The 72,089-nt window shown below is 41.6% G+C and overlaps 2 gene segments (V, D, J or C); both read right to left on the reverse strand.

The window, feature by feature from the left end:
• Positions 1-7,448: 7,448 nt before the first annotated feature.
• LOC307151302 (immunoglobulin lambda constant 7-like) lies at positions 7,449-42,787 on the reverse strand. The segment is given in 5 exons: positions 42,759-42,787; positions 41,061-41,139; positions 39,663-39,714; positions 27,110-27,551; positions 7,449-7,535 (listed from the first exon to the last, which is right to left on the reverse strand).
• On the reverse strand, positions 7,644-9,219 carry LOC307151301 (immunoglobulin lambda constant 7-like). The segment is given in 2 exons: positions 9,129-9,219; positions 7,644-7,960 (listed from the first exon to the last, which is right to left on the reverse strand).
• Positions 42,788-72,089: the final 29,302 nt, after the last annotated feature.

Consider the following 72,089-nt stretch of genomic DNA (forward strand, 5'->3'; position numbering starts at 1 on the left):
TCACACCCCTTTCTCTCTAAAAGAGCTGAGCGTCTTTTTCAAGATGTCTCGCATTTTAAGATCACGCAGCTCTCGCGCTCGCTGACGGCGGATGCCCTCATTACGAGCTGTTGCCTATGACGACTCTAAGGACTCGCATGGCACATTTTCAGAGGCTGCACCCCAGCCCGCTGCGCTGCCGCGCTGTAAAGCGCGGCTCTGATCCTCCTCCTACTGAGACGAGCTCGCCGGTTCGCCCGCCAGCTTCGCCGCCTGCTTCACGAGTCTATCACCCCCGGACAACGGCCGCTGTCTGCCGCCGTTTCCGTCGCGGATGAGCCTGATGATGTGGCATTTACAGAGGAGGACAGCTGCTCTATCCTAGCGTCAGGCAGTGAGGATTGGTCGAGCTCTGTTGATCTCGCACCCCCTGCTCGTGAGTCGTCTGGGAAACGGGCTAATATTGAGTCAGAGCTGACGCGTCTGCTCGGCGCCCGTAGAGCCAGCACACTGGATGGCTGTTTCCTTAAAGGGGCCGTGTTGCTAACACCGTCTAGACCTGCGCTGTTTCTTCCTGAAGCTTCACGAAGAACTCGCGAAATCCTGGTCTGCACCCTTTTCAGCCAGAGTGAAAACTTCTGTTTCTGCAGCATTCTCCGTTCGATGATGCTAAAAACAGAGGATACCACTCTCTTCCTGCAGTAAGAGGAAGCTGTAGCTGCTTATCTTTGTCCGCCCTCCACTGGACGGCGCGCTAAGACTGCGCTCCCCTCTAAAGCCTGCCGCACCACTTCAGTTTCTGCACGGCCGCGCTTACACCGCCGCTGGACAGGCTGCAGCTGCGTTGCACACAATGGCCACGCTACAGGTTTTCCAAGCCAACCTTCTCTGCAAACTCGATGAGGAAGGACTGGAAGCTGTAAGCGTTTCAGATTTGAGAAGCGCAACAGACCTCGCTCTTTGCGCTACTAAATCTGCTGCACAGGCCATAGGGCGGATTATGGCCTCTCTCACTGTTGCTGAGAGACACCTGTGGTTAGCATTTCCTGCCAAAGCGTGTTAGCTCCGCGACAGGTCGCTTTAAACAGCCGTCTGCTCGAAGCTCACAGCCGCAGCCACCGCCCGCCGCCGCCTCACAGCGGCAGCAGTCGTCCTAGCCCTTCTAGGAAAACGACGGTGTTCAAGTCTCGCTGCGGCCAGACTTCCACAAAAACTACCAGCTTGCTCAGTTCCAGAAAATGTGACTGTTCCAGCTTATTTAGCAGTAAACAAGTCGGTAACACTGCCCGCTTGCCTGCTTACAAACGCCGTTTCCACGGCAACCCAGATGTATCCCTCTAAGAGTGTATTTCCTGGTATTCCGGCCACGGCCGATGGTGTTATGAGTGTAGAAAAAAATGCCCACTACCTTGTGCTCATTCCTACACACAAACACAGCTCATCACACAGAGCTTGCGCTCGTAAAATCGACTCAGGTCGATTGCGCATTAAAAGTAGTAAATGTGCCCACAACTCAGTGCTCACATACACTGCATGTCTTCCAGTTTCTGTAAAAACGAAACCAAAACACATACGGTCACAGACCAAAGGTGTGTTTCAGTGCTTCTCATGTGCCCGCTGTGTCTCGCTCACATGCACTCACAGTCCGGCCACGGCCGATGGTGTTACGAGTGTAGAAAAAATGCCCACTATAACGTGCGCATTCCTACACACAAACACAGCTCTTCACACAGAGCTCGCGCTCATAAAAATCGACTCAGGTCGATTGCGTGTTAAATGCAGTGAATGTGCCCACAGCCCAGTGCCCACATACACTTCACACTGCATGTCTCCCGGTTTCTGTAAAAACGAAACCAAAAACACACACGGTCACAGACCCAGGTTGTGTTCAGTGCTTCCCCTGTGCCCGCTGTAGCGCGCCCACATGCACTCACAGACATGTCAAACCCCGAAGGGTCTCGCCCACTCGCCTCCTCTCAGCTACTCGCTGTGACAGAGTTGAGCGCGAGCAGGCTGCCCGCTGTTATCAGCGCGCCCCCCGCCTCGTCTGCCGCAAACACGGCATCTATGTTTCAGCACATAGAAGCTCTTCAGCCGCCACACTGTCACGGCCAGAGCGCAGATTTCATTCAACCCCTAGCTATTCATGCGACTGCATGGGCACAGCTTCCCGGGGTGTCAGAATGGGTGCTGAACATTATAAAAAGAGGCTATTCGCTACAGTTTGCTCGATGCCCTCGCCGCTGCAAGGCCCGAGTCGAAACTACGGTGAAAACGGAAGTAGCTCATCTAAGTAGCTCATCTACTTCGAGCCGAAATAGCGAAACTACTGAGCAAAGGGGCCATAGAACCCCTATCTTTAGCTCAGAGCGAAGGGGGCCTGTACAGCAGATATTTCCTGGTGCCCAAAAAAGACGGGGGTCTCAGACCCATCTAAGATCTAAGACGGCTGAACAAAGCGCTTTTCAAAGCGCCCGTTCAGAATGATCACGACCAGACAAATCCTCTCGCAAGTTCGCAAGGGGGACTGGTTTGCGTCAATAGATCTGAGAGACGCGTATTTCCAGATACAAATAGCGTCTCGTCACAGGCGATTTTTGAGATTCGCCTTCGAGGGCCAGGCATATCATTATACAGTCCTACCGTTCGGCCTGTCTTTAGCACCCCGTACATTCACGAAGTGCATGGACGCGGCCCTCGCTCCCCTGAAAATTCGGGGAATGCGAGTTTTGAACTACTTGGACGATTGGCTAGTTCTAGCTCAGTCTCGAACAGAGCTCATAGAACACACGACCATTTTGCTCGAGCACCTCGAGAAATTAGGTCTCACAGTCAAGTGGGCGAAGAGCTCTCTGTCCCCCAGCCAGGAAATATCCTTTCTGGGCACAGATCTGAACTCGCTGTCAATGACAGCTCAGTTATCGCCACAACGCACACTGGCTGTTCAGCGCATGACGGAAAGCTTCCGCCGCGGCACTATGGTCCCGCTCAAACAGTTTCAAGGATGCTGGGTCTCATGGCCGCAGCATCACCAGTACTTCAGCTGGGCCTCCTTCGGATGCGCCCACTTCAGTTCTGGCTGCAAGCGCGTGTGCCGCGCCGAGCGTGGACTTCCGGTCTTTTTCGCCTCAAGGTCGATCAGAAATGCATTTCAGCTCTGAAACCTTGGACGGCGACCGACTGGTACCGGTCAGGTGTAAGCCTGGGGACTTCCTCGAGTGTGAAGGTGGTGTCCACGGACGCCTCCACCTCGGGATGGGGAGCGCTGCTCGAGGGCAGACCGTTCTTTGGCCTATGGTCAGAACGAGAAAAGCTCCTACACATCAACTGCTTGGAAATAATGGCAGTCCCTACACCCACAGACAGTCCAATTGCTGTGGAAGAAGTTCGGCAAAGCGAAAGTAGACCTGTTTGCGTCTCAAGAAAACGCTCACTGCCCGATATACTTCTCCAAGAGCAGGAATGCGCTGGCCCACGTATGGCCCCGCTGCCTGCTCTATGCCTTTCCCCCCATTACGCTCATACCTCAGGTAATAGAGCGGATCAGGGAAAGCGGATGCTCGGTGCTACTAGTAGCTCCGTTCTGGAAAAACCAAGCCTGGTTCCCAGTTCTGATGCAACTAGCGAGCTCTGCCCCATGGCCGATACCTCTGAGGAGAGACCTCCTCACCCAGGCCAAGGGCTCGATTTGGCATCCTCGCCCGGAGCTTTGGGCCCTACATGTATGGGCCATCAATGGGTACCCGCTCACCTCCCTTCGGGAGTGCTAAACACGATCACGCAGGCTAGAGCTCCCTCTAAGAGACGGCTCTATTCCTCAAAATGGTCTGTGTTTTCTAGCTGGTGCACAGCCCGTGGCGTGTCACCCCAGGACTGTGGGGTGACAAACGTTCTTTCCTTCCCACAAGAGCTTCTGGAAAAGGGCAGAACCCCTTCCACGCTCAAGGTCTATGTGGCGGCTATAGCAGCGTTTGTTAAACCAACGCTAAGCCAGTCACTCGGGAAGAACGATCTGGTCATTCGCTTCCTAAGAGGAGCAAAGAGGTTAAATCCTCCCAGACCCCCTTCAGTTCCCATATGGGACCTTTCCACGGTATTGGAGGCCATGAAAGGTGCCCCATTTGAGCCAATCCAATCTGTGGATATCAAACACTTGTCCTTCAAGACAGCGTTTCTTTTGGCTCTCGCTTCAGTTAAGCGTGTGGGGGACTTACAAGCGCTTTCAGTAAGCACGACATGTATGGAGTTTGGGCCAAATGACTCAATTGTCAGGCTCAAACCGAGACACGGGTATGTTCCTAAATCCCTCAACACACCGTTCAGGTCCCAGGTCATTTCCCTGTCGGCCTTACCGGTCCCTGAGGAGGAGAAGGACGCCGCTTTGCTCTGCCCTGTCAGGGCATTAAGAGCTTATGTGTCTCGCTCGTCTGCCTTCAGACAGACAGAGCAGCTATTCGTTTCGTTCTACGGACGCTCTAAGGGGCTAGCTGTAATGAAACAGACCCTATCCAGATGGATAGTGGATGCCATAGCGCTGGCTTACATCTCTAAGGGCCTACAGTGCCCATTAGGTGTCAGAGCGCACTCCACAAGAGGCATGGCCTCTTCGTGGGCTTGGTCCAGTGGGATTTCCCTACAAGATATCTGTATGGCGGCAGGCTGGGCCTCCCCGTCTACATTTATCAGGTTCTATAACCTGGAAGTTCCCGCTTTGCAAGCTAAGCTGTTGTCGGTCTAATAAGCCAGTACTATCTGCCCCGAGGTTGGCTCAGATGCTGGAAACTGTTCGGGCAATGCTCACTGATCGATCATACAGCCCTGAGGGCAACTGTAAGACCCTTATTTTTCATCAGATCAGGCCAATAACCTTGCCCTGACTGCGTGGAACACTATTATTATAATGCTCCCTGGTGGGATGCTACCTATTCAGGAATGATGCTTTAGCCTCTCTTCCTGGACTCTCTGTGAGTCCCTGATGATCATGTACCATTTGGGCCCCGGGCACATGCCCTTGGGACTTTGGTATTGGATCTCAAGCACGCACGGCGTTTTACATTGTGTTCCCCAAGCGTAAGTTCTTACGCAGTACGAGAGAACCTCTCGTAAGAGAACGTACTCGGTTACTAACGTAACCTCGGTTCTCTCTAGAGAGGGAACGAGTACTGCGTACACTTGCCGTGCCTGCAGTTCGCTCTGGTTCGCTCCAGCGATGAAAACCAGTGAACCAGCCTCTCGACGCTATATTTATAGCCCTAGGCCACGCCTATTTCGGCGGGACGCTATGCAAATGGGCGCGAAGCACCCCATTGGTCAAGCGTCAACAGGGCCTCTCTCGATAGGCTGCTGCAGTTGCCGCAGAGCAGCCAATAGGCGCGCAAAGCTGCCTCGCCTATGTCTGCATGCTGCTGCAACGCGTTTTGCATTATATAAAAATTAAAGGATAATTTTTGGCTTCAATATCTCACGGAAAGAGACTTTCCCCCAAGCGTAAGTTCTTACGCAGTACTCGTTCCCTCTCTAGAGAGAACCGAGGTTACGTTAGTAACCGAGTACGTTTTACCACCCCTTTAAGAATATAGCCTGTTTTTCACGCAATAAACCCTTTAAAATGTGATTTTAAGCCCAATTTTATTATTATTACTCTTATTATTAATAATAATAATTTTGCATGCAGCTGCCACACACAAATATAGTTCAATTGCTATTACAATATTTGATGATTTTACTTATTTATTTATTGCAAAAATGTGCAGCCCTTTCCTATATCTCTATCCATGATATTGATCCATAATAGAAGGATGATTGGATGAGGGATGGATGTATGGATATCTATCTATACAGATGCACAAACAATATCAAACTATACAGAAAAAATAGTACTGAATTATGTGTGTTACACACAAGTGTTCAACTAACCCCTCTGTCTGTTACAGTTAACCCCGCATATGGGGTAAGCTGTGACATCTGCACTTCTGTCACTTTCAGTGCAACTGTATGAAAATGGAAGGTCCTAGAAAAAACATTAAGTGCTCATTTGTAGCAGAGATGTGTGTGTTGCTTGTGTAAAAAAAGAAGAGGAATCTAACTTAATTATTTTTTTTAATAATTGGGCCAAAACCAAAGTGTGTTAGGTTGTGCCCCGCTCTCCCCTACTAAGAAGTACTGGGTAATATTACTGGGTAATATAAGGTAACTACATGGGTTCAGGGTTAGTACCTAGTTATTACCCAGTTATTTCAATTACTATAATAAGCACATAGTAAGAACATGGGGAACAGGACTGTAAAATAAAAAGCTACTGATTATTGAACATTGTTTAGTGTGGAATGATAAAACACAGTTCAATTATCTTAAGATGTTGAATTTCAGAGGAACTATCCTACAGCAAACACTGAACCAGACTATTCAAATGTTGAGCAAGGAATCTCATTGGCTGCAGGATCATCAGAAGCCAATCAGCTTGTGCCATGCGGTAATGATGTCATTGCTTACAGACTGCATGTAAAGGACTGATCATCCTGATCTAGATCCAGCCCTGGTCCTGGAGACTCTCCCTATCAAACACCTGATCAACTCATCAGCTCATCAGTAGAGACTCAAGACCTGAAATCAGATTAGAGACATTGTTGGGAAACACTGATCTAGAGTTTCATGACTGAACTTGATATTTATATATTAACTGTGTGTAAATGTGTGTAAATGTGTGTGTCTGTGTATTTAATGTTACTGTGCTTCGGCCATTTAAAGCCGTTCTTTAACCCTGTCAGTAAAGCTCTTTGACTCTGATGAGTCTGAGGTGAGTCTGTATCCCGTCCTGATCTCTCTTCGGTCTCGTCGTGAGCTCACAGTCTACAGCAGCTTTTGCATTCAGAGGGTGTTTTATATGATCAGCACATGCTTCACTCTGCATGTGTTTATAGCTCTATGAACTGAACATGACATGATCAAGAGCTCTTCTTCATCAACCAACAAACATGACTTTCAGCATCATCTTCCTCTTGACTCTGGCAGTGTTTAGTTCAGGTTTGAATAATGATTTATGATTGTATTTTCACACACTAATAACACTATATTATTACAATCAACATCACTCTTGTGTTTATGAAGAGAATGAGTCAGTGTTTCAAACTTTTACATTCTTATACAATTACTGTCACAACGGCTGATTCATGATTTATGCTTTTTAAATTATTTTTATTATATTATTATATTTAAAATACCATCACCTTCTTTTGCAGAAGTGAAAGTGTTCCAGTCCAGATCATGTAACCAATCAGAGAGTGAGACTGAAAACCCCATTTGCATTGTCAGGGTGGAGTGATTGTGATCCTCTCAGAATAGAGCAGCTCTGTCTCCAGAGACCATGTTCAAACCCCAAGAGCTTTATTTGACATTTACTGCTACATCAACCTTCTGAAAAGCACCTGCATCTTCATCTGTTAGTTGAATGATGTTGTCAGACACAAAGTGAACTTGTTGAGAAGCTTTATTGAATGTTGCAGCAAACACAGCAGATTGAAAGATCACACACACACACACACACACACACACACACACTCAGTTTCAGTATTGAGTTGTAAAGCACTCCAGCTGCAGCACTAGACTCATGTGAATCCTGCCTGACACAGGACACTCAGATACGGCTCATCTTCAGGAGAGAAACATCAGCACTCAGAGCTCTTGTGGAACGAGACCTCATGAGGAGCTCCATCATGTGTTACTCTGCAGACGTACAGCTCTCCCGCTTCCCAGAGTGCTTTGCTGAGGGTCAGGACGCTACTGCGGCTGTAGCGGCCGTCCTGCTGGCTCTCTGCGCTGGTCAGAACCCCCTCGGTGACCTCTGACCCGTCCAGTGTCCAGCTCACCAGCGCCCCCTGTGGAGAGTAAGAGCTGAGCAGGCAGAGCAGTGCGGCTGAGTCTCCAGAGATCTGCAGAGAAGAGGGCGGCAGCAGAGACACTGAGGGCTTCACTGTGGGACCAGCTGCAGGAGACAAACACAACACATTCACACACACACACACACACACACACACACACACACACACACACACACACACACACACAACACACTTTGTTTAAAGCTTTCATACATATTGCATTATAAAATAATTTTAATGCATTAATTATGCACTGCTATATACATTAAAATGCATGTATGATCTAATAAATAAGTGTAACAGCAGTTATAACACATATTATCTATTATCAGGCCGATCTGACTGCTTTAATTCCAGCAATTATTCACTCTGAACATAAATATCTTACATTTTGAGATATTCACCTGAACTGAAAATGTAACTCAATTTCAAACAGAGTTAAAACACAATTGAATCACACAGAATGAACAAAACACTGAATTATAAGCACAACATGAGCAAAAGAGATTCAGTATCATTGACTGAACTACAGAAAGGAGCAACATTTACATTCTGATGTCAAATCTCTTTTTCCATGTATGATTTCTACAATAAAAGATGAACTAAATATGAACTCAGTGTAGAAATAAATGAAGGAAAAACAAACCTGTAATAAACTGATTAAATTCATAGTGAGACACAGTGTTGAAATATGTTTAGATTTTTATTTCATTTTATATTTCTATATTTAAAAAAAAAAAAAAAAAAAAAAGATAATGCATTAAAACTCATGACAAACAAACAATTCTAGATGTAACAATGAATTTGCAAATATTATAAAACATTTTTACTTTGGTTACAGTTATTTATGAAAACATATGACATTATAACATACGCTATTGATACCTTTATAATGCATTATACATAAAGGCTTCAAGTAAAGTTTCGCCACAATAGCAAATAATCATTATTATTAATAAATGTTGTTCTTGTTTCAACTATAAAACACTAAATTGTATTTTTTTATTAGGTGATTAAATAGACAGACTTACCGATCACCAGTTTAGTTCCTCCACCGAAAGTCCACCACAGTGATACAATCTAATGAAACGCTCGTACAAAAACCTCTATTCCACTCGAGTGAACACACACTCCAGCAGAGAGAGAGAAACAACACTTCAACACACTGATATTAGAAGATCCTCAGCTCTTCTCAACACTCACTCATTCAGATTTGACTAAATGCTTTCTGATATAACACTGTTTAAAGAAATATATTTGATGAGCTGTGACCTCTGAGGTGACCTTTGACCTCTTTGATCATGGATGATGTTGTGGAGTTTCTCATAATGATGCTTCTGTTCTTCATATGCAGATCAATCATCATGATTCACAGAAAAACCTGCAGCTTCAGACTTCAATCTTCAGTGAAAATCTCTTCAAATAATGAGTTTATTGAATATTAGAGCCAAAGTCAATAGAAAGTGTCAACAATGAAAATATAAAAGGTATTTTGCATGTTCTACACAGTCAAGCATGTTTTCATATTCAAGGTCTGTTCTAAAAGTATCTGGACTGGTTATGAATCTCCACACAAGATCATGAAACGTGAACAAGCTCTAATGTCTCCATCTTTAACAGCCTGTTTCTTCTCCATTTGATGATTTCAGACACACATGAGGCTTCATGATAGATGGAGTGACACCATGAACTCTGATTAGAGATTCACAATCAGTCCTGATACTTTCTGAACAGACTCATGATTCATGATCTTACTTTAGTGATGGCGCTTCATCTAGTGGAAGTGTAGCAGTGATGATGGTCACATGACTGAATATGGACACAGAGATGGACGTTCATCTGCACATCCTCAGTGTCTCAGGAGTCACAATAAAAATACTAAATAAAGTCATGATTCTGTAACTCTAGTGTATATGAGTTTGTTCTCAGCACAAGCTGTTGTAAATCCTGCCCACTTCTTTGCATTGTCAGCACATGCTTCAGTGCTCTGAGAGTGTTTATAGTGCTGTGAGTTTAACACTTCATGACTGAGAGCAGAACACAATCTTCATCATCACACAAGACTAAACTACAGCAATGAACACAATCAACATCTTCATCTGGACCATTGCACTGTTTATTCAAGGTTTGTGTAATACAGATTTTACAATGATTATTAATTATCTTAAAATGTGAAATATATATTAATCATTTTTATTTCTGTTTTCTTTCAGAGTGTAGAGGACAGATCACTGTAACTCAGAGTCCATCAATACCAGCAGTTCAACCAGGAGAAGAAGTCAGAATAAACTGTAAAACCAGCAGTAATGTGTATTTTAGTGGTTATCCTTACTTAGCCTGGTATCAACAGAAACCTGGAGAAGCTCCTAAACTCCTCATATATGGAGCAACACACCGTTATACTGGAACTCCATCTAGATTCAGTGGCAGTGGATCTGGCAGTGATTTTACTCTGACCATCAGTGGAGTCCAGACTGAAGATACAGGAGATTATTACTGTCAGAGTTATCACAGCAGTGGTTATGTGTTCACACAGTGATAAAGAGTCGTACAAAAACCTCTGTCAGTCAGACGTCACAGTGACTGCACTGATACAGCTGAGAGAAACTGCAGCTGCTGATGGAGGATCACAAACTACACAATATCAAACCTTTCACTGACTTTATTCATTTATTATGATGTAAGTAAACATATCTACATATAGAGAATAAGTAACACAATCTTATATCTCTTACAAAACTAAAATGTGGAGAAATGTGAGTGTTGCTCGTCCCTGTAAAACTTGCCACTACAATATTATCTATAGAACTTAACCGAGTTTATTGAAATTAACTGAGTTGAATTGGATTAACAGTGTTGTTCATCATTATGCACACTGTATATAATGAATCACTATATAAAGTCAGATGTCAGTGAGTATAAAACACTGAGAGTCCACAGTCTGAGCACAAGCGCTACTCTTCAGCACAAACACAACATTCAATAACAGAAACAACTCGAAATGTCCAACAGAACTGAACATTAGACATTAACATAAACTGCCAACATCTTTCCCCGTGTGCTCTACGATCTACTTCAGGCTTATGATGCTAAACGCAGCCCTGGGCCGTGGACCTGGAGTTCCCAGCATGCTTTGCAAGGGTCTGCATTAGTATGGAATTATATTCGTAACTTTACAACTGAACATAACTTTTTAAAACTGAATGTAACTTTTTCAGAAACTATCAAAAATATGCCATTACAAAAGAAGAAAAACATAATTTATACATAATAATTTAAACAAAAAAAAATAAATAATAATGAACTCAGTCGCACAAATTTAACAGGCTCTTCAAATATGCTTTTCAAAGATTCGTTTTCGCAAATCATGGATTCTGAATGCATTGCCGCACATTTCGCTTACGCTTCGCAGTTTTTCGTTTGCTGATTTGGCACAGACCTCTCGTGGGGGTGGGCTTAACAGTGATCTACTCTGATTGGATAGTGAGCTTTTGATGGACAGGTGCTCTCTGACCTGGAAGTACAGATGTCACTCAGTGGTCCACATATTGGAAAGCTCTCGCGGTGATTTGTATGTAATACGTCGTGCTTTGTATTACTAAATACGTAAATAATATTTGACTTTCGATCATCTCAGTCTGTAAAGATGAGCTCTCAGGAGAGACACGGAGCGGCATCATCTTCCTCCTCCGCTTGTCCTTCAAGGCAGCTTGAATTAAGTTTGTGTTACTGAAGTAACCAATAACATCAATAAAAGTTTTATTCATGTAGTGTGCAACAGTTCGTTGCGGGTTATTATTGTCATTCACAAGTTTGCAACGCACTGATGTCATGTCATGATGTTATGTAGTTTGATTGTTTGCTCTTTTGTACAGTTATTACTGTAGTGACATAGTGCGATTTGATAAGTTATAGGCTATTTAGGCTTACATTTAAATTTACACAACACATTGACTGAGAGACAGACAGAGTAGGCTATACATATAGTGACACATTAATAGATACATAGATATAAATATATAAATATATAGACAGCTAGATTAATAGATAGACACATATATAGATAGGTTATAGACACATAGACACATAGATAGATAGATAGATAGATAGATAGATAGATAGATAGATAGGTAGGTAAAATGGATTGCAACAATACATCCTCCATGATGTGCCATTTGAGGAGCACTCATCCTGCCATTTTGCAGGGTGCAGAGGAGCATTCCCCCTGTTCCCAGGCCTGCTACTGCCACTGCTGGGCCATCTCAGCAAGGTATGTATTGTTTGAAATATAATTATAATTGAAATATAATTACAAACTTTTGGGACACTGTTAAGAAAGTCCATAGCCCTATGCCCTACAACCTAACGTCCCAATCACAACTGCCAATCATGTTAAAAAATAGCTTCAATGTGAATATAATATAATATAATATTGTGTGAATATACATTTTATAGGTCTACATATGAGACACACAATGCTACAGCTGATGCCACAGTGTAAGTGAAAAAATACATCAACCCGTATTTGCCCAGAACTCATGATCCACTAACTTACTGGAAAGAGAGGATTTTTTCAAAGGCTGGAGAAATTATCTGTAAAAAAAGAAGTAGGCTAAGTCCTTCCACAGCAGAGAAATTAATATTGTTGAATAAAAATCTCTAAAAAAGTGAGACATTGTGGCTTGATTTCTTTTATTAATATTCATTTTGCAGGACCAAAATAACATTATGCACAGTGAGGAGCCTACAGGTTACAAGCTTCAAATATTAGAAAAATACAATAATAAAAAAACACATTTTTTTAATGGCTCGTCAAGGTTGTTTCAGATCAACACCTGCAAGTGACCACTGTGTGTCACTGTTGAGACGGGTGTCGGATTGATTCGAAGCCTTGACACAATATGGCACATTTGGTTCAACTGTTTCATTGCTTCACGAAGCCTCGATCTGGCCACCACTAGAAATCACACAACAAGACTACTCACATGACAATACAAAACGAACCAGCTCAGGACAGCAACACAAGGGGCTTAAATAGGAGAGAAAATGATAAGGACAGCAGGTGACACTGATTAAACAATAATGACAAACGAGGAGAACAAGGGGGCGGGGTAAGCAGTGTTGCCAGATGTACGATAATTTTGACCTCTGTACGATGTACGATCAATAATGGAAAAAATCCTATAATGTACGATAATTTCAGAACTGTGTGACACTTCAAATGATGGTCGTTGTAATCATAGGGTTTCTCATTGACCTAGCTGTGGATTCTACGTCTACCGGGGGAAGAAAGTGTAGAGAGAGGGAGCGAGAGACCTTGCGTGTGTGTGCTAGTGTGCCTCACGAAGCGCATGTAAGGATACTAATACTAATACTAATTTTTATTTTCAAACTATTGAAGGTCTTTCCCTGGATGTTTTATAAGCGTGTGTAGCGGGAAGGCCGCTCAAGGGGAGGTGCTCGATTGACTACCTCTACATATGCACGACTACGCCACCCTGTTTAACAGGGAAATATTAATACTCATACATTTAATAACCCACCAAAAGGACACAGGAACGTTGTTATCGAGGAAGGGCCAGAGACGTGGATACAAAAATATTTTTTTTTATTGTAGTCAGCAACAATCTTAAGACCACATTAAAAGACTGGGTCATCATGCAACACTCTCAACACTCAAGGAGGAAGCCGAGGCTTAACAATGGCAGGTACACTACTTTAGTGAGCACAAGGCTCCTATAATCACTCTTACCACCCTGTGCACAGGTATCACACACACACTCAATACGGTCAAGCATGACAGCACTCTGTGACAAAACCTCCACCACAGCACGTGAGGGCCTACTAGCGGCCTGCCTTGAAGCCTCGGCTCCTGTAATGAGAGCAGAAATTACTGCACCGGGCTCAATATACAACAGAGACACTAACTACAAAAGAAAACACAAATAATAGACACTTAAATCAACAAACCAGAAAACAATACACAATACTTTCAAAAGCAAAACAGATATAAACCAAAACATTCATAAATAAATACACAGAAAAATATATATAAACAACAAGTCGCACAATTTGAAAGACTAGTTGGAGAAACAACCCAGCGATCACAGGGAGGAGCGCTGGAGAGCAGGCGTCACACAAGACGCATAAATCAAGCGCACGTGTTGATGAGAAATGTTATTGCCGGGAAGAATCCGGACGTACACACGACAGGAATCCGAGTGTATAAAGCAGCAGCGTCAAGCAGCGTTGCCCCGCAGGTGTCACTGACAGTCTATTCCTCCTAAAATATAAACATAAAACATATACCGTATTTTCCGGACTATAAGTCGCTCCGGAGTATAAGTCGCATCAGTCAAAAAATGCATCATGAAGAGGAAAAAAACATATATAAGTCGCACTGGAGTATAAGTCGCATTTATTTAGAAATTTATTTCACAAAATCCAAGAACAAGAACAGACATTTAATCTGGAAAGGCAAGTTATTCAACTACACAGTAGCACACAGAACAACAGGCTGAGAAGGTGTCCGGTATGTTAACGCAACACATTAACAGTTATTCAGCTACACAATAGCATAAAGAACATACCTGGGAGGCTGAATAGGCTAAATTAACATAAGCCAGCGAGTCCAACAAGCAAGTTACCAGTAAACAAGTTCACCAAGCTCCCGCGATCATTCCACATCACAGAATCCATTGAATTTTCTTCATATGGTGTCGCTTCTGAATAACTCCGCCAACTAGAGCGCCCCCCCCCCCCCCCCGTTCCTTATTTCCATTTCAGAAAGTTGGCAACCCTAGGCGTGACTGGCCTGGAACGCTACCAAGTCGTGAGTCGTGGTTTGAAGTCATGATTTACGTGCTCAAAAACCTGCCTGGAACGCAGCATTATCCTCAAGCTCAACGCATCACCAGACGCGGAACCGCGCAAGAGGAACGCCAGAGCAGAGTAGCAGCTGCCAACAGCCCACAGCCGCGATTTATCCTCGAAGCTAAAACGGAACAATTGTTTACATGACATCACGCATCTCTGTTTAACTAGTCAGCCAAACACATACCTCATAGCGAGAACGGTTGAGGACTCAGGAGGGGCAGTGCCCAATGCCGCACCACGCAGACGACAGCCACAGGTAAACAGTGACTCGAAACCCTTTTTATATGGTCCCGCATCGTTATGATTGAACTCACGCCAAACTCATTAGGTTAATTAGACGCAGCCGTCCGTCCCACTACACGTGGTTCAAAGAGACGGCTACCCAGCTGTAGTAGACCAGCAAAGCTCAACAAACTATGGAAACCCTTTGTGTTTTCAGTGTTTCTTTTAAACAAAATCCAGACATGGCCTCTTCACCAGCTGATGAGGTGCAGCTTTTGAAAACTGAATCTTACTATGCTTGATGACTTGACACATTCAGAGGCGATGTATATTTACACACCATTCCTTTATTAAACAGCTATGCCTTCCTTAGTTATCAACAACTAAAAACCTTTGTAAGAATTATGTTCTAATCTTGAGTTAAATATGTGGATTTTAGGTCTCTAGCTTGTTCAGTGATGCATACCCATAAATGAACTCAGCATCTGGAGGCTGGCTTCTCTACAAAGCAACTGGTATGATCTGTAAAATAAGACAACGGGAACTAATTTTACATTATCACACAGTGCAGATAGTTTTGTGAATTTCAATAGATTGGCACTAACAGTATTTTGTTTTTCTGTTTTAAACATAATGAAAAGATCATTTACAGAGTTAAGATTGTATGACAATCTTACTTTATTTTATTTATTTGTTTTTTTATTGTTAGTTTATTGTAATCTGTTATTTTTTGTAAAGTACTTTTGTAAACACTCATAGAAGGCACTATATTAGCAAAGTTGCACTTACAATTACATCATATACAGTTTTAATGAAATTGGATGGCATTTTAATTTCATAATTTTGATTTATTCAGGTGGACAGCGTAGAAGATGGTTAAATCTAGTTCCTCCAGAGTCCAGAGTCTGAAGGCTACATTGTTCATCAGTGTTTCAAAGCACCAAGTCACCACTTTAGTTGAGGGGCCACACACATGATGAAGTCATTGATAAATAATGCTTAGTTAATGATGACTACTGTATTTGAATGCCAACAGAATTCGTATAATATGTGCTGTGATTGGCCAATTTTGGGGTCTGTCCATTTACCTGCAGGCTATGAAGAAGACATGAACATGCTTGGAAACTTCAGAAAAAAAGTTCTCACATTAATTGATATACTGTTCTAGCCTGTATGCATGCATTAGATAATGTGGATTTTTGTACATTCCTTTAATAATTCGAAGAGTAGTCTTGCATGCATGAATTAATACTTTTTTATGCATGAATTCATGATGATTCATGTACCATAACCATAGCTGTATCCACAATTTTTGTGAACAAAGAAAACATCATGATCATGTGTAATAAATCATAATTCATGATGATGTACTCATCTTAGTTAATGTTTTAATTAAGGTGTTGTTCATCCATGAAGTCATGAATGAAAAACGTTGAACTCGTGTAAGTTCCTGATGATTCATGAGATATTAATGCATGAATGAATGCATATTTCATGCATGAATTTATACATGAATTCATGATAATTCATGTACCCTTACCGTAAAGTGTTACCAAAATACTAAATAAAGTCATGATTCTGTAACTCTAGTGTATATTAGTTTGTTCTCAGCACAAGCTGTTGTAAATCCTGCCCACTTCTTTGCATTGTCAGCACATGCTTCAGTGCTCTGAGAGTGTTTATAGTGCTGTGAGTTTAACACTTCATGACTGAGAGCAGAACACAATCTTCATCATCACACAAGACTAAACTACAGCAATGAACACAATCAACATCTTCATCTGGACTCTCTGTCTGTGCATTCAGGGTAAATATTTTGTATAAAAATCTTGCAAAATAAACAATCACATCTCATTTACAATCATATTAATGACTAAACTGTCTAATTTCAGAGATCTGGGGACAAGTGACAGTGACTCAGAATCCAGCAATAAAACCCGTCAAACAAGAAGAAACTGTTACGATCAGCTGTAAAACCAGTCAGCCGATTTCTGGCTGTCGTGACTGTGTGTCCTGGTATCAGCAGAAACCTGGAGAAGCTCCTAAACTCCTGATTTATTATATAAACACCCGTTATACTGGAACTCCATCTAGATTCAGTGGCAGTGGATCTTACTATGGCAGTGACTTTACTCTGACCATCAGTGGAGTCCAGACCGAAGATACAGGAGATTATTACTGTCTGAGTAGACACACCATCAACAGTAAAGAAGTGTTCACACAGTGATGAAGAGTCGTACAAAAACCTCTGTCAGTCAGACGTCACAGTGACTGCACTGATACAGCTGAGAGAAACTGCAGCTGCTGATGGAGGATCACAAACTACACAATATCAAACCTTTCACAGACTTTATTCATTATGTGGAACAGTAAAGTACACAGTAAAAAACGCACTGTCAAATTAACACTTAAAGTGTTAATTTTAACATTACTCTGGATCATATACGGTCCCAATCTATCTAGTGTAAAAAGTTTGTAGTGTTGAATTTAAAGTGTTAATATAGCACCTTTCAGTGTAGAAAAAAAATACTCAAGTGTTGTTTGACACAAAGTGTTACACTTACAGTTGTTAAGTTTTACACTATGGGGTTTTAACACCCCTGGTGTTGATTTAATTCCATTGGATTACACTATATTAATTCCACTGCATTACACTATAAGTGTTATTAATAAAGTATTCTGTTCAGTGCAAAAAAAAATTACACTATTATATATCAAGAGTATTCAGACAGATGTATAAATCCAAAGTTTATTAACTAATGGGCAAAATGGCTCCTTTAAAAAATATGCCAGATGTGTAAAGGTCAAATTATCACATTCACGAGGTGTTGCACAGAAGGAAAAAAAAAAGTCAATAAAATGTAAAAAATCATCAAATTTGCCTAGACATGAACAAATATGACAGGTAGATTTGAACAATATTGCAGAAAACTACTTGTCGACAGTTGTGTAGCATCCATGAATGCAGTTCCTCTTTGTCCCATCAACGAGCAGGTATAGTAGTAGTCTTTGAGTTTATCACCGGCAGTGAGCAGGTAGTAGTAGTAGTCTTTGAGTTTATCACCGGCAGTGAGCAGGTAGTAGTAGTAGTCTTTGAGTTTATCACCGGCAGTGAGCAGGTTTAGTAGTAGTAGTCTTTGAGTTTATCACCGGCAGTGAGCAGGTAGTAGTAGTAGTCTTTGAGTTTATCACCGGCAGTGAGCAGGTAGTAGTCTTTGAGTTTATCACCGGCAGTGAGCAGGTTTAGTAGTAGTCTGAGTTTATCACCGGCAGCGAGCAGGTAGTAGTAGTAGTCTTTGAGTTTATCACCGGCAGTGAGCAGGTAGTAGTAGTCTTTGAGTTTATCACCGGCAGTGAGCAGGTAGTAGTAGTCTTTGAGTTTATCACCGGCAGTGAGCAGGTAGTAGTAGTAGTCTTTGAGTTTATCACCGGCAGTGAGCAGGTTTAGTAGTAGTAGTCTTTGAGTTTATCACCGGCAGTGAGCAGGTAGTAGTAGTAGTCTTTGAGTTTATCACCGGCAGTGAGCAGGTTTAGTAGTAGTAGTCTTTGAGTTTATCACCGGCAGCGAGCAGGTAGTAGTAGTAGTCTTTGAGTTTATCACCGGCAGTGAGCAGGTTTAGTAGTAGTAGTCTTTGAGTTTATCACCGGCAGTGAGCAGGTTTAGTAGTAGTAGTCTTTGAGTTTATCACCGGCAGTGAGCAGGTAGTAGTAGTCTTTGAGTTTATCACCGGCAGTGAGCAGGTAGTAGTAGTAGTCTTTGAGTTTATCACCGGCAGTGAGCAGGTAGTAGTAGTAGTCTTTGAGTTTATCACCGGCAGTGAGCAGGTAGTAGTAGTAGTCTTTGAGTTTATCACCGGCAGTGAGCAGGTAGTAGTAGTCTTTGAGTTTATCACCGGCAGTGAGCAGGTAGTAGTAGTAGTCTTTGAGTTTATCACCGGCAGTGAGCAGGTAGTAGTAGTAGTCTTTGAGTTTATCACCGGCAGTGAGCAGGTAGTAGTAGTAGTCTTTGAGTTTATCACCGGCAGTGAGCAGGTTTAGTAGTAGTCTTTGAGTTTATCACCGGCAGCGAGCAGGTAGTAGTAGTCTTTGAGTTTATCACCGGCAGTGAGCAGGTAGTAGTAGTAGTCTTTGAGTTTATCACCGGCAGCGAGCAGGTAGTAGTAGTCTTTGAGTTTATCACCGGCAGTGAGCAGGTAGTAGTAGTAGTCTTTGAGTTTATCACCGGCAGCGAGCAGGTTTAGTAGTAGTCTTTGTGTTTATCACCGGCAGTGAGCAGGTAGTAGTAGTCTTTGAGTTTATCACCGGCAGTGAGCAGGTAGTAGTAGTCTTTGAGTTTATCACCGGCAGTGAGCAGGTAGTAGTAGTAGTCTTTGAGTTTATCACCGGCAGTGAGCAGGTTTAGTAGTAGTAGTCTTTGAGTTTATCACCGGCAGTGAGCAGGTTTAGTAGTAGTAGTCTTTGAGTTTATCACCGGCAGTGAGCAGGTAGTAGTAGTCTTTGAGTTTATCACCGGCAGCGAGCAGGTAGTAGTAGTCTTTGAGTTTATCACCGGCAGTGAGCAGGTAGTAGTAGTAGTCTTTGAGTTTATCACCGGCAGCGAGCAGGTTTAGTAGTAGTCTTTGAGTTTATCACCGGCAGTGAGCAGGTTTAGTAGTAGTAGTCTTTGAGTTTATCACCGGCAGCGAGCAGGTTTAGTAGTAGTCTTTGTGTTTATCACCGGCAGCGAGCAGGTTTAGTAGTAGTCTTTGTGTTTATCACCGGCAGCGAGCAGGTTTAGTAGTAGTCTTTGTGTTTATCACCGGCAGCGAGCAGGTATAGTAGTAGTCTTTGAGTTTATCACCGGCAGTGAGCAGGTTTAGTAGTAGTAGTCTTTGAGTTTATCACCGGCAGTGAGCAGGTTTAGTAGTAGTCTTTGAGTTTATCACCGGCAGTGAGCAGGTAGTAGTAGTCTTTGAGTTTATCACCGGCAGCGAGCAGGTTTAGTAGTAGTCTTTGAGTTTATCACCGGCAGTGAGCAGGTTTAGTAGTAGTCTTTGAGTTTATCACCGGCAGCGAGCAGGTATAGTAGTAGTCTTTGAGTTTATCACCGGCAGCGAGCAGGTATAGTAGTAGTAGTCTTTGAGTTTATCACCGGCAGCGAGCAGGTAGTAGTAGTAGTCTTTGAGTTTATCACCGGCAGTGAGCAGGTAGTAGTAGTCTTTGAGTTTATCACCGGCAGCGAGCAGGTTTAGTAGTAGTCTTTGAGTTTATCACCGGCAGTGAGCAGGTTTAGTAGTAGTCTTTGAGTTTATCACCGGCAGCGAGCAGGTATAGTAGTAGTCTTTGAGTTTATCACCGGCAGCGAGCAGGTATAGTAGTAGTAGTCTTTGAGTTTATCACCGGCAGTGAGCAGGTTTAGTAGTAGTCTTTGAGTTTATCACCGGCAGCGAGCAGGTATAGTAGTAGTCTTTGAGTTTATCACCGGCAGCGAGCAGGTATAGTAGTAGTAGTCTTTGAGTTTATCACCGGCAGTGAGCAGGTAGTAGTAGTAGTCTTTGAGTTTATCACCGGCAGTGAGCAGGTTTAGTAGTAGTAGTCTTTGAGTTTATCACCGGCAGTGAGCAGGTTTAGTAGTAGTAGTCTTTGAGTTTATCACCGGCAGTGAGCAGGTTTAGTAGTAGTCTTTGAGTTTATCACCGGCAGTGAGCAGGTTTAGTAGTAGTAGTCTTTGAGTTTATCACCGGCAGTGAGCAGGTAGTAGTAGTAGTCTTTGTGTTTATCACCGGCAGCGAGCAGGTTTAGTAGTAGTCTTTGAGTTTATCACCGGCAGCGAGCAGGTATAGTAGTAGTCTTTGAGTTTATCACCGGCAGTGAGCAGGTTTAGTAGTAGTAGTCTTTGAGTTTATCACCGGCAGTGAGCAGGTTTAGTAGTAGTAGTCTTTGAGTTTATCACCGGCAGTGAGCAGGTTTAGTAGTAGTAGTCTTTGAGTTTATCACCGGCAGCGAGCAGGTTTAGTAGTAGTCTTTGAGTTTATCACCGGCAGCGAGCAGGTATAGTAGTAGTCTTTGAGTTTATCACCGGCAGCGAGCAGGTATAGTAGTAGTAGTCTTTGAGTTTATCACCGGCAGCAAGCAGGTAGTAGTAGTAGTCTTTGAGTTTATCACCGGCAGCAAGCAGGTAGTAGTAGTAGTCTTTGAGTTTATCACCGGCAGTGAGCAGGTAGTAGTAGTAGTCTTTGAGTTTATCACCGGCAGTGAGCAGGTAGTAGTAGTAGTCTTTGAGTTTATCACCGGCAGTGAGCAGGTAGTAGTAGTAGTCTTTGAGTTTATCACCGGCAGTGAGCAGGTAGTAGTAGTAGTCTTTGAGTTTATCACCGGCAGCGAGCAGGTTTAGTAGTAGTCTTTGAGTTTATCACCGGCAGCGAGCAGGTTTAGTAGTAGTCTTTGTGTTTATCACCGGCAGCGAGCAGGTTTAGTAGTAGTAGTCTTTGTGTTTATTGCCATATCAGCATCAGCGGCAGCGAGCGGCTACGCTGTGTGGTCTCTTCAATGCAGTCAAGGTGTTCTTGTATGCTGGTCCCTGCCAAAGACACAAATAACACTCAAAGTCAGCTCTCCAACTGGCCGTTTTTATATTAGTTTTCCACAATACAATCAACCCAAATGGCAATATTTTTAGGCAGACAATAGGTCCAAATGTACCTTTTTGAAGACGACAAGGTGTTGTTCAGCTTGATATGAGGACATCTTTCCAGGTCTCTTGCAGCCTTGTGGTGATGGTGGAATCAAATCAAGGAGGAGACAAACTGATGCAAGATCGCCACCCCTTTCTACATAACAGAATTTATGACACACGTCACAATAACATGTGACAGCTTCAGCAAACAATGCATGAACGCCTATAGATAATCTTATTCTGAACTATAGTCTAACCTGAATCATCAGTTTCATCATCTTTCACTGCAGAGTCAGTCAGGGAAGGTCTTGGGAGAAGCCTTTTCAGGAACTTAGCTGAGGTCTTCTGTTACATATTCATGTATTTGTGATTTATTTATTCTGTTATGATTGGTTTGTCCTCTAGGGGGCGAGTATGTTGTGTTTTTGTTTTATTAGGCACTGATTGCCGGCACCTGTGGATCCTGTGTGTTTGGCATAAGAAGCCTAAGCGGCCAAACCTGCGTGGCGGGCGGGGTGTTCGGCGGCGGTTCTGTGTGCTCTCCTGTTGTGTGTCTTACCCCGGTTCATTTTCCTATCGTTATGTCTATATCATTTTGTTAATAAACCCCTATTGTACGAGCTGAGTTGTCTATGTCCTCTCTTGTGTTATGGCCGCGGTCGTAACATAATTGGGGGCTCGTCCGAAACTATTACGTTTTTGTTTTGTTTTTCTATGTGTAGAGGAAAATGTGTGACGTATTTTGCCCGTCCTGGAAAGTGTTTGGTGTAACTGCTGTGGTCCCACGTGAGTATTTGCCCTATATTTTTGTAGTCGCCGGGTAGGTTGGACCTGCCACTTTGTTATTTTGCCTTTTTTATTTTTAGTGGTTATTCGGAGTGGGGGTACGCTTCAGTTCACGTGTGGCTGATCTTGTTAATGGGATCGGTGCGCAGGTGGGCATGAGTTTAGTGTTTAAAGTCGCCCCGAGCCCTAACGCCACTGAAGACTAGATGGTAAAATTAAACTTGTTATAGGGTAAGTACATTTTTCTGTGGGATCGCTGTTAGTTACAATTAGTTTGTTAGCCGCGGTTGTTTGGTTGCTTAAATGATCGTTAATTAGTCAGAGCAAGTTGTTTGCATACGTGCATACGTTTGATGTTCATTCGTTTATTCGAGTGCGGATAAAAGTTTGAAATGGCTTCGGTGGTGGATGTTTTTCAGGAATCTCCTTCTGAAGAATTGCTTTCATTGTATACAAAGGAGCAGTTGTTGCAGATAGCAGAGTTTTATAAAATAGAAATAGCTTCTAAGGACAGGAATTTAAAGGAAACTTTGCGGAGCATACTGAAAAGTAACCTGGTTTAGTTGGGTATTCTAGAAAGGCCCTTAGCAAAGGAAACTGCTGGTCCTTCTATGGGAGATCATGCCATTCGTTTGAGAGAATTAGCTTTGAAAGAAAAAGAGTTGGAATTTGAAAATGCAAAGTTAGAGTTACGAAAACGTGAATTGGATCATGAGTTTGCATTAAAACGAATGGAATTAGAAATGGCCACTAAGAAGGGTGCTGCTGTCTCTGAATTTGATGTGGGACGAAATCGGAGGATGGTTCCTCCTTTTTGTGAAAGGGATGTTGAAAAATACTTTAGTCATTTTGAAAGAGTTGCGATTACTTTAAGTGGCCTGCAGATTTTTGGTGTTTATTACTGCAATGTGTAATCACTGGTAAGGCACAAGAAGCTTACTCTGCCTTGACTATAGACGAAGCAGCAGATTATGAAACCGTGAAATCAGCAATTCTAAAAGCCTATGAATTAGTTCCGGAGGCGTATAGACAGCGTTTCAGACATTATGTAAAACTTTCTGATCAGACTTATGTGGAGTTTGCGCATGAGAAAGAGATATTGTTTGATCGATGGTGCGCGTCCAAAAAAGCTGAAAGCAGAGAACAGTTGCGACAACTGATGTTGGTGGAAGATTTTAAAAATGGTTTGCCTGCTGTTCTTTCTACGTATTTAAATGAACAGAAAGCTGAGACACTTCACAACGCTGCTATGTTAGCTGATGACTTTGTGCTGACGCATAAGGTAGCATTTAAGGAGAAGTCGTGGGACCGATCTCCTGTTTCTTCATCAGTTTTAAGTTCGAAAAGATCATCTGGCAATAAAACAGTCGTTCCTTATGATGACAGGGCTTGCTTTTATTGTAAAGCTTCTGGACATTTAATTGCAAACTGTCCCATTCTTAAAAAGAAGTCCAGCCCAAAGTCTGTTGGTTTGATTTCAGGTGATTTTCTTTCGAAATCTGTTCTTTCGTCTGACTCCATGATTCAGCCCGAGAAGGCTGGATATGGGCCATTCCTGAATAGTGGAACTGTGTCCGTGTCTAGTTCTAATGAGTGTGTGCCCGTTAGCATCCTCCGAGATACTGGGGCTGCTTTGTCATTCATTTTGGAGGGAGTATTACCGTTGTCTGAAAAGACCGCTACTGGTACTTTTGCTCTAGTTCGAGGTTTCGAAATGGGAGTTATAGAAGTTCCGTTACACCGTGTTCACTTGAACTCTGAATTGGTGTCAGGGAACGTGATAGTAGGTGTTCGTTCGTCTTTGCCCATTCCTGACGTAACTTTCATCTTGGGAAACGATTTAGCTGGAGGCAGTGTGTGGAGTTGTTCAAATGTGCCACCTGAAGTTGTATCGTCACCTCTCGATGCTACTGCTGATGAGTGTGCTGTAAAGCACCCTGATGTGTTTTCAGCATGTGCGGTTACACGTTCTATGGCTAAACCTGATGCTCATATCTCAGATGAGGTGGAGTTAAGTGGTACGTGGTTTGAAAATCCTGATTTAACCAATTTGTCTTCTGTTGCTCCACAGGGGGAATTAGATCCGCATCCTCTGAGTGCTGAAAAAGGTTTTGAACATCTTGCAGATTCGTCTCTGTCTTCTGATAAACTAATTGCCACTCAAAGGTCAGATCCTACGCTTGCGTCATTATTTGAAGTCGTTCATACAGAGCAGACGTTTGGGAATCCACCCCAGGGTTACTTTCTTACTATCCTGGTCTATGAGGACACTAGTTTTACTGGGACACTGGTAACTAGATACATTTGGACGGCACTGAGTTCAAGTGTGTGTATGTATGAGAGTGATACGAGACATTGTGCCTGTGCTAGACGTACAGTAAGTGATTGTGACTCACTTCTTACACACACAATCATAATTCAGTGACTGATAACTGTGGCAAATAATCTGTTTCTGAGGAACACTGGTCGCATGGCACTGCTTAAGCATGGAAACCCTGAACTCACCTTTATAATGATTGCTGAATCTGCCCTGGAGCTCATCTTTGTCTGTAAACGGCATGTCCTCTTCCAGATCTTGATCTTCTCCTTCACTGACTCACTTCAGCCATCATCCCATGTGTCTGCGCGCATAGAAAAAGACTCTCATTAATCACAACCATTGCATTCATTTGACATATTATTCAAAAAGCTTGTTTTAAATAAATTGATCAATTATGGTAAACAGCATTCAAGTTATTTTAATACTTTATTATATGATATTTAAGGAATATGTTAATTGATAATAACTATTCATTCATAGATTTCATTCACAATTGATAAATTATAGACAATAATAAAGACAATATTAATAAGACTGAATCAGACTGACAGTTCTAATAATATTCAGAGTATATTTTATTATAGTCAGGAGTAATAAGAGCACATATTTGTGTCTTAATGTGTTTAAAGCAAGCAGAACTGTAGTAATATTAACAGTAGCATATCAGGATACTGTACTGGGTGAAATAGCCTCCCCTTCACATACTGTAGTCATGCCAACGCGTTATTATGATGGCTAGACTATTTTATGAGATCAGAAAAGGTAGCAGTTACAAATATAGTGCAATCGAAAACGAGTTTAAAATGACAAGCATCGCTGATTCCCTCATGTCAGTCTGTAAACAGAATCACTATAGGTCCGCTAGCACCGTTAGCATCACGCGCTAGCTGCTTTCTAACTGTAAAACGAGCAGCGAAGAGCATACAGAACATGCACAAACAAGCCAACCGGACCCACATGCTATTAGAGAAGCAATTAAACAACATTATAACTTACCTTTTGGATAACCGTTGCCTTCATCAGGTCCACAGATGTCTTCTCAGGTGCAGAGTTTCTGTACAGTCCAAACCGGAAATGACGTGACGATGAACGACTACACCTCTGATTACGTTGTACTTATAATAATATAAACGGGATTTTATTTATTTATTTATCATATATTTAATGCACAATTAATGAATTACAGGCAAAAATACTTAAATAATTAGTATTTTGCATTAAGTTGCTATACATTTTAAAGCTGATTGAAGCTCCGCCCACTGGCGCCATCTTGTTTTCGCGATCTCCCGCCTACCGGTACCGATCTGACCAATCACTAAAGCTGATTGAAGCTCCGCCCACTGGCGCCATCTTGTTTTCGCGATTTCCCGCCTACCGGTACCGATCTGACCAATCACAGGCCCCAAAGAATACACTTGTGTGAAAAATGCCAATTTTTGATGACGCGGGTGTAATACCAGGACCTGGCTACAGGAGCGCACTCTCGAATTCAGGGGATACACACATAGACAGTAAAAGAAATGGACACAGCGACCCCATTGGAACTCAATAGAGACAAGTGAAGCCCATTTTTAGCGATTTCTTAGCACTTCCTTTCCTGACGCGCAGACTCAAACCGAGCAAAGCGTTACACGGACCACGTGAGCAACCCGTCTGTCTTCTAGTAGCTGTGTCAAGAGAAATCTGAATCATTCCCTTCCGAGTCTTGCAGAGACGGAGAGTGTGAGTAGGAGCTGTCCATGAGATAGGAGCAGGAGCAACTTTTGCTAAGTATTCTGATTAATTATATTGTCATTTTGCCTCTACGTCCCCTGATTGCGCGCGAGCTTCTCCTCCCGTCCATACGGTAATCTGTCTACTGTGCGACATAGAGTCGCTTGGTTATGACGCAATCGTTAGCCTACTTTTACAAAAACTGCTTCTACGGGGCCATACCATAAGCTACAAGGTAATGGAGCATTTTATACATTGTCGTGTTTCTTTAGAAATAAATAATGGACAAATAGAATCTTCAAACGCCTCAGATGTAAAGTTATTCGCTGTCAAAGTGACGCCAAAATGAATGGGAGTCAATGGGATGCTAACTGCAGGTGAAGTTCTGCTACAAGATGGTGGCACGCGGCCGGCTTCAACTTCCGGTCGACTTCCTTCCCGCCTGGATACACAGTGTATGGTAAAATTTCAGGTTTTTGTGGTATGTAAGGACATGGCGCCAAACTTTGAGAGGGAACTTCTGGGACGTAGTAAATGACATCTACGCTGTCGGATTTATGAGGACATGGCCTCTGTCCTCATAAACCCAAATGTCCCCATAGTGCGGTGCGTATTCAGGTCAAAAGTCCTCGTAAACCACAACAAACACACACACACACACACACACACACACACACACACACACACACACACACACACTCAGTTTCAGTATTGAGTTGTAAATCACTCCAGCTGCAGCACTAGACTCATGTGAATCCTGCCTGACACAGGACACTCAGATACGGCTCATCTTCAGGAGAGAAACATCAGCACTCAGAGCTCTTGTGGAACGAGACCTCATGAGGAGCTCCATCATGTGTTACTCTGCAGACGTACAGCTCTCCCTCTTCCCAGCGTGCTTTGCTGAGGGTCAGGACGCTACTGCGGCTGTAGCGGCCGTCCTGCTGGCTCTCTGCGCTGGTCAGAACCCCCTCGGTGACCTCTGACCCGTCCAGTGTCCAGCTCACCAGCGCCCCCTGTGGAGAGTAAGAGCTGAGCAGGCAGAGCAGTGCGGCTGAGTCTCCAGAGATCTGCAGAGAAGAGGGCGGCAGCAGAGACACTGAGGGCTTCACTGTGGGACCAGCTGCAGGAGACAAACACAACACATTCACACACACACACACACACACACACAACACACTGCACTGCACATTCACAGCAGAGGAATAATGCTGCTCTAGTTTTAGACTAAAGAATTATAAAACATGTAGCGACAATGGCATCTGCTTTTCACATTAAGTAGATCATGTGATGGCGAACACATCATCTTTGTCCTTAGCTGGTTAATTATTCTCTCGAGGACCATTTACCAGCCAGGCTGGTATTCCCCCCCCAGTCATACATTAACGTAAACAAAGGGGGACCCTTGTAAAACCCCCCAGTTCAGCATGGATTTCCTGTGACTTCACAGCCTCGTGACATTCCACACACACACACACACACACACTCGTGGACTTTCAACCAGAAACCCACCACGAGATGCAACTGAAGCACATTTCCATATATGGACTTCCACACAGTGAAATTTCATTTTACCATTCATTACAAATTTATAATAGAGGTGTGACTTGCTAGAGTAAAATCTTTAATTCTGAAGGTTCATGAAAGAAGTTCCTCAATAGTGTCTTGTGGTAACCCTACCTCAGACCATAAAACTTTACAACCCAGGAAAACTAACATTCCAGCGAGTCACGTCCCAAACGCACCACACACACACACACAGATTTCCCATTGACTTACCCACATAGGACATTACCAAAATGGTGATATATTTCTGAGGTGCCTTTTGTTATGACCATGTCATATTGGGGTGTCTACGATTTTGTCATGTGGTAATCAAAACTTTAAATGTGTATAATTCTGCATATCTCCTGTAACTTTGCATTTCTACAACCTTCATGTGATGTGTCTGATGTCTATGGAATTCTCTCAATATAACAGAGCCAAATTCCAATAGCAGAATGCAGTAATATACATTGTTTACACATTTCATATTTCTGGAACTGGAAGGTTTAAGTCAATCGTCCCTGTAACTCGAGCCAGGAGATCGTTCCAAACGAACAAAGGATCTTCCCGCTAGAAAAGATCTGGACAGCTGATTCGTCCTCCACGAAGAAGGGGGGCGGTACATGGGACACTGATAAAAGTCCAAACCTTCAGTTTCCTCTCTCTCTTCTCTCTTCGATCGCTCTGACCTCCTCCTCTCCTCCCCGGCAACGCTTCTCCAGGAACCTCTGGGAAGGCTTTGGGCCTTCTCCTCGGACCAACACATGTTCGAGTAGCTGCCTTGCCTTTGCAACTAAGCTCATCCGTGCCTTTCCCCTCAAAAAGGGAAATGATCTAACTTTCTCGGTAACTTAAATTCAAGTAAGCCTTTACATCGTCTTGCGAAACGACCCAGAAGACGAAGCCAGACGCAAACCAGCCGGACACGCGCGCCTCTTTTACAGCATCGCACTGAAAGAGCACAGAATTCTGCAAGTATATTGAGTTGATAAAAGTTGATTTCCTGGTGTCTCTGAGGTCTGTGAATTAAGTTACCCTTCTTCCTCTTCTCTCTTTCTTTCTTTCTTTCATTTCATTCTGATCACTTATGTTATTGTTTGGTTATATGTTGTTTGTTTATTGTTTGCATTTTTACGTACGTTTATATTCGTAGCTCATAATCTCTAGTTTTGCATTTATTAAAATTCATAAATACTTTTCACTGCCTCTGTGTTTGAAAAATCCACCTTATAAGTCAATGAATCTAAAAGATCTAAGCTACAAGCTCGATATTAGACTACATTCAGTAGTTTTAATTAATAAACTCAGAAAGTTTGATGTCCGTGGCCAGGACATAAACTCTCTCGAAGTTTGTGAATACCTCTTCTTGACTGTAATGATTTTACATTTGTTTCGCTGGACGAATTAAATGTTGGTCAGACAGTTATAGAACAAGGTAATCTCGATAATTGATAAAATAAATGTACATGCGACTTATGAATTATGACCATGAGTCATAAATATTAATATTCACAAGATTCCCCATATTCTTGAGCTAATTCATATTTACCCAGAGTCGTAAACGCTACAAACAATATCAGTAACACTTTATTTAAAGCTTTCATACATAGTGTTATGTGGAAGGAGGTAGAACCCAATAGCAGACAGTTTGCAGGACACACAAGGTTTATTATTATATACAGAAAGGGAAAACAAAACCCACGAGGGGGCAAAACAAGACAAGACTACAAGTGACTAAACTAGACTGACTTGACAAAACTAGACTACAAATAAACAGCTATTACAGAAACAAAACTCTCTTGACAGGGTACTCACAATGAACAAAGTCTCACAGTGAATGATAGCAGATGACATGGAACACTCATGTAGAAATCACAATGATTAACAATGAACCGGCACAGGACAGCAAACACAAGGGGATTAAATAGGGAGAAACTAATGAGGGAAACAGGTGACAAGGGTAAAGCAATGATGACAAAACGAGGGTAACAAGAGGGGCGGGGCAAGGTGACGAGACAACACAAGCACATGGCCCAAACAAATGGCCATGTGCTTGCACATAAAACATGGGCCTGTCATGATCCTGCCTCAAGACCAGGGAAAATCAGAGACAAGGCAGAATCATGACAGAACCCCTCCCTTAAGGAGCGGCTTCCAGACGCTCCCTAAGGGAACACTAAACACGTGACATGACAGACTGAGACAAGGACACAAACCAACAAAACATGACAAACAACAACAACGGCAAACATGAATAAACAATGACAGGATTGGGGTGAAAAATCAAAAACAATAAACAAGGCAGAGGCGGCGAGGGAAACACAAAGTCCTTGGGGGGCAGTCCAGGGTGGATGGGAGGACTGGGGGTCTTGGGTCTCCGGGACGAGGGCTGAGGACGGGGAATCCGGGGGGACTTGGCTGGAGACGCATGAGGGGATGACTTGGGGGAAACAGTCCGAGGCTGGGAAATGACAGGGGTGCTAGGGGAAACATTAGGCAGTCTGGCAGGGGTGGAATCAGACACAGGAACAGAAAGCAGCAGGACAGGAATAGACACCACCGGCTCAGGAACAGAAACAGGCTCAGGAACAGGAACAGACACCACCGACTCAGGAACAGAAACAGGCTCAGGAACAGAAACAGGCTCAGGAACAGAAACAGACACCACCGGCTCAGGAACAGACATCACCGGCTCAGGAACAACGCTCCCCATCTCTGAATCGGGGAGATCGTCGTCTGCGGCTGACTGGGGTACGGCGCTCACTGACTCAGTGGACTCAGGAAAAGACATGACTGACTTGACAGGGACTTCAAGAATTTGGACAAGACGTTTTAAGTATTCAGACATTGTCTCGGCAGCGACGAGGACAGGCATCTTCTGATGAGCAGAAACCGACCGTAAGACAGCTTCAGCAGCTGAATCGGCCGCTGCTCTCTCTGCAGCACTCACGACTGCGGGCTCTGGAACAGCGCTTGCAGTAGCGGCCTCTGGAACAGCGCTTGCAGTAGCGGGCTCTGGAACAGCGCTTGCAGTAGCGGGCTCTGGAACAGCGCTTGCAGTAGCGGCCTCTGGAACAGCGCTTGCAGCAGCGGCCTCTGGAACAGCGCTTGCAGCAGCGGCCTCTGGAACAGCGCTTGCAGTAACGGGCCCTGGAACAGCGCTTGCAGTAGCAGGCTCTGGGACAGCGCTTGCAGTAGCGGGCTCTGGGACAGCGCTTGCAGTAGCGGGCCCTGGAACAGCGCTTGCAGTTGAAGGACGAGAGGCTCCCTTTCTCCTCTTCTTTCTCCTTGGCCGCGGAGCAGATGCCATGGTCGGACTTGTGACTGGTTGGGGAAGCTCAACAGGAACTGCGACTTGGGCATGGAGGACAGTCTCTGATAGGGCTGATTCTGTCGCAAAGGACTCTGATGTCGACTCCCATGAGGTCCGTCTCCCTCGCTTGCCGAGTAGACTTTCGGGCACGCTTTCTGCCTCAGGGGTGGAAGTGGAGCCAGCTTGCTTCCCCTGGGTAACCACAGCTAGGACACAACCCTCTGGGATCACTGGAAGTGTGGTAGAAGGAGATCCCGTGGAAGAAGCCTGCAGCTCCTCCCAACTGTGAAACTCCACCAACTCCCGGTATGGGCGAAGAAACAGCTCCTCCTGTTCAGACAGAGGGGGAAACAAAATCCCGCCACTCTTCATATAGGAGACAGGCGGCGTCCACCAGGATTCCTGGAGCCTTAATTGACGTTTGGAAAGGGAGGACATACAATCTGCTGGGTTCTTTGTTGGCCGGTTCATTCTGTTATGTGGAAGGAGGTAGAACCCAATAGCAGACAGTTTGCAGGACACACAAGGTTTATTATTATTAGGGTTGGGTATTGGTTAGGTTTTATCAGATACCAGTACCTACTCGGTATTTTTCAAACGGTTCCGGTGCTTAAACGGTTCTTGAAACGGTACTTAAGAAAACTAAACCGCACACACTTTATCAAAAAAATAATACCTCTGTGTGTGTGTGTGTGTGTGTGATTTTCTGAAAAAAGATTTTCTGATTTCTGATTAAATGAAAAATTGTGCCCTTTAAAAGGCTACTGATGTAGCACAAAACACTTGAGTTAAGATCAAAATTTTGTCTTCTCATATTATGACTTTTACAAAACAGAGAAATATCTGACACTGAGCAGAAATATTTAACACACAGTATAGCCATAAAAATATACTTGATATTGATATACTTCATACTTGATATTCAAGATTTGCAGTTGGCATTAACATACTAGACTTACCCGAAGAGGAACACTGGCAGCTGAACTTGAACTTTAGTCAAGCGTGTCAGAGGTTTTGGGTTCTAATCCGTATTCGTAGTTTATTTATTTTTTAATTTTATTTTTTAAACCGATTATGCTCATCAGTGGTTGTATATCAAGCAGGGACACTTTGTGTCCATTATATTTTGAGATTTCACCAGAACGAATAGATATGAGGCGCCGTCTAGGGCTTAAATCAAACTTCATTCACGCACATATGAAACCCTTGCATACACATGTACTAGGTAGTCACACATACATGTATACTACTGAATGCTCAAACTAATACATATGAAATGCACAACTTCTAAAGTCGCTCACGCACACACACGCAAACTCTACACACACGAGACGCGCGGAACTCTCCGCGCACATACTCATCTGAGACGCGAGCACACACACACACACACACACACACTCATCTGAGACGCGAGCACGCACACACAAACTCTCCGCGCACATAATCATAGACGGCGCCTCATAAATAGATCGATCTCCGCAACGTATTGAAGCGCGCGTCCGAGTGAAGCCAAGTGTGTGCGCGAGCCAAGAGAAAACACTGTATCCGCGCCACTGATCGCAGCGGCAACGAGCACTTTGATCACTTGATTTAAAAAACACATTTCAGCGCTAGATCTCTTATTTAACAAACGAACTAAATGAATGCTCTGCTGGTTAACTGGAGATGTTTTATTATTGGATCATTCGTGCCGCGAGATGTTTTATAGGGGGCGGTAAAAAACGTCAGGCACCGAAATCAGGCACCGAAAGTTTCGTTCTTATTCGGTCTGGTTACTACCGTTTACGTCGGAACCGGTTCCCTATTGGAACCGAGTTTCGGTACCCAACCCTAATTATTATATACAGAAAGGGAAAACAAAACCCACGAGGGGGCAAAACAAGACAAGACTACGAGTGACTAAACTAGACTGACTTGACAAAACTAGACTACAAATAAACAGCTATTACAGAAACAAAACTCTCTCTTGACAGGGTACTCACAATGAACAAAGTCTCACAGTGAATGATAGCAGATGACATGGAACACTCATGTAGAAATCACAATGATTAACAATGAACCGGCACAGGACAGCAAACACAAGGGGATTAAATAGGGAGAAACTAATGAGGGAAACAGGTGACAAGGGTAAAGCAATGATGACAAAACGAGGGTAACAAGAGGGGCGGGGCAAGGCGACGAGACAACACAAGCACATGGCCCAAACAAATGGCCATGTGCTTGCACATAAAACATGGGCCTGTCATGATCCTGCCTCAAGACCAGGGAAAATCAGAGACAAGGCAGAATCATGACATATTGCATTATAAAAGTATTTAATTATGCACTGCTATACATTGAAATGCATGTATGATCTAATCAATAAGTGTAACAGCAGTTATAACACATATTATCTATTATCAGGCCGATCTGACTGCTTTAATTCCAGCAATTATTCACTCTGAACATAAATATCTTACATTTTGAGATATTCACCTGGACTGAAAATGTAACTCAATTTCAAACAGAGTTAAAACACAATTGAATCATACAGAATGAACAAAACACTGAATTATAAGCACAACATGAGCAAAAGAGATTCAGTATCATTGACTGAACTACAGAAAGTAGCAACATTTACATTCTGATGTCAAATCTCTTTTTTCCATGTATGATTTCTACAAAAAAAGATGAACTAAATATGAACTCAGTGTAGAAATAAATGAAGGAAAAACAAACCTGTAATAAACTGATTAAACTCATAGTGAGACACAGTGTGGAAATATGTTTAGATTTTAGAATTTTATTTCATTTTTTATATATATTTGTTTGTTTTTTGTTGAAAGGAATAATGTTATTCTTATAATATGATTGTTTTAGATTAAATAATTATACAAAAAAATCAGCAACACTTTAATAAAGCCTTTATACATATTGCATCATAAAAAGTATTTTAATGCATTAATTATATATTGTTTTACACATTATAATGCATGTATGATCTCATCAATAATTGTATGATCTCATCAATAATTGTAACAAAGGTTTTAACACATTATAATATTATCTATTCATTGTTACACCTCCAAAAAATATAATACACTAAAACTCATGACAAACAACCAATTTCAGATGAAAAAATTGAAAAATTGAAAATTTATTGAAATATATATTGCAATTTAAAAGAATTTTGAATATTGTTATACACATTGTATACCATGTATGATCTCATGAATAACTGTAACCGCAGTTATAACACATTATAATATTATCTATTCATTGTTACACCTTCCAAAACATTATAATACACTAAAACATATTATAAAAAACTTTAAGATGTTGTTGAGCATCCGAGTGCGCAATTCACCCTCACTCGCGTGCAGGAAAAACAAACGAAAACTGTTCAGTGCTGTTTATCCTCTTGGCAGGATTTTTATTTAGCAAGCTTCACTTGAACATAACATCAGTTCAGTTTTCTCAACTTAGAAGCATGTGACGTAAAAAAAATGTAACGTCATCACGTACATAACCGTATACCTCCAAATAAAACAATTCAGGTAGTCAATACCGTAATACAATGTATAAGGGTGCAATACGTTTAACACCCCCACTCACTCTTAGCCCATTGTATTTTCAGAACAACTAATAAGACATCAAAATAACATTTTCTCCTTTACATAAATTTAGTGTATATACAAAACATTGTATATGTATTATGTTCCAAACATGTCCCGACTAAACCGCTTTAACTTCTGCTTGGTGGCTGGCTTTGTCATTATGTCAGCAACCATTGTCTCTGTAGGACAATATTCCAAGATAACCTTGCCATCATTTACAATTTCTCTTATGAAATGGTATTTGATATCAATGTGCTTGCACCTTTGCCTACAAATTGGGTTTCTGGCTAGTGCAATGGTACCTTGGTTGTCTTCGTACACCTTTGTTTGTGCATATTTGTATGTGTCCATACCCTTAAGCAACTGCTCTAGGTAGATACATTCCTGCTTGGCTGATGCTAAAGACATGTATTCCGCTTCACAAGTAGATAATGCTACTGTCGGTTGTTTTCTGGTTTTCCATGAGATCAAAGAACTTTCTTCACTAAGATTAACACAGTACCCTGAAGTACTACGTCTGTCTTTCGTATCAGATGCCCAGTCAGCGTCACTATACACTCTCAGACCTAGCCTCTCTGTCTCATTTCTCCTGAAGCATAATTGCTGTTCTGCTGTACCTTTAAGGTACCTGAACACATGTTTTACTGTGTTCCAGTGCTGTTCTGTTGGTTCAGCAAAATACTGAGATAGTTTACTGACGACAAAACTCAAATCTGGTCTTGTGCAAGTGGACAAGTATATCAAACTTCCTACTGCCTCCCTGAACTTCTTTGGTTCTTTCATTTTTTCAGCATTTTCTGTAAAATCAAGCTTTGGTTCACATGGAGTTTCCCTAGATTTACAGTTCTGCATGTCGAAACGATCTAGTATTCTTCTCACATATCTTTCCTGTGACATTTTGACTAGACCCTCTGCTTGTTCAAAATCTATGCCCAGGAAATGTTTCAACCTTCCCATGTCTTTCATTTTGAACCTTTGTGTAAGCATTTCTTTTACACTTTCCAGAACACTTTCACTGTTAGCAGCTAGGATTAAATCATCAACCCATACTATCAGGATTACTTTGTCATCTGGCTTTTCTTTAGTGTACACGCAATTGTCAGCTGGGTTCTGTGTAAAACCGTTCTCTGTCAAACATACATGTAACACAGCATTCCAGTTTCTGCCAGATTGCTTAAGGCCATAGAGAGATTTCTTTAGCATGCATACTAATTTTCCATCTTTTTCAGATTTTTGCTCATAACCCTCCGGTTGTTCCATATAGATTTCATGATCTATAGGTGCATGCAAGTAAGCGGTCTCAACGTCCATTTGGTGCAAGATCAGGTTCTCTTGTGCTGCTTTCTGCAAAACTACTCGCACACTTGTCATGTCAGCTGTGGGTGAGAATGTCTCATCATAGTCAGTCCCTTGTTTCTGACTGTATCCTTTTGCCACAAATCTTGCCTTGTATTTTTCAGATCCGTCAATGTCTCTTTTAAGTGCGTAAACCCATCTTCCTCCGACTGGTTGTTTTCCTGGTGGTAATTTAGTGAGGGTGAAGGTCTTGTTCTCCTCCAATGATCGCATTTCTTTGTCCATAGCATCCTTCCATTGCTTGGATTTCGTTGATGTTATGGCATCCTGATAGGTTTGAGGTATATCACATACTGCTCTGTAGCAAAAATCTATGCATGTTTGCAGTTTGTCTTCAGCATCCTCAGTTTCAAAATCCTGTAGATAAGCTGGCTTCTTCCTAGTTCTTGGGGGGTTCTTTCTGGTCTCGGATTCTGTAGCTCTACCTGACTGATTGGGAGCAGCCTGTTCAGGCAAAGTCTCTGAAACATCATTTTGAACACCATTATCTGGTTCATCCTCCACATTATCGGCAGCACTGACTTCACTGCTGAAGATATTTGGATCCATGTTTTCATATCTTGTGTGTGTCTCAGATGTTTGTTTTTCTCTTTCACTGGTTGTCTGTGTTGTGAACTTCACCAATCTGTGTTTTTGGACTTTTCCGGTGTTAGGATAGTACACTAGATAGGCTGGGCTGTTCTTGTCGTAGCCTATAAAAACACCTTGTTCGCATCTTGAGTCCAGTTTGCTTTTCTCTTGTTTGTAAGCAAAACAGATTGATCCGAATTTCTGCATTTTTGAAACATCTGGCTTTTTGCCTGTGAATAACTCGTATGGTGTTTTCTTTGTACGTCTACTGTAACACCTATTTCTCACGTAGGCTGATGTTTGCATTGCGTAGTTCCACAACTCGTCTGGTAGCTCACTCTCAATCAGCAAGCATCTGCTCATATCAAAGAGTGTTCTCCATCCTCTCTCTGCTGTTTCATTCTGATGTGGCGAATAAGGTGCAGATGTTTCATGTCTAATCTTATTCCTTGTCAACAGCGTTTGGAAATCTCGACTCATGAATTCAGTGCCGTTATCTGAACGAATGCACTTGATTTCTCCAAAAGGTGCAATGTCAGCTAAAAACTTTTCAGTAGCTTGTATTGTGTCACCTTTAGTTTTCAAGAAGTACACAAACATAGTACCTGAATAGTCATCGGTGAACGACTGTGCATATCTGTGTCCTTCTTTGCTCTGTGTTGGCATGGGACCGGCCAGATCCGTGTGAATCAGTTCAAGAGGTTTCTTTGCCTTTCTGTCTGGCTCCCTGTTTCTTGTCTGCGTGAATTTTCCTTTTGTACACACTTCACATAACTGTTCCTGTCTCATTTTGTATCCTTTTATCTCCATGCCTCTTACTACACCTTGTAGCTTCTGTACATCTTCATGGTTACAATGTCCCAAAATTTCATGCCAGGTTTGTAAATCATGACACACTTTGCACTGGTCAACGCCCTCTTCTAGTGTTGGCAAATAGTACAAGTTTCCACTTTCATGGATATCAAACCTGCTTCCGTTTTTGGTAATCAAGTGGCTGTCTCCTCTTTTGAAAATGACTGTTGCTCTTCCATTTGTTGCTCTAGCTACCGAGAAAATGTCATGTGGGTATGAAGGCATGTATAGTGCGTCCCGAAGCTGTGCAGTGTGCTGTTTTCCAGCGTCATCTATTAGATAAATCACTGCCGTCCCTCTTTGTTGCGCCATTCCACTGCACTTCGTTCCGTCGGCTAATTCCACTGAATGGTTCTCTGGTTGAAATGAGCTATCAAAACTTCTGAATTTTGTGATGTCGCTCACAATATGAGATGTCGCTCCAGCGTCTACCATGATGCCTTTCATCTTCACTTTGTTCTGTGGTTTTTCTGAGTGTTCAGCTTTGAAGAGATGATCTTGGTCATTATCGTGTTTGTCTGTAACCTTTCTGACGCCATCTTGGTCGCCCTTTTTCTTGCACAGGAACTCTGCGTGTGTACTATTTTTACAATGATTGCACCACACTTTCTTGTAACATTTTCTTGCTTTGTGTCCCTTTATTCCACATTTGTAACATGTCACATTTGTGTCTTCCTCTTTTCTTTCTTTAGTGTGGTACCTGACAGGACCTTTTCCTTGTCTTGTCTGTGTCTTCATCACATTATCTGTGGATTCAGTTCCTTTCATTTTTTCCGCCTCTTCATAAATCCGCAGTCTTCTCTTAAAATCTGTGAACGTAACGTCGTCCTCATTCTGTGTTATGTGGATGGCTAGCGGCTTGAAAAAATCTGGTAATCCACGGAGAATCATTGCTATGGTTAATCCATCACTCATGGCTTCACCTGCATCTCTCAGTGCTGTGATGATGTTTTCTGCTCTTATCAAGTAGTCAGTAACACTCTCGTTGTCTGCCATGCGTAGCTGAGTTAAGGATGTGTACATATTTATTATCCGTGGCTTGCTTTTCCCTGAATAATGCTCTTTCAGTATTTTAAGGGCTTTCCTGCCATCGTCAGCAGCTTCATGTCTTATCAGTGATAGGCTTTTATCATCTATCAGTCTTACAAGTTCAGCATAACAATCAGCATTCTTCCGTCTGTCTTCGGCTAGCTGTTCTGCGTTAGCATCAGTGGGCTCGTGCAAAATAGTCTCTTTTAACTTTAGAGTGTGTAGACAGCTTAAGAATCTCGTTTCCCAAAGATCATATTTATCTTCGGATCCATCAAACAAAGATTGTGTTGCTAGGACTCCTACCGCTCTGTTTACCACTCTGTTTGCCATTTTCGCCGACTTTTCTTCTTATGTCACTTCAGTTTTAGCTTCATCGCTAGCTTCATAGAACGCGTAATACGTCGCGTCTGTCTTACTCACGCTCGTTTGTTTCCGTGCCTGGGCCCATAACCTGTTGAGCATCCGAGTGCGCAATTCACCCTCACTCGCGTGCAGGAAAAACAAACGAAAACTGTTCAGTGCTGTTTATCCTCTTGGCAGGATTTTTATTTAGCAAGCTTCACTTGAACATAACATCAGTTCAGTTTTCTCAACTTAGAAGCATGTGACGTAAAAAAAATGTAACGTCATCACGTACATAACCGTATACCTCCAAATAAAACAATACAGGTAGTCAATACCGTAATACAATGTATAAGGGTGCAATACGTTTAACAGATGTAAAAAGGAATTTGCAAATATTTTAATGCATTTTAACTTTGGTTACAAATATTTATGAAAAGATATAAGGCATTATAATCTACATTGTTGATACCTTTATAATGCATTAAATACATAAAGGCTTCAAGTAAAGTTTCGCCACAATATCTAATAATCATTATTAATAATAAATGTTGTTCTTGTTTCAACTGTAAAACACTTTCTGAAATCTAAATTGTATTTTTTTAAATATGTAATTAAATAGACTTACATTTGATCACCAGTTTAGTTCCTCCACCGAAAGTCCACCACAGTGATACAATCTAATGAAACGCTCGTACAAAAACCTCTATTCCACTCGAGTGAACACACAGTCCAGCAGAGAGAGAGAAACAACACTTCAACACACTGATATTAGAAGATCCTCAGCTCTTCTCAACACTCACTCATTCAGATTTGACTAAAATGCTTTCTGATATAACACTGTTTAAAGAAATATATTTGATGAGCTGTGACCTCTGAGGTGACCTTTGACCTCTTTGATCATGGATGATGTTGTGGAGTTTCTCATAATGATGCTTCTGTTCTTCATATGCAGATCAATCATCATGATTCACAGAAAAACCTGCAGCTTCAGACTTCAATCTTCAGTGAAAATCTCTTCAAATAATGAGTTTATTGAATATTAGAGCCAAAGTCAATAGAAAGTGTCAACAATGAAAATATAAAAGGTATTTTGCATGTTCTACACAGTCAAGCATGTTTTCATATTCAAGGTCTGTTCTAAAAGTATCTGGACTGGTTATGAATCTCCACACAAGATCATGAAACGTGAACAAGCTCTAATATGTCTCCATCTTTAACAGCCTGTTTCTTCTCCATTTGATGATTTCAGACACACATGAGGCTTCATGATAGATGGAGTGACACCATGAACTCTGATTAGAGATTCACAATCAGTCCTGATACTTTCTGAACAGACTCATGATTCATGATCTTACTTTAGTGATGGCGCTTCATCTAGTGGAAGTGTAGCAGTGATGATGGTCACATGACTGAATATGGACACAGAGATGGACGTTCATCTGCACATCCTCAGTGTCTCAGGAGTCACAATAAAAATACTAAATAAAGTCATGATTCTGTAACTCTAGTGTATATTAGTTTGTTATCAGCACAAGCTGTTGTAAATCCTGCCCACTTCTTTGCATTGTCAGCACATGCTTCAGTGCTCTGAGAGTGTTTATAGTGCTGTGAGTTTAACACTTCATGACTGAGAGCAGAACACAATCTTCATCATCACACAAGACTAAACTACAGCAATGAACACAATCAACATCTTCATCTGGACCATTGCACTGTTTATTCAAGGTTTGTGTAATACAGTTTTTACAATGATTATTAATTATCTTAATATGTGAAATATATATGTTTATCATATTCTGAATATCATCATATATATCATTTTTATTTCTGTTTTCTTTCAGAGTGTAGAGGACAGATCACTGTAACTCAGAGTCCATCAATACCAGCAGTTCAACCAGGAGAAGAAGTCAGAATAAACTGTAAAACCAGCAGTAATGTGTATGTGTCTAGTTATCATTTATTAGCCTGGTACTCACAGAAACCTGGAGAAGCTCCTAAACTCCTCATATATGGAGCAACAAACCGTTACACTGGAACTCCATCTAGATTCAGTGGCAGTGGATCTGGCAGTGATTTTACTCTGACCATCAGTGGAGTCCAGACTGAAGATACAGGAGATTATTACTGTCAGAGTTATCACAGTGGTGGTGTGTTCACACAGTGATAAAGAGTCGTACAAAAACCTCTGTCAGTCAGACGTCACAGTGACTGCACTGATACAGCTGAGAGAAACTGCAGCTGCTGATGGAGGATCACAAACTACACAATATCAATGTTTAGTTCAAAGTTTCTGAAGACTTTAAAAATCTACATTTATCGGTAGTAATATATTTGATGTGAAATAAGAGTTAGAGCTGATATTGATTATGACACTGGGATGTTTTATTGTTAGTGTTTCAGATCACAGTATGAGAGCGATGCGGAGTGAAGCAGAAACACCAGTTGTTTTAATGTGTAAGTGTTTAATAAAAGCAGTGGTCTTTACTATTTTCTTCATGACAGCCACACTGATGGGACGAAGTCAATAGGAGAGACACTTTTACCTTTTTTTAAGTATCAAAAGTTACATCTAGTCATAAATTACCATGTCTAAATATCATTCTTTATCATTTTTTTATTTTTTTTATTTTTTTATTTTTTTATTCAAGCTTAAGCAGATACAGGCTTTAACAGTTCATGTTCCGAGAGCCTATCGTGATCTGCAGCGACTCAGGACTAGATATATAGGATAGGTGACATTAAGCATCAGGAGATTACAGTTTATTGCTAAGGAGGTGTTTGTTTAGTCTTTTCTTGAAGGCCTGAACATTCTTTGAGGTGATTTCACCTACTACAGTACAGGGGAGGCAGTTCCAAGTTGTTACAGCCGAATGAAGAAAGCTCCTCCCCAAGCATTTGGTGTTGGACTTGGGGAGTATTAGGGCGTGACTTGGTCGTGCTCTTCGAGTGGTTCGGCAAAGGAGATCAGGTGGGGGTAGCAGAGCTTTGAGATCCTCTGGACAGTTTTCAGTGTGCATTTTGAAAAGCACAGTTGTAGCTGCAACAATTCTACGATGGCTGAGCTGGCTGATTGCATATTTCCTTAGGGCGTTGTCCTCATCCTCCCCAATGATTTTCAATGCCTTTTTCTGGATGTTGTCAAGCTGCCCAAGGGTGGTCTGTGATGCGTTCATCCAGGCAAGGCATGAGTACTCCATGGTACTCCTGACTTGCGCCTTGTAGACATTGGCCCTACCTTTGACATCAAGCTTGTTGGCCAACCTGCGCAGAGCTCCAAGACGCTGTCCAGCATGCTTGCAGATGTTTGACAGGTGATTAGTCCATAGCAACTTCTTATCGATACATAGTCCCAGAATATTCAACTGCTCAAAAAGGTCAATTCTGGTTGCCCCAAAGAGAAGGTCCGGGCAGGATGGAGGCCTCTTTCTCGACAGAACCATAGCCTTGCATTTGCTGGGCTCGAACGTGACCTTCCAGGTATCAGCCCACCTGCGAATATTCTCCAGGTCTTTATTTAGGGATGCTGCCACATTATCGCACTGTTCTACAACACTGTGCTCGCTCCCAGCAATTTAGCAACACACGGCACTGGTGGAGACATGGCTATTAGTTCCTCAATACAGTCCTCTGACAAAACTATTCTTGGTCGCCCAAGCTTGCCAGATTCAAAGTCTAGAGTGCTGTTCGTACACACGTTATTGTTGTTGATCTCACCAATCACCTGTACACCTGTACAACCTCTCCATCCATTACAGCATGTGGAAACGAATCCTCCTGGCTTGACAGTGCACTTAAAAACACTAGCTCCTGGGAACAGACAAACTCCAAAAAATCTAAATCAACTGGTGGTCGATTAAGCAGATGGACAGTCGAGCATGGAGTCTATCCAATACAGCATTCATCAACAGTTCCTTAAGAGACAGCATTATAACAATTAGCAACATGCACATTACAAGTTTTAATTATAGATTTGTTATATAACATTGTAATTACATAGTTTAGCATCAGCTCAAAGGTCTAAGCAGATTATATGATATACATCATTTCAATGAAAATGCCAAACCAATCGAATCTGTTTTTCTTACTTAACACCAGCTTGAGTATGTGATATGAATTCAGTATGAACACACGGGAGTCGGCTTAATGGTACACAACTTATGAAGGATTTAAATATAGGCCTATTTTATATGTATTATTATATATTTGTGTGTGCGCGTTAAAAGTACCATTCCGGCGGCGAGGACGATGCTGAGTCAGATCAGAATGTCAGGAGGGATTAGGGATGTTAACCGATGACCGTTTGACCGATGGTTGACCGTATCAAAGTTAACCGATCAAAACTGTCGGTAGTTGGTAAAAAAAAAAAATGTAATCTCTAAATTAGGCTATAATAGACAGTGGACTAAACGCTACTACAGTAAGCCATCTCATTCCAAGATATTTTTGTGTAAAGTGAACAAATATCTCACACTCAATTTTTCATAACTCGCCTGTTTGTACTTAATAAACCAAGAAAAAACATTTGGCACGAGGTCACAGCGTTTGGGTTCGCGCGTTCACAAGGTTTGCAAAAAGTAAAGGCTACAGGCTAAAACTACTCGGTTACTAGCGTAACCTCAGTTCCCTGAGATAGGGAACGAGTATTGCGTAGCTATACGCAGTGGGGGAAACTCCTTTTCCTCGATTTACTGAAGCTTTTATGTAAAACGCATTTGCAGCTGCACAGCTAGCACCTTGAGCGTCTGGCTTGCTCATAGGCTGTGCTGCAGCAACTGCACATCCAATGGTGTGGGCGCCTCTGATGTGTAACCAATGAGCATCATCACACGTCAGAGCTCCCCAAGGGGGCGTGGCCTTAGCCTATAATAGCCCCCCGAATTTGCCATTATAGCAGGTTTCACGACTGAAGCGACAACTCACCAGGTTACTATAGTGCGGCCGGCTACGCAATACTCGTTCCCTATCTCAGGGAACTGAGGTTACGCTAGTAACCGAGTAGTTCCCTTTCGAACGGTCACTTCGTATTGCGTAGCTATACGCAGTGGGGACCCCATGCAAAACGCCGCACCAGAAGTAACTGGTTGCCACTGAACTCAGGACCCCTGAGCCAATAGACAAGCCCGAAACCATTATATATATCAGACCGGACACCGTCGGGTCTTATAAATAAATATGTGTCAGTAACAATACCAACATAATATACTAATAAACCCAGACACCGTCGGGGCTATCAGCATAATACTATATAACCAGCAAGCGGGTTTTATATATGTGTATGAATGGTTATGCACAGTAACAGTGTAGACAAGACCAGACATCGTCGGGCCTTTTTCATACCGAAAATACCTTCGCTTGTAGAGAAGGCACTTCCATGTTATAAAATTTCATAAATGTGGAAGGCAAGGACCAGCCGGCCGCATCACAAATATCTTGAATGGGAAAGCCAGATGACCAAGCCCACGACGAAGCCATGCCTCTAGTCGAATGGGCCTTAATACCTATGGGGCAAACTTGACCCACCGAGGCATAAGCCATAGATATGGCGTCCACAATCCATCTAGACAGTCTTTGCTTAGTGACTGGATCACCCTTGGATCGGCCACCAAAACAGACAAAAAGCTGTTCTGACTGTCTAAAAGACACAGAACACTCCAGATAGATTCTCAGCGCTCTGACAGGGCAGAGAAAAATTAACCTCCCCATCCTCAGCAGAAGGGGGAAGAGCTAATAATGTAATGACCTGTGCTCTGAACGGCGTTGAGAGCACTTTGGGTACATAACCATGCCTAGGTTTGAGGATGCCCTTAGTGTCACCTGGACCAAACTCCAAACCTGAACGGCTCACTGAGAGAGCCTGCAGATCTCCTACTCGCTTGATAGATGCCAGTGCCAACAGGAGAGCAGTCTTTAGCGAGAGAGGTTTAAGATCAACCGACTGGAGCGGTTCAAACGGCGGGCCCTTTAAAGCCCCCAGGACCATGGAGAGGTCCCAAAGGGGCACAGAAGGGGGTCTGGAGGGGTTGATTCTCCTAGCACCCTTCAGAAACCGCACCACCAAATCATTTCTTCCTATTGATTGGCCAGCCACCAGAGCATGATGCGCTGCAATAGCTGCCACATATACCTTGAGCGTGGACGGGGAGCGGCCCGCGTCCAACAGCTCCTGCAGGAAGGAGAGTACCACAGATACCTCACATGACTCTGGGTTCACACAGTTTTTCGAGCACCAGCTGGAAAAACCTGCCCATTTCAAAGCATATAGGCGCCGAGTAGACGGGGCCCTGGCTTCAGAGATAGTCTTTAGGACCTTCCCTGGGTACCCGTTTAGGGGCCATAAATGGAGGGCCAATAAGTCGGGTCGAGGGTGCCATATCGTCTCTTTGGCCTGAGAGAGGAGGTCTTTCCTCATCGGAACAGGCCAAGGGACTGTGTCTGATAGCTGAAACAGCTCTGGAAACCACGGTCTGGATCTCCAGAGAGGGGCCACCAGCAGGACTGGGCACCCGCTCTCCCTTATCCGTTTGATGACTTGTGGAATCATCGAGACAGGGGGAAAACATAAAGGGGACGGTTGGGCCAGTGATGGGACAACAAATCCCTGCTTTTCGAGAAGAACATTTTGCAATGGGTGTTGGATCTCAAGGCAAAAAGGTCTATTTCGGCCTCTCCGAACACACTCCATATCAGACGGACCGTCTGTGAGTTCAAGGACCACTCGCCTAGGGGAGTGTTGCCCTGTGAGAGCATATCCGCGCCCAGATTCTGAACGCCCGGGATATGCATTGCCCTCAGAGAGCTCAGATTGGTCTGTGCCCATATGAGGAGGTCTCTCGCCATGGCATACAGGTTGCCTGACCTGATGCCGCCTTGGCGATTTATGTAAGCCACCACTGACATGTTGTCCGTGCGGACCAGGACATGGTGACTTTTTAAGTTTGACAGGAATGCTTTCAGGGCCAAACCAACCGCTTTCATTTCCAGACAGTTGATGTGTAAGCTCTGCTCCATGCTCGACCAGAGGCCGGAGACAGGCTTGCCCTCGTGCAGCGCACCCCAACCCAGGTTGGATGCGTCTGTAAACACCACTTTCCTTCTGGAAACTACTTCCATGGTCACACCCTTGAGGTACCAGTCCTGAGCCCGCCAGGGAACCAGGGCTCTTAAACAACCGTGATTCACCATGATGCGCAGGCTGCCTGACTGCCATGCATAGGTTGGCACCTGGCGTTTCAGTCAGTGCTGCAGCGGGCGTATGCGCAGTAGTCCCATACAGAGTACTGACAATGCCGCTGCTGAAATTTTCTCAGGGGTGCGCGCTCTGAACGAGGCTGCTAGCGTCTGCACTGAGAGCGCGCGCTCTCATGAGCCGCGCTGTCATCGCCACAGAGTCTAGAACTGTGCCCAGAAAGACTACGCTCTGGCTGGGGGTCAGTTTGCTCTTGGTAACATTGATTGTGAGACCCAGGCATTTTAAATGGCCGAGAATCAAATCTCTGTGAGCTATTAGCTCGGTTCTCGACTGTGCCAGCACTAGCCAGTCGTCGTGATAATTCAACACGCGCACTCCCTGATGTCTCAGGGGAGAAAGCGCTGTATCCATGCACTTCGTGAATGTACGGGGTGCTAGGGATAGGTCGAAAGGCAGAACTGTGTATTGATAAGCTTGACCCTCGAAGGCGAATCTCAAGAATGGCCTGTGATGAGGGTTTATCTGAATATGAAAGTATGCATCTTTCAGATCATCGTGACCAACCAGTCCCTCGGGCGAATTTGCGCGAGGATGTGTTTGATAAGTCAACATTTTGAACGGCCGTCTCATGAGAGCTTTGTTCAAATGTCTCAATCTAGTATGGGTCTGAGACCTGCGTCTTTTTTCGGAATTAGAAAATAACGGCTGTAGAACTCCGAGTGTGTTTGCGCGGGGGGGATTATTTTATCGCCCCTTTTGCTAACAAATTCTGTACTTCGGCGCGAAGCACGTAACCCACGTTGCTTCTCACTGAAGACTCGACAACCGCCTGAAACTTTGGGGGTCTGTGAGCGAATTGGAGCGAGTAGCCTCGCTTTATAATGTTTATCACCCAGCTCGACACATCGGGGATGGTTTGCCAGGCCCACACCCGTGTGGCCAGGGTTTGATACACAGTTTGGGATGGGCCGCCTAACACAGGGGGACCTGATACCCTTACATTGTGATTTGTGCACATACTGAGTGTTGGACTGACTGTACAGGCTTTTGTCTGGGGAAAAGTCAGTGTAACAACTGGGAGGGGACCGCCTAGTGAAGGGGGACCGTGAACCCGTGTGTTGTGATTGTGAAACATACTCTTGTTGTGCTTTACGTGGGTCGCCGTGAAACGGCGTTTGTTTGTAGAGGCGTGCGCAGTGCAGTGGGCCTGTTGACAATAATAAAATCTCCAGCCACCTGAATTAGACAGGGAGCTGTGAGAAGTGTCATGGGGTTTTGAGCAGTGACTATTTGTGGCGGCACACGCTTCATAGCGGGCGCGCTGACTGCAGTGATAGTGTGCAGCATGAGTGGCGCGCTTGTAACGGGCCTAATGACTGATTTGAGAACGTTCCCAGCTACCTGTGAGCGGGGGCTGTGGGGGAACATTTATTTCTCACTCTGTTTGAGCTGCTGTGAGAACAGCGATAGTTTGCAGCGGTGCACGGTTTAACGGGCCCCTAGACTGCAGTTATAGCTCTGTTAGAATCGTGATTTAACATGACTAGCTGGCCATGCTTCGTCCAATTGCACTCCTGCTGGGTTTAGATGGGGGGCGGGGTCAACATTGAGCCCGACCAACCCCTTTCCCGGACGTTGCCAAAGAGGGTGAGTCACGCGGGGGCGGAGCCGGCGTGAACTCGTTCGCTTTGATGAAAAGATTTAGTCCAGCCGAGAGGCGCGAGTCTCAGAATCCACCACTGACAGAGGGGGGATTGACAGAGAAGAACTCTTATAATACTTAGAATGGCAGCTAGTTCTTGCAGTGAGAGAGAACGGTTTCAGCGTGGTTGATTCCAGGCATGAAAACCGCGCTGTTGTGTCCGAATCACGGAGAAGGTTCTGCGTGATGAACAGAATTGTAGCGGTAGCTCTCTTGTGTCGTTAAGAGAGATAGCCGCGTACACATCTGACCGCGCGCTTATTCCGTTGCTGCTCAATGAGGGAAGGAAGCGGGCAAGCGCATGAGAGAGCATTTTCAGAGAAAAACGCGCTTCTGTGTGACGTGCAAAACAGAGGGCGGGGTAGCTCTCCTATGTCGTAAAGAGAGCTAGCCGCGCGAACATCTACCCGCGCGCTTCTTCCGTCGAGGCTCGACGAGGGAAGAAAACGGGGGGAGCGCGAGAGGCGGTTTGCCGTCCAAAGGAGAGCTAGCCGCGAGCGCATGATGTAAGCCGATCCGCACATCTGACCGCGCGCTTCTTCCGTCGAGGCTCGACGAGGGAAGAAAACGGGGGGAGCGCGAGAGGCGGTTTGCCGTCCAAAAGGAGAGCTAGCCGCGAGCGCATGATGTAATAAGCCCGTAGGCCTCATGCAGATGCATCCGCACGTGGCACACATCCGCCGGCAGAGTGCATTTTGAGTGGAGAACTCCCAGGCACGAGATGCAGCTCGCGTGTCCATCGGCCTCGTGCAGCTTACCTCCGCACGTGGCACAAGATGAACCAGGCATATTAGAAACACTAAATTGCTAGTAAAAGGATATGTATCGTCGTCGCCGGATAGCCACAGGTGAGACGGCGTCAGGGGAAAACGGCAGAAAGGGCGTAGTCCGCTGAAATAGATGCTTGCTCAGGCTGAAGGGCTTGTTCAACGGCGAAGCTCAGTAAAACAGTCAGAGACATGAAGTTGTCGCTGAAGGAGTGATATCTGCTATAATGGTGAATTCGGGGGGCTATTATAGGCTAAGGCCACGCCCCCTTGCGGAGCTCTGACATGTGATGATGCTCATTGGTTACACGTCAGAGGCGCCCACACCATTGGATGTGCAGTTGCTGCAGCACAGCCTATGAGCAAGCCAGACGCTCAAGGTGCTAGCTGTGCAGCTGCAAATGCGTTTTACATAAAAGCTTCAGTAAATCGAGGAAAAGGAGTTTCCCCCATTGCGTATAGCTACGCAATACGAAGTGACCGTTCGAAAGGGAACACTTGAGGTTAGAGCCAGGGCAGATGACAGGATGAAGCGTGCAAAGAAAAGTAGTGTGTTGGACCATTTCACCAAAAAGAATGACACAGATGTAAGTTGCAACTTGTGTGATACAGTGCTTAAATACAGTAGTAGCACAACATCTATGATGTATCACCTGAAAACGCGACACCTGATGATGATTATCATCTTTCTTTATTACTGTTAGCACCAGTGTTGGGTGTAGCGCGTTACAAAGTAACGCGTTACTGTAATAATATTACTTTTTTCAGTAACTGGTAGTGTAAGGCATTACTCGTCTGAAAATAGTAATATTATTACAGTTTTCCCGAGCTAGTTACTTGCGTTACATTTGCCAGTAGCACCTTCATCACACACAAGGCACACAACACAGAGAACAGAAGGGAAGGGGAGGAGGGCGTGAATGGAACAGTGATTGGTCTGGGTTTGGCACGAGGTATCATTTACCATCACCGATTGGTCGACACGCGGCAGTTAAGGCCAATCAGGGATGACTTCCCTAATGAATATTCATGAGTCTTCCCCTACCATCCTGGGAAAAAAAATATAGCGCCCCGGACGCGCGCGCGTAGCCCGTTCACTCTCACCGCCTTCAAACAACACGAGCGCTGTATTGCTCTCTCTCCCTCGCGCATATAGTAAAAGGTCGGAAGACCGGTTGTGTTTTATAGACAATTTTGCATATAAATGACTATTTATAGGGCTTGAATTACAACCTGAAACTGCGCATGCGCGGGTAAAACTGCTGGGGTGAAACTGTGGCTCTGCGGCTCTGCAGACAGATATTATTGGGACAGATGGGGAAAAATGGAAGCGTCAACAACGACAAGTACAAGTACAGTTGTTTGTAGTTATTTGTGCTAGACAGTGCCAGTCTGTTGTTGGCGTAATAAAGACCCTAAAGAACACTCCTCCTTTGTATGTTCTCCCTCCATCTGATGCATCTCAGGCAATTATAGAGTAATTAAGAAAAAAAATGTAACTAGTAATATAACTAGTAATATAACTAGTTACTTTCTCCAGGGAGTAATAAAGTAAAGTAAGGCATTACTATTTTTGAGAGTAATATGTAATATGTAATATATTACTTTTTTGAGTAACTAGCCCCAACACTGGTTAGCACTAACGTTACATCAAACTAAAGCGGCGTCTCTTCGGAGCTGTCATTTTCTTAAATGAGCCGCGACAATGTTTCAAATGCGCTTCTAATGCTAGACAAACGCCTTTATTTTCGCGATCACCTTGTACCCAAACCATTTCGAAACTAAGGAGCCATTTGTCCTCCGATTACATACAAGCTCGTGCCGCGTTTGCGGGACTCATGTTTCGCGCTGTAGGGGATTTAAAAAAAGTGACGTGAGTGGAAGGGCAGTGTGTGTGTGTGTGTGTGTGAGTGAGCGGGAGGCAGAGCGGCAGAGAGATGCGACAGAGTTGCGAAATTGCAGGCACGGCTAGAAATGGCTGTTATTTGAAATAGCGTAGCATATTTTAAACTAATCGATTAACCGGTTTCAACCGGCTAATGAGGCTTGGTGATCGGTCAAGAAATTTTTTTGTTTTCGCCATACCTAGGAGGGATCGTCTTCTCTTCTGGCGCCTGGCGTGTTTATTGAACCAATCAGATAAGAGTAAATCGAGAGTCAGTGAGAAACTCACTTGATTGGCTTCATGATGAAGGTGGACCCGCCCTCCTCTTCACGCTTACAAAACTCAATGAGCAAGATAGTCGTGCCAAAACTGTGAGCGCAGAAAGACGGAACTGTGCAAATCGGGTTATTTCGGGAGCATTTACCCCACGCACACAAGTCATTTAGACATTTGCAACAGTTTATTTTTTACGCATACAGATTGGTTTTACACTTTCAATCCGGTTTGCTGTTCTTTAAACTGTTGTTTTCGGTTGCAAATCACTGTTCACAGGCTTGCAATGATTTTGGCCGTATTTCGGCGAAGTGCCAAAAGTGTAAGCTCGGAAAAATGTAAGTCAGAAGAATACAGATCATATTTATTATGCGTTAGCGTGAAGCTGCAGTTTCACAATACATGAATTACACTTACGAAAACCAGTCAAATGTTGTACTTTTTTTTTTCTTACGCTTGAAACACGATTTACACCTTTACAAATATTCTCTTGCACATGCAAATTTAATTTACGCTTGCAATCTTATGCACACTTTCACAAATCTTACCCTGCGCATGCGATTCTTCAAGGCATTATATTTCCTTCATAGTATACTTACTCAAAACCTTTAATTGCTGCATCTAAGGCTGCATGTGTTCATCGGTCCCTGTAACATCCAAACAAGATTTAATGTTAGATCTGTCATTTATGTGATCAAAAGGCTACTAAATCATAGACAAATAAAATCTAAAAATTATCTTCAGTTATGTAAATCTTTATGTAAATTAGTAAAATAAGCATTTATGTGTGTAATGTAAAGTGTTGACAAAAGCTTAGGCCACATGGATGACATTATAGCACACATTCAACACACACACGGCTATCTGATGTGTTTTCATCTGGAAGATGTATTTTTAAGAGTTTCATCTGCCATACTGTACGTCTGTCAAATGTCCCCTGTCAAATATTAAACACACATTTAGGAAACGTCTATGTTGCATTTGGTTATGAGTGAATCTTCACTTTTTTAAAAAACAAACGTTTATCAGATGTTTGTACACAGTTAAAGTAATGCTGTCAAGAAAACGATGTTTAACAAATCTTGAGAAGTGTGTGTTGCTTAATGAAGCACGACTGGTAGCTATATGAAAATTCACAGTTTACAGCAACTTAATATAATTAATATATCAATATTTAATATTAATATTTCAAATCAATAGTTTCCTCATCAGTTGTTAAATAAGTGCAATGTAAATATTAATAATGACTGGATCAATAATATGTATGATTCTGTCAATAGACTTCAGAAATGTGTGTATAATAGCTTAGCATTTCTCAACACGAGGAAGTTGTTTGATAATGTGTTTGTGACTGATCTACAGTCTTCAGGATAATGATTTAAATAGAGAGAGTCACTTTGCATTGTCAGCACATGCTTCAGTGCTCTGAGAGTGTTTATAGTGCTGTGAGTTTAACACTTCATGACTGAGAGCAGAACACAATCTTCATCATCACACAAGACTAAACTACAGCAATGAACACAATCTACATCTTCATCTGGATATTGCTCTGTATATCAGGTATACAATAAGACACTGACATGCTTATAATTACATTAATAAAGTTGATTAATATTTTATAAATATTGAACATCTATTTCTATTTCTAATATGACACATTGTTTTTATATTGTCTTTATGCATTTCTCTTCCAGGCTCCAGTGGACAGATCACAGTAACTCAAACTCCTGTAGTTCATACAGTTTCATCAGGAGAGAATGTTGTGATGAGATGCAGCGCCAGCACTCCTTTAACAGACTGTACTCCACCCTGTATGTCCTGGTACTCACAGAAACCTGGAGAAGCTCCTAAACTCCTCATATATCAGACATCAACCCGTAATACTGGAACTCCATCTAGATTCAGTGGCAGTGGATCTGGCAGTGATTTTACTCTGACCATCAGTGGAGTCCAGACTGAAGATACAGGAGATTATTACTGTCTGAGTTTACACGTCATCAGTGGTAGCTATGTGTTCACACAGTGATAAAGAGTCGTACAAAAACCTCTGTCAGTCAGACGTCACAGTGACTGCACTGATACAGCTGAGAGAAACTGCAGCTGCTGATGGAGGATCACTACACAATATCAAACCTTTCACAGACTGTATTTATTTATTATGATGTAAGTAAACATGAAACACAATCTTATATTGCTTACTAAACCGGACACAAATGTGGAGAAAATGTGAGTGGAGCTTGTTCCTGTAAAACTTTCCACTACAATGTAATCGAACTGTAGGAAAGTCAATCACTTTAATTGCACTTCCATCCTTCACCACTAGAGGACAGATCTTTAATATTACTGAGTTCCCTATCTGTCAGCAAGAGAGTTTCTCTGGGCACTTCAACACTTCTAGGCCGCTGTCGGTAGCCTAAAAGAGGCCTAGAAATAGGGTTTCGTTCCACCAAGTGGGGCACTACTTTTTCTTTTGCTCAATATGTTCAACGTTAATAAAAGGTATCCAAGCAAAAAGTTCTCCACGCATTATCCTGCAGTTAATGAGAAATTGTAATTTATTGGCGCACTATATTCACTGCGTATTGAGACATATAAAACTGTTGAGTTAGATTTTCAACCAATCAGCATCGAAAATGGAAGTAGGTCACAGCCGAAATCAAGCCAATATCACTACGCACATGTAAACATGGAGGAGGACGTAAGCAGCGCATCTTCATCTGATAGCGGCGATCAAGCTCGATTAACACCCGTAAAGTGTATTCTTCATGTCGGAAAAGATGGTGGGAAAGGTCCGCAGCCCTTTACTGAAGTCCGATGGAAAAAAAATCAAGCATAGGAATGGCTCAAAACGTCGGACACTACGGAGCTAACGTTAGCTATTGCTAATAAACATGTTGCCCTCCTGGACAAACCGGTCTCTGATGTCCCAACAACTACGGGTTTCACCCGGCCTGCTATCGGCGTTTTATAGACAAAAAACGCTTGACTTGTGTGTATGTGTGTGATGGGTAGGTTTAGGGGTCGGGTTAGTGTGTGTGTGTGTGTGTGTGTGTGTGTGAGAGAGAGAGAGTGAGAGAGAGAGAGAGAGAGAGAGAGAGAGAGAGAGAGAGAGAGAGAGAGAGAGAGAGAGAGAGAGAGAGAGAGGTGGGTAGGTTTAGGGGTCGGGTTAGTGTGTGTGTGAGAGAGATGGGTAGGTAAATAAATAAATCAAAATTAAATCTTGTTTACAATAATCATTCCTGTGAATATGTACATATAGTACAGTTACTGCTTGTGAATGCAAATTAACAATTCACCATTAAACGTGTTATTTTTAAAAGTTTTTTTTTGTTTTTTTGTATAGGCTACTTTTGAGTTTAATTTGGAGTTTAGGGGGGGGGGGGGTTGCAAAAAAAACTTGCATCACAATAAGTGTATTGTGATTGTCAAAACATTTTAGTAACTAAACTGAATTGTATTAGGTTTAGTGACAACATGTTACAATGTTTATAGGGTACAATTTCTGGTAAGCTAGGTTTTTTTTTTTTTTTTTTTACAAATTTCTTGAAACAAATTTCACGATTTCAATTCAATTCTTGTGATTTGATTTAATATTGACTCATTTGAATAAATATTAGGTACACAAGATAGGCGTTCATTTTTCTCAAGAAAAAAAAAAATACATAGGCTACATACAGACAGCCCTATCAGCTGGTAGTATTATTTAAGGTTAAAAATAACTCAAATTAAATATAATGCGTTTTTTATTATAATAACAACTTTATTTAATGATATAAGTACAAATATATAAATATGTAATATAGTACACATATTTAGCAAAATACTCTCTATAGCTCTTTCTAGCCAACTGTCTATATTATGGCCATTAAATGGCTTTCCTGAGGTAAATGTTATGTGACAATTGTTCTCCAGCTGTTTTATTGACCCCTTTGTTTGATTGATTGATCGATATTATGTATGAAGAATATACATTTCGGTAAGCTGTACTGTTTCTTTCAACATTGTTCATTCGTGTTTATTTACTATTAGCTAGTAGAGATGGTCGGGTCACGCTAGGGATCAATTACAAACAGCAAAACGGTATTGTTTGAATTTCGTAATAAAAGTGAAAGAATCTGAGAGCAGAGATTTTTCATATCATAAAGTAACCTGCTCTGTCAAGTCTGTCGGTCTCTGTGTCCTCTTTGCTTCGCGATTTTTCTGTGCGTGAGAAAATGGATGTGTGTGTGAGAGCGTGTGAAAAGTGTCAATTGCTTGAGTCTCACGGTGAATGCGTGAGAGTTGGCAGCTCTGTTATTATATTTTGGCTTAATTATATTTGTTATTCAGATTTTACCTCAAATATTACCTTTGAATTGGAACAACATAATGAGAAGTAATTGGGATGTTAATGTTACAGTAGAAGTTTTCTTGATAATCTTATCATGTTGACTGTCCCTATAGATTCAGGTATATCACACATTTCAAACTGGTTTATTTTGTACTTCAAGTGATAATTCGGCATTTTTGGGTTTATATGATAAACAGGTTTGAAAGTGCAAAATTCCCTATGTTTTCCCTTTTTTTCAAAATGGGCACCTTTAGCATCATTTTTCTCAAAAACTGCAAGGTTGTGTGTGGAGAACTTTTTCCTAAGGAATCTATATATTTCTGATGTTAAAAAAGTAAGTAGTGCCCCACTTGGTGGAACGAAACCCTATTTCTAGGCCTCTTTTAGGCTACCGACAGCAGCCTATCTCTCCCTCTCTCACACACACACACACACACACACTAACCCGACCCCTAAATCTACCCATCACGCACATGCACACAAGTCAAGCGTCTATAAAACGCCGATAGCAGGCCGGGTGAAACCCGTAGTTGTTGGGACATCAGACACCGGTTTGTCCAGGAGGGCAACATGTTTGTTAGCAATAGCTAACGTTAGCTCCGTAGTGTCCGACGTTTTGAGCCATTCCTATGCTTGATTTTTTCCCATCGGACTTCAGTAAAGGGCTGCGGACCTTTCCCACCATCTTTTCCGACATGAAGAATACACTTTACGGGTGTTAAGGCCCTTTCACACTGGACGCGATTTTTACGCACGAATAATTCGCGCGATGGTTTTATTTTTTGATCAGCTGTTTGTGTAATGAGTGCTTTCACACCGAACGCGAATGTGCTGCGGCGAAAAAACGAATTTTTTTTTTTCGTTTCGATGTCGATTTTTTTTTCCTTTTGCGGCGACAGAAAAGACTTCAGCCAAACATATACTACAAGGACAATGATTGTGTGGCGTAGCATTGCCAACCAACTCGGTTATCACGACTGTGAGTATGTTGTGTGATAGTTTTAGTCGTTGTATAGTCCTGTGCTGTGTAGGCTAGCAGGTTAAACTACATTTGGGATAGAAAGCTAATCGTCAAAGATAGAGATAGAGACCGTGTTTACGCGGCTCATGTGATGGGTTTTGACGCGAACTATTCGCACACGAACTATTCGCTTTTTCGTTACGCATCCGGTGTGAAAGGGCCTTTAATCGAGCTTGATCGCCGCTATCAGATGAAGATGCGCTGCTTACGTCCTCCTCCATGTTTACATGTGCGTAGTGATATTGGCTTGATTTCGGCTGTGACCTACTTCCATTTTCGATGCTGATTGGTTGAAAATCTAACTCAACAGTTTTATATGTCTCAATACGCAGTCAATATAGTGCGCCAATAAATTACAATTTCTCATTAACTGCAGGATAATGCGTGGAGAACTTTTTGCTTGGATACCTTTTATTAACGTTGAACATATTGAGCAAAAGAAAAATTAGTGCCCCACTTGGTGGAACGAAACTGAACGATACAGGTCACGTACAGCGGCCTATTCCTTTATTTCCAAAGGAGAATATTCTCTAGCAAGATAATATCTCTATAAAAGAGAACATATCCTCTAAAAGACGCTTGTTTCTTCCGGTCGAGTTTGCAGATGAGTTATGCCTAGTTCACACTACAGGATTTAAGCACGATTTGCAAGTTAACAAATGTTTATTGCTAATGTTTATTATTGGAAATGTTTTTCATTTGTTTAATAAATCTCATAATGATGGCACATCACTATATCATAGTCATAGCTTTTATTTCTATCTCAAATGATTGGCGGTCGGTCAGGGGGTACTTTGCAAAGAATCAAATACAGTTGGAAACGTAGACCAATAATAACACAGACTGTCAACAATTGTTTTTAATTAGTATTTAAACATTCTCTAAAGATAGAAATTTGTAAAAAATATTTTAATAACACGTTTTTTTTTGTGGTTCTAGAGTTCTAATGACGGTGTTCAACTATATAATTTACCGCCAATTTTGTCCCGCCGTCCATTCGCCATTGGAATGCGCCAAGACTTGTTGTCAACTCCTGTAGTGTGTAACCCCCTGATGCATAAGATTTACGTAGTGTCACATAGTGTGAACACCACAACGATTTCAAGACTCCAGAGCAAATCATGTAGCCTGAACAGCACAGCGATCTGCCGACGTTTAAAGTTGTGTGAACTAAGGCATAAGGCGGTTCCCCTGCAGGTGAACTTCATTTCTAGAAATTAACAGACTTTAAAAGCCACACACACATTAAAAGCCGAAAATGTGTCATTCGTGTTCAGAAAAATAACTACAATAATAATAATGAGCTTACCTTTGTGTTGTGCTCTAATGGCTGGTTTCCACTGAGCGGTACAGTATGGTACGGTTTCGGTAAACCATGAATCGGCTAGCGTTTCCACTGCCAACAGTTCCCTTACTTGATAGGCGTGGTGTATTCTATGCCGGAAAGAAGCGGTCAACGTCATTTTCGCGCGAAGAAGAAAGCGACATAAACAACAATGGATGACATACAGCAGATCTTGTTCTTGCTTCTCGGCATGTTTGTCACAAGAAGCCAAGCGCCGACATTAGGCGTTTCTCAATAGCAAGTATGCAAAGTTCGGACTTGCCAAGTCCAACTCAGGAGAATGACTCCCGAGGACGCGAGTCCGGTAATTCTGCTAATGGAACTCAGCTCGCTCTGCTAACGTTACTCCGGTTATCTCTGTATCTATATTTTTGGCAACAATAAAACGAAATATGTTATAAAACATCACTCTGCCTCTTTTTTACGTTTTAAATTAAAGAAATCTTAAACATTATAGCCAATTTATAGCCTATTTATAACAAAACGATATATAAAACACAACCCTGCCTCTTTTCGTTTAAATATAATATAAAAATTGGTCCAGGCAATATGTGCATTTGTACTAAACAACAGATGTTGCAGTAAACAACATTACAGTGATCATATTCACTGTAATACAATTAAAAATGTCAAAACTCAACCCAGTCTCTTTTTGTTAAATTTCAGTTTTATCAATATTAGCCATTATAAAAGTATAAGTAAAAGGTACAAGAAGCTATACAATAAGAAATAAAGCAAACAATTCAGTCAAACATATAAAGTCAGCGCTCTAGTCTAACCTTACAATGGAAAGTTAAATAGCTTAACCACTACGGAGACATTAGAGTCAGCGGCAAACGTCAGAAGGATTAGCCGACAAAAGGCTGTTCCAGGCGGGGTACATAAGTGCCGAGCGCCGGTGATCGCCTGGATCTCACAACCTGGATCAAATTCTCATGAATCTTTATAAATAAACCACAGATTTGAGCTTTAAACAACTACATTATCGCCTGAAAAACTCTTAAAACTACATTTCGTGACACAATAACAGTAGTATTATATTTCAACTGTATATTAAAAAACGGCGCTTCTTATGTTGTCATTCCCCTTGTTGACGATACTCTGTCAACCAATCAACGTCCTGCAGTGAGTCTAGGTCCACCCTTTAGTACGGTACGGTTTGGCATTTTGGTACCAATCACAACTGGAAAAGGAAATAATTGCGTACCGTACTAAATAACTATTACCGTAATAGCAGCGGTCGGGGCGAGTAGAGCACAGTCTGGACGGTTTAGAAGTTGCAGATGTCCTGATCAGGCCAGTGTGCACATGATGATGGACAGGAGTCATAGTCCCATACTCCATTTCAATGAAGTCATTCAACTGTGCTCTCAGAGTTACAGTTATATTCATAAAGAGCCTTCGAGTCCCACCAGGTGTAATCCACGTTTAGAGAGTTGGGTCACTCTCCCACTCTTTACTGTAGATACAACTGTATATTTATGACACTTTGACACACTGATCACTCGAATATACAGCTACAAATGATCTCACTAAAAACCCGTCAGTCATGAATGATCACGTCTGATTGCTGATCTCTGATTGGCTGAATCAGATCTGCGGTGGGCCGGTGTATTTACACATCATGATGACTGATTTTATGGACTACATGCACACTTGAGTTTTGTTTATTAACCAATTAGTCTATAAAATGTAGGTGTTTGAAAACCGCCAAACCAATTTTTACCAGAACAATCAAACTCAAAACTGCCCAAATCTGGCAGCACTGGCTTCATGTCATCACTGTTTCCAAATGACACTGGTTCGTCACTAGGGGGCGATGATCTCTGTGAACCCATGAACCACTGTCTAATTCATTTTACCTGATCTCAGATCAGTTTTTTAAATATTAATGTTTATTGACACAGTTTTATAATAAAAAAGAAGTTGTAGTTAAAAGTGTCTAATTGGTCTGATTACCAAGCTCTCCATAAAACAAACAAAACAAACCCTTCAATTTAATAAACTAACACATATTATAAAGACATTTCATATTTACTGGTATTAGATGATTTGGTAATTGCATTGAATAGATTAGACTTTAAATAAAACATTTGCATTTGGTGTGTAAAAGGTGTTTGTATGCTGAGTTTCCGCTGTTCTGACCAGCGTGTGGCGTTTCCAGAGCTTCAATACAGTGAATCATTATGCAAATCAATCGGTTCAATGGTTTCTAAAAGCTTTGTTTCTCCATCACTAGAGCAACATGATGTTGGTTCACTCTTGAGTTGATAACAGCAGGCCAGAGAGCAAACTTTGCCTGGCCCACCTCCACTTCTGGCTGTGTCCCCGGCCCAAAACTGGCCCAACACACTGAACATGGACACACAGAGCTTCCTCTGGCCCAGATGTGGCCCACACCCTGTAAAGTGACTCTTATTGACTGATATGGCCCAGGTCTGGCCCAGGCACTGTAAGACAGATCTGGCTGAGAGTCGGCTGGGCAGAAACTGGCAGTGAAACACAAACTCAACCAAGAGTTTTTATTATACAATTAACAAATACACTTTAATATAAACATGTATGAACAATGAACAAATACACTATGATATTCACATTTATTAACAACACACTGATTCTTCATTTGTGATCATGTATTAGTTATGATTTTCATATATATTTACACCAATGTCTATAAATGTAATGATTATGTAACAATTAGTGTCAGAACGGCTGATTCTTGATATTTTTTTATGATATTTTTATATTCTAAACTTTTTAATCTCCTATAAATGATCAGTTTGTCTGCGCTGCTTCACTAAAGCAGAAGTGAAAGTGTTCCAGTCCAGATCATGTAACCAATCAGAGAGTGAGACTGAAAACCCCATTTGCATTGTCAGGGTGGAGTGATTGTGATCCTCTCAGAATAGAGCAGCTCTGTCTCCAGAGACCATGTTCAAACCCCAAGAGCTTTATTTGACATTTACTGCTACATCAACCTTCTGAAAAGCACCTGCATCTTCATCTGTTAGTTGAATGATGTTGTCAGACACAAAGTGAACTTGTTGAGAAGCTTTATTGAATGTTGCAGCAAACACAGCAGATTGAAAGATCACACACACACACACACACTCAGTTTCAGTATTGAGTTGTAAATCACTCCAGCTGCAGCACTAGACTCATGTGAATCCTGCCTGACACAGGACACTCAGATACGGCTCATCTTCAGGAGAGAAACATCAGCACTCAGAGCTCTTGTGGAACGAGACCTCATGAGGAGCTCCATCATGTGTTACTCTGCAGACGTACAGCTCTCCCTCTTCCCAGCGTGCTTTGCTGAGGGTCAGGACGCTACTGCGGCTGTAGCGGCCGTCCTGCTGGCTCTCTGCGCTGGTCAGAACCCCCTCGGTGACCTCTGACCCGTCCAGTGTCCAGCTCACCAGCGCCCCCTGTGGAGAGTAAGAGCTGAGCAGGCAGAGCAGTGCGGCTGAGTCTCCAGAGATCTGCAGAGAAGAGGGCGGCAGCAGAGACACTGAGGGCTTCACTGTGGGACCAGCTGCAGGAGACAAACACAACACATTCACATTCACACACACACACACACACACACTTTATTTAAAGCTTTCATACATACTGCATTATAAAAGTATGTTTAATACATTAATTATGCACTGCTATAAACATTAAAATGCATGTATGATCTAATCAATAAGTGTAACAGCAGTTATAACACATATTATCTATTATCAGGCCGATCTGACTGCTTTAATTCCAGCAATTATTCACTCTGAACATTAATATCTTACATTTTGAGATATTCACCTGAACTGAAAATGTGCTAGTGCTAGATATTATTATATGAATAGTGCTATTCTTATAATAATATCATTGTTTTAGATTAAATAATTATACAAAAATATCAGTAACACTTTAATTAAAGCCTTTATACATATTGCATTATAAAAAGTATTTTTAATGCATTAATTATATATTGTTTTACACATTATAATGCACGTATGATCTCATTAATAATTGTAACAAAGGTTTTAACACATTATAATATTATCTATTCATTGTTACACCTCCCAAAAATTATAATACACTAAAACTCATGACAAACAACCAATTCTAGATGTAACAAGGAATTTGCAAATATTATAAAACATTTTAACTTTGGTTACAGTTATTTATGAAAACATATATGACATTATAATATACGCTATTGATACCTTTATAATGCATTATACATAAAGGCTTCAAGTAAAGTATCACCACAATATCTAATTATTATTTTTATTAATAAATGTTGTTCTTGTTTCAACTGTAAAACACTTTCTGAAATCTAAATTGTATTTTTTTTTAAATATGTAATTAAATAGACTTACACTTGATCACCAGTTTAGTTCCTCCACCGAATGTGTACCACAGTGATACAATCTAATGAAACGCTCGTACAAAAACCTCTATTCCACTCGAGTGAACACACACTCCAGCAGAGAGAGAGAAACAACACTTCAACACACTGATATTAGAAGATCCTCAGCTCTTCTCAACACTCACTCATTCAGATTTGACTAAATGCTTTCTGATATAACACTGTTTAAAGAAATATATTTGATGAGCTGTGACGTCTGAGGTGACCTTTGACCTCTTTGATCATGGATGATGTTGTGGAGTTTCTCATAATGATGCTTCTGTTCTTCATATGCAGATCAATCATCATGATTCACAGAAAAACCTGCAGCTTCAAATAAATCAATCAATAATCTGGGCTGCGTTTTCCGATAACGTTGTCTCTTAGCGCGCTACGAAGACTCAAAAGGTACACCTTAACTACAGGTATACATTTCCTACGTGTGTTCTCCGAACTATACCTTAGGATGTTGCTTAAGGTAAACCTTCTTAATTTCGACCTTAGCAGGCGCTGTCCATGGTGGAGGCGCTGAATAGGTTGATATCGATGCCTCGATGATCGATTGTGCGCTCTTTCCTTCACAGCGGTATAGGTAAAGTATTGAGAAAACAATGTTCTTTATAAAGAAGCGTTTTAGAAATAGTACAAACTGCATTTATCGGGGCTCATTGAAATATGTACATGCAGAAATAAATATGAGTATGTGTTTATAATTTAGCAAGTGTGCAATCCCAAACCCTCACGGCCATAAGTGTGTTAATGTTCTCCACAACGTATGCTGATTATCCACCAGCCATGTAGTTGACATACACTAACTGGCTCCGCGGACGGCGCCGTCTTTGATTTAAAACAAGTACTCGCTGTCTCGCTGCCATAGCTATAAAGTTTGTGTAAACTCATCTTTCTTTATATAGACTCCTAAGCCTTTTCTGTCAAATGGTTCGCCAGCTGATGTGCCTTAGGATAGTAATTAAAAAAGCTAACAACCATTAGTGTATGGAAACTTTATTAATGAAAACACTTCCATACACTGGGTGTAGGCTATAACAACTTAAGTATTTTATGTGTAAAATTTTAAAGTAAAGTAAAAATGTAATTTTAATACTAAATCAGATTTTATATTAAATGTTCATATAAAATTTTCTATGTGTAATTAAACTGTGATGTAAAAAAGCTTTTTGCGTAGTGGTGGCCACTAGCGGTATGAACCGTCAGCAGCGATAAGGTATAGCTAAGAGCGCTCCAGACCAACCTTACGAACGTATGACTTACAGAAGGTATACTTAACTAAGAAGGTTTCGGAAAACACGTATTAACGATAAGGTACTTCTTAAGGTACAACTTAAGAACGACGTAGCGTTAAGGTAGTTTCGGAGAACGCAGCCCAGAACATTTCAGATGCACATTGTTTAATATATAATGACCTGATTATGAGTCCTGATGAACTTCATGCATGTGGAAAATGTGGGAAAAATAGATATCATGAAAATATTTCCCAGAGAGCAACATGTCAACATTGATTCCAAAGACCATAATGGACTTTTTATTTATTATGACTCTAAATATAGTAAAACTGATTTATTTAGTTCTTGATTTCTCATTGTTAACATGCTTGTAAAGGTGTAGCACAGAACTGAACTCAGAGAAACTGCTGCGTATGACATATGTTTAAAATGATCTACATTCATGATTCTCCAGACAAAACCTAGTGTCTTATCAGCCTGACAAACATAACAAAAATATTTCACAATTAATAAATGTGGCGAGCAGGACGAGGCCGAGGGCCGTGAGAGAACGGCATGAGGCCGGTGGAGTGATTAATGATGAGCAACGCACCGGTCTCAAATCTCTCACGGAGGAGCGGACGAACAGGCCTGAACTTATGTTGTGTTTTGTTTCTGTTTTATTGTGACAGCAGTCATCCGTGAGGGGCTGCTGTCTTTTACTTTCTGTTACCTTAAATTATACGCTTATCTCTGTGAAGCTGCTTTGAAACAATCTACGTTGTTAAAAGCGCTATATAAATGAAGATGACTTGACTTTCGTTTTGTATTTGTTTTATTTTTGTCATTAAATATGATTAAATGTTCGCCGGTTCCCGCCTCCTTCTTCCCGTAACATCTGAACTTCGTTACAATAAATATGTGCAATTAATCACTAAATGGTTCAATAACATTATTCTGAAAGTAAAATCTTCTATGTAGAGTTTATGAGTTTGTTATCAGCACAAGCTGTTGTAAATCCTGCCCACTTCTTTGCATTGTCAGCACATGCTTCAGTGCTCTGAGAGTGTTTATAGTGCTGTGAGTTTAACACTTCATGACTGAGAGCAGAACACAATCTTCATCATCACACAAGACTAAACTACAGCAATGAACACAATCAACATCTTCATCTGGACCATTGCACTGTTTATTCAAGGTTTGTGTAATGCAGTTTTTATAATGATTAATAATTATCTTAATATGTGAAATATATATGTTTATCATATACTGTATATCATGATATATATGATTTGTGTTTGTGTTTTCTTTCAGAGTGTAGAGGACAGATCACTGTAACTCAGAGTCCATCAATACCAGCAGTTCAACCAGGAGAAGAAGTCAGAATAAACTGTAAAACCAGCAGTGATGTTCATTATTATAGTGGTTATCATTATACCAGCAGTAGAGTGCATGAGAATATGGGTTATTTCTTAGCCTGGTATCAGCAGAAACCTGGAGAAGCTCCTAAACTCCTCATATATGATGCAACAAACCGTTATACTGGAACTCCATCTAGATTCAGTGGCAGTGGATCTGGCAGTGATTTTACTCTGACCATCAGTGGAGTCCAGACTGAAGATACAGGAGATTATATATGATATATCAACAGTAAAGATGTGTTCACACAGTGATAAAGAGTCGTACAAAAACCTCTGTCAGTCAGACGTCACAGTGACTGCACTGATACAGCTGAGAGAAACTGCAGCTGCTGATGGAGGATCACAAACTACACAATATCAATGTTTAGCAAAGTTTCTAAAGACTTTAAAAATAAATATACATTTATATGTAGTAATGTATTTGATATGAAATAAGAGTTAGTGCTGATATTGATTATGGCACTGGGATGTTTTATTGTCAGTGTTTCAGATCACAGTATGAGAGCGATGCGGAGTGAAGCAGAAACACCAGCTGTTTTTAATGTGTTTTCTCTCACTCCAGGATTGATCTCAGTGGTTTCTTTCATTAGTGGTCGTGGAAATAATATACATACTAACTAATCAGATTTTGTCTGAAAGGAAAGTTAGAAAGTTCTTGCTTATAGGACTGTTATATAAAGTAATATCACATTCACAGTCGTGCTGCTCTTCATGTCTATGGTAGAATCACAGGCGTGCTGATATTCAGTATAACGGCACTCTTGATCATGTGGCACTGCTTAAATGTGGCAGGAGAAAAGAAAAAAAAACAGCATTTAAAAGACAACTTCAGCAAGGACATTTCACCGTATTAGACATTTGGTAGTGTTTATTTGATCACAGTTATTTATTTATTTGTTCAATTGCTAACAAGTATTGTTTAATACTGAAGCCATCTGCCACCTTAATCCAACAAAACACCTCATACTGTATATGTCTCAAAATAAGCTCATTCCTCCATAACACTGGTGTAACCGGAATGAGTATGTTGCACCTTTAAGTGGGCAGATGACGTAATGGGCAGGCTGCGTTTAAAGCAGGGGTGGGGAACGTCCGGCCCGCAAAAGAGTTTGATGCGGCCCGCGAGTCAATTCCTCCCCCCCAAAAAATAAAAAAATTCAGAAACAAAAATCTCAGCAATTACTTTTCCTGTGATAGAAAACACAAAATAGGCAAAGTGGCAAGCAGCACGAGTCCACGAGCCGTGAGAGCAGGGCGTGGCCAGTAGCGCGAGTGTTAATGAGTCACCTGAGTTCAAGTTCAAGCACCGGTTTCAAGTTTCTCACGGATGAACTTCGGGGGGGCGCGCACCGCACCGGTTTCAAAAAAATAACGCAGTCAGCACCCGCACAGTCTTCTGTCAGACCAGATGTTGTCAGGCTATGTCAGTAAAACTAACTTACTTACGTCGTGCCAGCCATTTGCTCGCGGCGCGCACTCTTCAATCACGCAAATGCGGCGCGCCCTGTATCACGCAAAATAAACTAACATGTAACGTCGTGTTCTGTCGTCAGTTATAGTACTGAAATAACCAAAAGGGAGATTAAAGCTGCGTCAAAACTCTATGTCTGGGCTTTTGTATTCCTTTGTAGGCTACATAAATGTTACACATTTTAGCGTAACCCTACTCAATTTTCATTATTAGGCTAATATTCTAACATTTTATCAATATTACAAAGTCATCAAAACTAAATATTTTGTGAACAAAAATGTGAAAAATAGGCCTACATCTAGCCTAAATGATCGTTCATGACATTATTTTAATTATAAGCAACCCAATTTGTCTAGATCTGTATTATTTGTATAATGAGCTTAAATATTGCTGCGCAGTCGTGTGATTTAGGCTGCTTGATTAACATTATTACAATGTATTCCTATTTAACTCTGATATGTAGCCCATATAAGGTCCTCGAATGTGTTTGAATATTTCACCAGCATCAGCCTTTCACAGTTTGTATCACTCCGCTTGTCTGTGTTTGCGCAACTTGCATCATTAAGCCAGTAGGTGGTGACAAGTGACTGTCTTTATGAGTGAACAATTGAAATTTAATTGAACTGATTTAATAGTGCCAAAAACATTGATTAACTCAAGAAAGAAACAAGTTGCTGAAACCAATCTTTAATAATAAAAAAAGTTTACATCTATGTAAAATAATCCTTGAAAGATTTCTCATTTAAGGCCATTAGGAATATGTGATTGTGTATTGTCAACAATAAGCAGAAACATTTTGCATTTCCATTTTGTAGTGTGGATCATTCATTTCAACATTTATCCTCATTCTCATGTTTAAGAATCTGTTATCTTGACAAATAATTTATGCTACTGCCCACTGACATGCTTTTAAAGCTATTGTTATCAAAAAATGTTGGCCTTCAAACACCTTAAAATGCACATATATAGGTCCGAGAAATCAAAATTTTCTCGGGGGAGCATGCCCCCCAACCCCCCTAACTACCTCACATTTTAATGTGTGTATCTGTGTGCTAATATGGGCTGGTGTGGCTACAGTGCCAGGACTCCATTTTTTAACCAGTCTGCCACCCTGCATATAGGCCTAAAATATACATTATTCTCTGTATCGAATCATGTTATCTTGTTACTCAGCCCCTGATGTTTCGGGCTCAGCCCCTGGTGTTTTTAAAACCTAGAAACGCCCCTGCTCATTACAATGGCCCTTAAAGAATGTTAAAAAATTGTAAATGGCCCTTGATAGGAAAAAGGTTCCCCACCCCTGGTTTAAAGTCTTGCGGGCGTCAAGGAAACAGCGTTTGCTCTCGTTTTGCGCTCGATGAGCGAGTTTGTGTTTCTTCCTCTGCTGGCGCGTTGAAAGAGCAGTTTGACCCACTGTGCCCGACAATTCAGAGTGAGTAAATAAGTTTTAATAGTAGTCGATCTTAAAGATCTTTATATATGTCAGTATAAATGGTATTCACTATAGTAAATGTGTTCTTTCTCCTGCACCAATGACTGATGTGAGAACATAGTGCGCGTGCCATTTTGCGCTTGGCTTCGGCCACCTGACGTGAGTGAACGATCAAGTTGGTTTATGTTTTATTTAAAATTGTTAAAATATTAAAATGCGTATTATTAGGAGCATTATTAGTTGGCCGAGCTACGACTGCATCTTAATCATCCATTAAGTGAGCCTTAGCGTATCAGCAACGTGAGAATTTTTATATGATTGTTTTAAATGTAGAATGTTGTATGTGTAATAAAAACTAAATGGTTTTGATTACAGGTCAAAACCTCTCTTGGCAAGTGGCCATCGTTTTTTTCCCCATCGAAATCCATTGGGATTTGGTTGCTTTATTTTTTGTTTATTTGTTATACTTTGAATTTTGTGGCATTCATTTTTCTACGAGATCTGCCTGTCTTATTTAGTGGTATATCACCGTATGGGAGGTCTTGTTGGGTTGTGTGTTTTACATATTATGGTTTGATTGGTTTTGATCTTTTGGTTTGATTTGTTCCTCCCATGTGGTGTAATTCCCATTTTATGACTCCTGGTTGATATGTGTTATTTTGAGTGTCATTCTTATCATTGTCTTTTTTTCATCATTTGATTTAAATTATGATTTGTCTGTTTAATTGATCTGAATTTTAGATTGATTGATTTATTTCTTTAATTGTATTCCTTTAATTTGATTTTGATTTGTTTGGAGCATTGTTTCCATTTCTTTTGAGAATTATTTCTTTAATTGTATTCCTTTAATTTGATTTTGATTTGTTTGGAGCATTGTTTTCATTTCTTTTGAGAATTATTTTGGTTAAGTTTACTTTAAATCCGTTTAGAGTGGAGTTGAATTGTTGTGGTTTGTTTGGTTTTCTTTAGTTTGTTTGTGTTATGAATAACATTGTTACCAACCAAGTCATTTCAGCCATAAGAGAAGAACGATACTTGTCATTTAATAAAGTAAATCAACTTTTTTGTACTCTGGCTTCTAGATCATTTATTTGAACTGCCTGTGTAAAGAGATCATTGTTAGGGTCCCCCATCCCAGAACGTGGGGGTGGCGTAGTCAATTTGGTCGACAATTCAACAGCCACCAAGTATAGGTCACACTGGCAACAATTCTCATTCAGAAATCATACATGTCATTCATTAGCCTGGATGCGAGCCGAACTTTTCGGTCTGGACATGATCCGTTGCGGAGCAACTATGCTCGAACCAGGGCTGGGTTTCCCGAAACATTCTTAACGCTACGTCATTCTTAAGTTAGACCTTAAGCTGTACCTTATCGTTAATACGTTTCCCAAAACCTTCTTAACGCTACGTCGTTCTTAAATTATTTATGATCATTAAATAAAGAATTATATTTTTCTGTATGTATTCACGTCTCAGTGTCTTGTGATTGTGGGAGGGAGAAACAAACTTGTGTGCCCTTTTTTTTTATGGGTATTTCCCCAGCTGGGTTAATGCTGGGGTGGCGTAGTCGTGATTTATTATAGCTATTATAGATATTATAATAGTAATATAATAATATATTATATTTATTATAGATTTATTTATTTATTATTTATTTTTTAGTATTTGAGAGCATGCCCGTATCCATCCTTTCCCATATCACCACATATATATTATTAATACTATTGCTTTTAAGCAAGTGCTGGTACACTTCAACAACTTGTGGAGTTCTGGGTCGGATGGGAGCTACCCTCATCTGGCATGAAGGTTGAAGTGGTCCGTGCTAATCATCCAAGATCTTCAACATGTTTTCAAATCCTACGTTTACCTGGTCACTACAGAACATTTAATTTTTTCTACAGTATATTTAATTTTCATTTGAGTTTTCTATGGATCTGGAGGCCTGTACTGCAACATGTGACACTGGATTTGGGTTGGTGTAAAGGTGTGGTTGAATTGGGATAAATTTGCTTCTTAGCCAAACGTTCATAATGTATCAGATTGAATTAAAATATATTTCTACAGAGAACACATCACCACCTGATAATCGACAGTTCAGAAACAATTACTATTGTTAAATTTCATATGTTGTAAAATACATTTCCCTAATCCAGCTGCTTTCCGAGTTCAATGTCCATGTCAGTGTTATTACGGAGGCCGAGAAGGGTCACAACACAAACAAACGCCACAACAACTACATATTCAGAAAACACCTCCAAATTCATAAAACACATACAAACGCCACAACAACTACATATTCAGAAAACACCTCCAAATTCATAAAACACATACAAACGCCACAACAACTACATATTCAGAAAACAACTTCGTCGATTTCACATCACGTACACTGCAAATATTCACAGCACGAGCAAATAGGGAAACAAAAAATCATATATAATGATTATATACAAAAAATATTTTATATTGCTGTACATTTAGAAAATAATGCCTTCCCTTAAAGCTTTATATTACTGTGAGAATAAGAAACAATGACAAATGCTTTCTGGAAGGTCAATGACTATATCACTTGTGATTGTTCTGTGTGAGATATATATATTTATTAGTGCTGGGGGAATTAACGCGTTAATCTTTGCGATTAATTTGAGATGTTTAACGCGTTAAAAAAAATAACGCATTTAACGCAGCACTTTTTTTTTTTGCCTCGTTTTAATGATTTCCTGTTGCGGCTGCTATATTTTCTGCTAAGCCGAAAATATGGGGATCGGGTTTCATTCTCGCGCAGCTTTCATGAGCGGGTCTTTTCCGCTCCGTGTGCGCCGCCGCACTCTCCGTTCCGTGTGTGTGTGTGTGTGTGTCGGCGCGCTGCGCTCTCTGCTCAATGTTCGACTCCGTGTTTGCGCTGCACGTTCTGCTCTGTCGTTAACGGCCCAAACGCTCCAATCATGTACCGAGCACTGGAAAAGCAAAGTCCGCTCAAATAAGGTGAAATTTCTCTTTAGACTTCTGTTTGCTGAGCTGGTATAGTCATGCTGGGCAACAATGGTAAAGGGATAGTTCACCCAAAAATGAAAATTCTGTCATCATTTACTCTCCCTCAAGTTGTTCCAAACTTGTATGATTTCCTTTCTTCTGCTGAACACAAAAGAAGGTATTTTGAAGAAGGTTGGTAATTAAACAGTTGCTGGTCCCCATTGACTTCCATAGTATTTTTTTTCCTACTATGGAAGTCAATGGGGTCCATCAATCGTTTAGTTACTGACATTCTTCAAAATATCTTCTTCTGTGTTCAGCAGAAGAAAGGAAATCATACAGGTTTGGAACAACTTGAGGGAGAGTAAATGATGACAAAATTTTCATTTTTGGGTGAACTATTCCTTTAAAATGATCTGCTCTGATCACATGCTCTGGTAATTATAGCTTTGTAGGACTATAGTTTATTTTTATAATTAGTAAAAAAAAATAGGAAAAAAAATTCTTAAATTGATTATGTTAATTGATTATTGAAAAAGAATAATACATTGATATATTGATGTTTAATATTATTTTAATATAGGGCTATTTTCTGTTCCTTTTTTTCCCCGGTGTTTCATTTAATTAGGTGATTCTAAGTTAATTTATTGATGATTACAAGCTTGGAGGAAATGCAATTAATTGCACTTAATTACAGCAAATTGTGCAATTAATTAGTTTTTTTTTTTTTTATCAATTCCCAGCCCTAATATATATATATATATATATATACGGTTGGAGAAGCTTGTCCAATCATACAATCATTTTCAACTGAATTAAATGTTACAGACATACAATCATAAAACATTATACGGCACCTCATCATTTTCAGGAAGACACGAATGATGTCCTCCCATCTCCCACAACTGATCTGGAGTCAGATGTCCTTCTGTACTTAGGGAATGATTGTCCCATCCGTCACAGAAAGTGTCCAGATGACTCTGAAGTCGTGGAACTAACACGTAGTGGCGACAGAAGAGATGCATACGGTTAGACATATCCAGCTGTCCTTCTTCCTCTAGTTGATGAAGCAAATTAGATGTTTGTGGCTGCAAGCCAGACATCTCTCCAAAGCCTCTCTATTCTGTTAATGTATTAATTCTATGTTACAATGTTGACAATGGTGTTTTGAATTAACATTTGAAATAGTTATGTGGTGAAGTGCTCCTTTAAGCATGACTCTGCCCCATGATTATTTAGCGGGCCTTATTTGGACTATATAAAGGGCATTTCCAGAGTGGTTGTCACGATCCACACTCAAGGAGACAGGGGTAGATCCAAAATGCAGTATTTATTGTTTAGGGTAATCCAATATCGTAATCATCCAGGCAGGGGTCAAATCCAAGTAAGCAATCCAAAACGAGAAACACAAAAGGAACAGGCGAGAAACAGACATCAGAAGTGGTGTGATATACAACAAGGACTCCGTGACAAACACTGAAACAACCAGGGTATATATACACACACGGAACTAACAATGAAACAGGGAACAGCTGGGAACAATGATGACGGGGAACAGCTGAGTGCAATGAACAGTGATTGGTACAGACAAGGATTGTGGGGAATGCAGTTCATAATGTGGATG

Source organism: Squalius cephalus, assembly GCF_949319135.1.
Source record: "Squalius cephalus genome assembly, chromosome: 23".
NCBI classification, from domain to species: Eukaryota; Metazoa; Chordata; class Actinopteri; order Cypriniformes; family Leuciscidae; genus Squalius; species Squalius cephalus.